The 60948-nt window shown below is 41.3% G+C and overlaps 1 protein-coding gene across 4 annotated transcripts; it reads right to left on the bottom strand.

Moving 5' to 3' along the window:
- Positions 1–2343: 2343 nt before the first annotated feature.
- Positions 2344–54399, bottom strand: LOC117962254 (cAMP-dependent protein kinase catalytic subunit alpha-like). Of its 4 annotated transcripts, none has more exons than XM_034910445.2 (10): positions 53879–54399; positions 17949–18010; positions 11577–11705; positions 10445–10543; positions 10254–10336; positions 9972–10098; positions 9028–9123; positions 7902–8024; positions 5656–5820; positions 2344–5527 (listed from the first exon to the last, which is right to left on the bottom strand). In XM_034910445.2, exons 1-10 carry the CDS (start codon positions 53922–53924, stop codon positions 5402–5404), a joined length of 1056 nt encoding a protein of 351 aa, XP_034766336.1. In that variant the 5' UTR covers positions 53925–54399; the 3' UTR covers positions 2344–5401. The 4 variants fall into 4 exon arrangements, with proteins under 4 accessions (XP_034766336.1, XP_034766334.1, XP_034766335.1 ...); XM_034910443.2 differs by lacking the exon at positions 53879–54399 and adding an exon at positions 35748–36183; XM_034910444.2 differs by lacking the exon at positions 53879–54399 and adding an exon at positions 35760–36183.
- Between the last annotated feature and the right edge of the window lie 6549 nt (positions 54400–60948).

The following is a 60948-nucleotide window of genomic DNA, read 5'->3' as shown; positions in this document are numbered from 1 at the left end:
ACACGCATCACATAGCTCAGAATTGCTGAAAAGTATTATCTGCATACCTTGCAAAAACGTACAGTAATAAAAAGGAATCCTGGGCTCAATCGGTGCTGCTGTAGCCTCTGCAAGCCACACACAGCACCAGGGGCTTCATTTACAAATAATACCCTTTAGTTTTTACTCATTTTTAAGACATAATAAAGAAAACATTCAGCTTTTTTTCCCCCAGGACTTTAAGTAGAACTGATTTAACATTTCTAAATTCAGGTTTGTTTTTTAAATATAACTAACACCAAAAACAGAGAACCCAAATTATAATCTAAAATCATTGCATTATATTGTAGTCCTGGAATCTTACATTTTAAACTAAAACGCGTACCAGCAAGGAACAAAAATCTACCCAGCCCAAAGAAGTGTCAGTGATAATGTTGATATTAATAAAATGTGAGTGACTTACAATCAATACAACATTAGCGCTAGAGCTAATCATAACTAAAAAATAACACACACACCACAATCGTCACCCACTGTACATAATGTCACTTTAACATACAAACCGTACCCCAAATACCCAGACTCTGATAATCCCATACAAACCCGTACCCCAAATACCCAGACTCTGATAATACCATACAAACCCGTACCCCAAATACCCAGACTCTGATAATCCCATACAAACCCAAACCCCAAATACCCAGACTCTGATAATCCCATACAAACCCGTACCCCAAATACCCAGACTCTGATAATCCCATACAAACCCAAACCCCAAATACCCAGACTCTGATAATCCCATACAAACCCGTACCCCAAATACCCAGACTCTGATAATCCCATACAAACCCGTACCCCAAATACCCAGACTCTGATAATCCCATACAAACCCGTACCCCAAATACCCAGACTCTGATAATCCCATACAAACCGTACCCCAAATACCCAGACTCTGATAATCCCATACAAACCCAAACCCCAAATACCCAGACTCTGATAATCCCATACAAACCCGTACCCCAAATACCCAGACTCTGATAATCCCATACAAACCCGTACCCCAAATACCCAGACTCTGATAATCCCATACAAACCCGTACCCCAAATACCCAGACTGATAATCCCATACAAACCCAAACCCCAAAATACCCAGTCTCTGATAATCCCATACAAACCCATACCCCAAATACCCAGACTCTGATAATCCCATACAAACCCAAACCCCAAATACCCAGACTCTGATAATCCCATACAAACCCAAACCCCAAATACCCAGACTCTGATAATCCCATACAAACCCAAACCCCAAATACCCAGACTCTGATAATCAAGAACCTTACAATTGAATAACCTTACAATCAGACACAGAGACAGGGTACTTCAATATGCCCCCGATTGAGACATTCTTAATAACTTGCAAAAAATACATCCCCTGAAACAACGGTTCTGAGATACACACACACACACACAAAAGACAGACAGACATACATGCAGGCAGTCATTAGACAGACCGCATACAGTAGAGTCACTTCCTGTGCAACAAGTATGAAGACCCTCACCTGACCGTCACTCTTTCCTTTGCATAGGCCTTCAACAATAATCTTTGACACGTAGTGATTCAGTGGAATCCACCCCCAAATCGCTTTAAAAAAAGAAAACGCCTGAAAAAAAAATACAAGTCAATAAAACAAAAGCACCAAAAGTTACTACATTTTGGAAAATCCTGTATGAACCAAGTAAGACTTGAACAAGATTAAAAACATCCACTGAACCAGAGTCCTAGGAGCAGAAAAGCTGAAATCCTGGTCACCAGAGTGCTTGGTCCTGGGGATGCAGAGTAAACCCGGGTCAGATTAGAGAAATGACTAAGAGGGTCTGTGGGGGATGATCAAGCTCTTCAGCTATGCAGGGGCCAAGCCATGTGCATCTTGAAGCAAGACAGTCCAAGCATGCAAACAGGGGAAATGTGTTCAGCTTTCTGGTCAATAGGCTGCTAACAGAATTCCGGAGCCTAGATATGATGGATGCTAAAACACCCACGAGAAAGGTGTTGCAGTAAATCGATATACAGAAATACAAGCACCCCTGGAAGTGAATAAATATATATATTAGTACCAACTAGAAAAGTGAGTGCCGAACTGAAACTCGTGGTCATCTAATCGCATTCTTACTTTTGATGTTTTGTTTCAGCTTTACAAATAGCCAGTCCCAGCAGACAGGAACACATACAATACTAATGAAGTGTATTCATGTATGTAAGTCATGGCCAAAGTGCTGGCAGCACAGCCAGGAATCCAGACGGGTCACAACAGTGTTCTAGGTGCAAATTACTTGAGGTTTGAAATCAAGAATAAAGCACAATCATTTTCAATTTTACCAAGTAAAACTTTATTGGAATGATACTTGTATGTTGCAAAATATTACAGACTTTTTTTTTTTTTTTTTGTAATTGTATTTGTCTTTTTTTTGTCTTTGTCGTTTAAGATTCTCTAATGGAAAAGAAGATAAAAGGAAGATGTAAGACTGTGAAAGGCAGAAATGGAGGATTTTTTTAAAAAACAAACTTAGTTCCCGTGGTGGTGTTAGGGGAGGGGAGGGTTTAACAACACACCAATAACTGTATGTGTGTCATGGGAAGAAATCAAACAAATAAGAAATCATGTGATTGTACATACATTTAGAAAATAAAATAAAAACATATCCCTAAAAAAAAGACCTAAGACTGAAATGTATTTGTTTAAAAGTGAAACACTGAATGACAAAGTAAAAAAGGAGATGGCAATCATTTTCTAGCTTGAAGAGAGAGAAAGAGAGAGAGAGAGAGAAAAAAAAACGGGCTACAGCTCTGGTTGATCTGTGCGTCCGAGTTGCTTATTCAGCTTCTGTGATGAATTAAAACAAATATAGTTTCTGTTGCCAACCTGTAACTGCACACAGAATGACTGCCCAATAGTTCTGTACACAAGTCCAGCATTTCTGCGTATTGCGTAACATGGTCCAGAAACACTTCAATGAAAAGGCAGGAAAAAAAAAGGTTCAGAGTTTTGATTCACCATGTGTATTCGTCACAGCCACAATCTAAGTGTTTCATTAAGAAACCTAATAAAATGACAAAGACGAGAAGCATTTGTCAATTCCTTCAAGTCGAAACGTTTGGCAATTGTTTACTTTCTTTTAGTATTGATTGTTTAAGCTACAGATGACAGTTTTTCATTAAGAGGGGAATGCTGTTCAGGTCTCAGTTTACATACAGTATCTGGTATGGAATCTTGCCTTCCCATTGGACAGTGCGCTTTCACCAATCAGAACTCGGATGATAACCGTTATAATCATAAAAACGACAGGATTGGTGGTTCACTTGGCTTTAAAAAACACATGATAAAATAAAAACAAAGAGACAAAGCCAGCACATTTAAACATTATGTTGACCACAAACCAACAGCGTGCACATCTTCATAAACACTGATCTTGGAAAGCAAAAGTTTACTGCAGTGCTGGAAGCATTTCCACATTACTGTACAACCTGGACTCCCTCAGTTTAAACACACTAGCCTCTGTAGAGGACACACGATATTTAACATTTCATACGAAATTCACCACAAAATAACAATCCCCTCAATTTGTAATATTTCATTTGTTTTAAAGCCACACGCCAAGTTTCACCTCCAAACCACAAGATGGCGCTGGTCGCCTGGTGCATGACTTGCTTCAGATATTTCTAAAGGTTTATATAAATAGAGTGTTTAATTAAATTAAAGCTTTACTGAGCACTGTGGAGTGTTTAGAACAATTTACTTTCCTGTGCCTGTCTCCAGCAATATCAACAGAAACAATTTTTGATATTTAGGATTTACATGCTGTACCCTGCAGCATCGATACTGGAACGGATTCCCCTGTGGAAGTACTCAAAACGTGCCAGTGGACGGTAATGTTTTTGCTGTGTTTTCAATCATCCTCTCTCCCATGCTGCTTGAGGTTTTTACCATCGTCCCACACACGCTCAGCATGGCTGTCCAGGGATTATTTAAATCCAGCAAAGTTCAGCCGACTGGTTCACAGAGTGGAGTTATTAGGGGCGAATGCCATTTTCTGTTTTAGATAACTGGCCTACAATTCTCACAATAATTACAATGATCATAAATCACGTGAATAAACCCATACATCTTCACTGGCTTCGTACAGCTGTACAAACTGGCAAAATCAGCCACCAAAAACCATCGATAGAATTAGAGCTGCATCAGGTACCATTCGGTGTACAGCATTCCTTTCACAATACAGATAAATCATTTAAAAGTATATATCACAATGGGTTATTGTTCCTACACTAATGCAGGGCATTCGTTTGGTTTTTAAATTCGAGTTTACGATTGATGCATATTAAAGAAAGTGTGACGAAAACGGAAAACATTTACGGTAATGAATATATTTTCAATAGCTTTCGGTAACAATTAACCAAAGTTGTTGTTTTGATTTTTTTTTTCCCCCCCATGGAGGAGCTTAGTTAAAACAAATGCAGAAAGACTCTTTCCTGGGAATTTTAAACTTCTTTCACAGTGTGATGTAAAGTAAGCAGACAACAGCGTAATAAAACAGAAAAGGAGGTCTTCTTGAAGGGTTGGCAGACAAACATAATCTACGCTACAGAGCTACAAAACAACTTTACAATTACCCCAGTCCCAGAAAGATTAAGCAAAAATGGGTCGTCTGCAAATGTTTCTTGTGTCGGTTTACATCAGTCACTCCAACCAGTCCTCAGTTCTGAAGCTCCGACAGACAGGGAGTCCGTTTTCTAGCTCACCAACTGACCTTAAAGTGGTCTGGTCATTTTCATCTCTCTCTATGTGCCAATGAAGAGAGGTCTAAATATATTGTTACAAATTAACATTAACCTAAAAAGTGAGTGTGGTCTCTTTATATATAAAAAAACACACACACCACAGCCTCATTTTGATCTAGTTCAATAGTTGTGCAAAATGTCTTTGCTAAATAGAGTTTAAAAGTACAACGGGGAACTGCAAACCTTGGTGACAGCACGTTACAAATGTAGGAAATACATTTTCAAAAAATCAGCTTTTTACAATACCATCTGTTACCCTTTAATTATTAAAAAAAAACAAAACATCTACAGCTTTTTAATAACAGAACATATTTCAAAAGCTGTATACTGTATTTTCTTGTGTTTAAATGGGTCAAATTGGATAAAACCATTTAAAAACGTAAAAAATAAAATGTTACTACACTGTACTGAGCCAGGCATTTACCCTGTCCTTCATTTTTAAAACCCAACCAAACCAAAAATGAACAAAATGTATATAAAAAAAAGTAAATAAACAGCGTTGGTTTGCTTGTAGTTTTGTAGCTGACAAAGCAGGCCTCTCCTCTTGGTATCTCTCTCTCTCTCTCGCTCTCTCAAGGGCCGACTCTAGAACTCTGAAAACTCCTTGCCACATTTCTCTGTGAAGGAGACTCGGATTTCTTCCTCCTCGTAGTCGTCGAAGTTGCTGGTGTCACCCGGGCCTTTGCACTTGGGGATGAAAGGAGCCTCCACCTGGAATAGAGGTAGGGGAGAAAGCTGCTAGTGCGAATAGACTTGAAAGCCTTGGTTAGTGCTCCCTTTAGAGGGGGAGCAGTGAGAATGCTGCTAGTGCAGTGTATTGTCCTGGCGATAGCGCTCACCTTCCTCTGGTATATTGCGATCCAGTCGGTCGTTGCGAACCACTTGTGGGTCTTGATGTCGACTACCGCGTTCTTCAGGTTCCCAAAGCGCTTGGTCAGGTCCACCTGCAGCAGGTTCCGCAGCAGGTCCTTCAGGTCCGAGCTGAAATGGGAGGGGAACCGCACCTAGGGAACAGGGAGACACGGTCACTGTAATAAGCATGGTGCTGTACACATACGTTGCTTTAATTGGTTAAACAATGTAGAACAGGGTTGGAAAAAAGGCCACCCTTGATCTACGTTCCTCAGTCCCATTTTTCCTTTCAAGAACTGGCCTGACAGGAGAGCCTATTCAGATAAGTACCTGTTACTTTTTCTTCTATAGATTTTCTCATTTGTGTTTTTACAATAAATCGCTGTATTAGTTTTACTAATTATGCGTATTTGTGCACTACAGCCTGTTTGTTCTGTCCCGCATGAAGCCAGTGGCTTGAGTCGCTCCTTCCCAAGGATCAAGCAACATGAGTCGGCTGACGTTGCTCTCTTCCCCCAGGCTGCAATATCTCCAGCTGGAGACTGTTTGTATAATTAAAGTAATTGTTATTACTGTATTTTGTTGAGAAATTTCTTTGTTTTCACAGAGACTATCGCTGCTCAGGACTAAGGCTGCTTCAGTTGTGATTGCTTGCAATCTCTACCACAGCATCTTGATGCTGTTTTGGTGACAGCTTTGCATCACCATTACGAAGGCTGTTAGTTCATGGTGGTGGTGGTGATGGAGGACTCTGAGCAGATGGAGAAGTTCTGGGCAGCAGTTTCCCACCAAGGAACAGTGCTCCAAGTTACCGTGTGTAATTTCGGTACAGCCTGCCCAGTCTGTGCCCTTGGGGCCCCAGGGGGCTACGAGCGTGGATTGGCAGCAGGATGATGTGTTCTCCCTCTCCGCCTCTGAGGAGGTGGGCAAACAGGACCTGGCATTCCTGTCTGAGGACGTGGAGTCAGACAGCACATCCCCTATGGTTAAGCTCTCCCTGTCGGCAGAGATTCTACCACTGATGAAGAGGGCCACTGCAGTCTACAAGTGCCCTAGCTACAGAAGGTGAGACAAGGCAGTGCCTCCCCCCCCCCCCCCCCGGGCTCAGTCTGGAACGATAGGGGGTAAGGATGTGACCACTGCAACTGAATACCCTCTAAATCTTTATCAGTTTGGACGACATCCTATTAGTTAAGACAAGCAAAGTGATACCTAGCAGTAGTCAATCGAGTGCGTTTTAAGACATGCAGTGCCCGCCCACTGATCTCTCAGCAGAGTGCAAAACCTAATGAGAAGATGGTGCCTGCAAATTGTTTTTTTTTTTTTTTTTTTTGGACTGCATGTTAACATGTTAACAGCAACGAAAGGAAATAAGAAAAGTTAAGGTGGGTTTGACACGGTTACAAAAGTTAGGGCAATTTTTCTTTTTTTCCCCCCCAATGGGAAGTAAAATTGTAGTACATTTTTGAATACATAAAACCAAAATCCCTACAACACTGTCAACTCGAGGAGACGGCAACATCTTTTACAATACTGTTTAAAATAAAAAATAATACAAATGCCTGAAGCATCATAGACTTAGTTATATAGTAGTAAATATACTTTGATTATCTGCATTGGTGTGTGCTTACTGCGTTTCTCTTGACCGATACGATAGATAATAGCTACTGTTAAATCCGGTATACAGTGACATCCCTAATACTGACCCATTCGGTAATGGTTACATTTCATACTGGAAAGGGAACGTTAGGTTATTATCATAACCCTGGTTCCCTGAAATAGAAATGTAACCATTAACCTTCATGTCCATGATTACAGCAGGGTTGAAGGAAAAATGACGCTGAGATCAGTGCACGCAATCCTTTATACCCTCGGAGGCGGGCATGACCGTCACAGACTTGATTGAACAGCTTTGCTATATCTTATTCAGGTTTCAGATCTTCAGGAGGTAAATACCTATTTAGCAATGGTTCCATTTCAATTTTAGGGAACCAGGGTTATGACAACCTAATGTTCTGTACCTTTGAGTCAAATGTTAGCATGTTCCCTAGCTGCAGTAAACAACCCAGTCTTTTAATCCAGGTACAAGGTCAGTTATACAACATTAGTTTTCTCCTCCTATCCAAAACTGGAACAGATGCTAGCGAACAGGCCCCCTCTATCTATCTTTTACTGTGTTGTTTTATTCAGCAGTGCCAGAATACAATCACTACACAATGCTGGAGAGACTCACCTTCCCAGAGACGATCTTCTCGTAGATCTGGATGGGCTGGTCTGCAAAGAAGGGGGGGTACCCCGCTGCCATCTCATAAATCAACACCCCCAGGGCCCACCAGTCCACTGCTTTGTTATAACCCTACAGGAGGGAGCGGGGTGAGAGGTTAGCTCACTGAATTATGTAATCCAAAAGTATAGAAAAATGGACAGGGCTCAACAGGATACTCCCAATAAATTGCTCTAAACAATGACCACATTTGGCACAAATGGATTAGTGGTTGTCTAGATCTAGTTCAATTAAAATGTGACACGTGTAGTTTTGTATAAGCTTCCAATATCACGACCATGCTAAATGCCTCTTTACACGCAGGGGACGTTTTTTCAAAACTTGGATAAAAATGATTACTTGTATATAAAAAAAAAAAAAAAAAAAAAAAAAAAAAAACCACCAACCACACCACAGATTTCATAATAGTAATTATTTATAATCTGGAAAAATGTAATCCAGCAGTGACATTTTCTGAAAACAACAAATCAAAACAATCCGATAAAAGTAATCTTGATCACAAGATTCAGCTCACTTTTATTCAGATTACAAGTTTTGAAAAACTGGCCCCTGGAGATTAAGAGCTGATGTTGGTTTTTACCATGGCTATACTTTACCAGTTTGCCATGGTTTTCCATGTTTTTAAGTATTCTTTCCCATACCTATTTGTGCTTTTCCTTGTTTTCACTGTGCTTTATTACACGTTGACTACAGGAAGCTTGTATAAGGGTCAGTATGCCTGGTCTCCACTGTGTCTCTCCTGGGTGTGTGTGTGTGTGTGTGTGTGTGTGTGTGTGTGTGTGTGTGTGTGTGTGTGTGTGTGTGTGTGTGTGTGTGTGTGTGTGTGTGTGTGTGTGTGTGTGTGTGTGTGTGTGCGCGCTTTATTACACGTTAACTACAGGAAGCTTGTATAAGGGTCAGTATGCCTGGTCTCCACTGTGTCTCTCCTGGGTGTGTGTGTGTGTGTGTGTGTGTGTGTGTGTGTGTGTATGCGCGCTTTATTACACGTTGACTACAGGAAGCTTGTATAAGGGTCAGTATGTCTAGTCTCCACTGTTTCTCTACTGGGAGTGTGAAGCTGTGCTCATTCACTCACCTTGCTCAGGATGATTTCGGGAGCAAGGTACTCTGGGGTCCCACACAGCGTCCAGGTCCTGCCTTTCACCCGCTTGGCAAACCCAAAATCTGTTACCTGGGAGCGACCAGCAAAAGAGGGGGTGTACAGAGCACTTCCACAGAAAACGACACTTCCTGAAACGACTCCTATACCACCAGCACAGACAGCAGAACACAATGAAGCCACCCAGGCAAAGCGCTTCTTTTATTAAAGGGGGTAATCTACTGAAGTCACCCCATGGCCCTGATTTTTACTTTGTCATATCTGAAATAAAGTGATCAGAAAACTACAGGTTTCACAATGTGCATATTATTATTATTAATACGTAGTAGGAGGTAGTATTAGTATACTGTACTAACTTTGAAATGTAGGCTATATTTCAAATCAGAAGTATAGAAAAAAAACCCAAGAACATAGCCTACATATACTGGATGCATAGTTAGGCAGATTGCTGTGTAGAAATACAAAGATGGATGAAACCACAGCATGAAATCTGAACTTGTAATTCTGTTTAAGCTACTTGACAACAAAACTATAGGATCCCCCACCCGCTCCTTGAGGCAAACCTAACTGATAATTACTAATAATTCTTTACTGTAGTAGGCTTATGTTTTGTTATCTGCTACAACACTGCGCTGACCTCAGAATTGCTGGGCTTTTTAAAACAGTTCAGTGCACTTCAAGTAGAACTCAATCTTGAGCAACCACTCTCAGAACGACTGCAAATATCATGAAGAGGTAAGTTAATGAGAAAAGGACAGTTCTCTTTAGGGTCTGCAGGCTCTACTTTCAGGGGAGTCGATTGCACTTGCAAGGGCATTCCACTTAGAGATTGATTTTCTTTCCTTTCTAGTGAAGCAGCTGCTTTCCTCCGCGACTGTGCGCTGTAACCCTGCCGCAGGGATTGAAGGCTGGTGCCCTACCTGGATGTATCCCTGATGGTCAATCAGCAGGTTCTCTGGCTTCAGGTCCCTGTAGATGAGGTCGAGAGAGTGAAGGTACTCGAAGGTCAGGACGATCTGGGCAGCATAGAAGCGGGCGTGGGGCTCACTGCAGAGACAAGAGGAGAATGAGCTTCGTAAGCACAGGCCGGAAACTAAAAGCAGTTTTCTTGATAAAAAAGCCACACATTGGGCCATTGCCACAAAAAAAGGTTCTTCCCACTCTCTCCCTCTAGTGGAGAGAGCAAGCACTGCAGGACTCACCTGAAGCGACCAATCCTCCTGAGGTGTGAGAACATTTCCCCCCCAGGCACGTACTCCATCACCATGTACAGATTGGTATTATCCTGCAGGGAGGAGAGAGGGGACAGAGGTGTCAGCTGCCATGTTTCTACAGAAGTATCCCATTTCGAAGCCTGTATTAAAATCAGCAGTATCCCCACAGGCTCCAGTACCTTGAAGGAGTCCTCCAGCCTGACCAGGAATGGGAAGCTGACTGCTTGGAGGATTCGCTTCTCGTTCAGCGTGTGTTCGATCTGTTTGAGCTTCACCACCTGACCGGAGGAGAGAGAAAGAGATTTATAAAGCTCACACACATTGTTCTAATGCTTCATTTCTTTCCTGTTTCTTTTCTGTTATGTGGTTTTATTATAAGAAACACACTGTGCATTGTGTTTCAACCATAATTATCAGATTTGAAGATTAATCAAATTAAATCAAGACCTCAAGTCTCTTCTTCAGGTGTGTTTTGTAAAAGCTTCAACAGTGAAAATAACGAGAACGATTTCTAATTGGAATGGGGTATCTACTTCTATTCATTATATATAATCTCAAATACCCAGTTTTGAAAGAAACACATTATAATAAATTTGTATTTTATCTGAAAGCATGATATATGGTACTATACTTGGTAAAAGAAACTCTGTTTGCAAACCATTCTTTCAGTTAGTGCTGCGCTTCCTTGGTCACCTGAAGGGTGACCCAAGATATACTGCTGAGGATAAATGCCCTAGAAAGCGCAAAACAGATAACCGAGAAGAAGTCATAGAAACAGAGCTTCTTTTCACATTATTATTATTATTATTATTTGTTTATTTAGCAGATGCCTTTATCCAAGGCGACTTACAGAGACTAGGGTGTGTGAACTATGCATCAGCTGCAGAGTCACTTACAATTACGTCTCACCCGAAAGACGGAGTACAAGGAGGTTAAGTGACTTGCTCAGGGTCACACAATGAGTCAGTGGCTGAGGTGGGATTTGAACCGGGGACCTTCTGGTTACAAGCCCGTTTCTTTAACCACTGGACCACACAGCCTCCTACATTAAGTAGTACCAGATAAAGTTTTTAAAAAAATCTGTGTGCTGTAACACTCTCTGAACAAATGCGAAACCCAGCTAAAGTGAAAACAGGCAACATTTATGACATTTTGTTAGCTATAATCTCTTAAATGCCCTGAAGACTTGTGTTTGTACAAAAAACATAATCAAACAAACAGCATCAGATTCACTAGTCTATTATCACCATTCCCTTGATTAACATCGCAATGCACAAAGAATACAGGAGAGCCTGACTGACTCGGACCCACCTTCTGTTTATCCAGGATCTTCATGGCAAAATGCTGGCCTGTCTCTTTGTGCTTCACCAGCATGACCCTCCCGAATGAGCCTGTACCCAGAGTCTTCAACCTCTCAAACTGATCCAGAGAGGCTGTGTTCTACAGGCAGGGGAGATCAGAAAAACATTCTGTACCATCAGCCAATCAGCTTCCAGCGCTAGCGGGCTCCAACTTGACAGGAGATGCCAGCTGGAATGTCACAGCATCAACTGTGAATCAAACTTACCAGTTATGCTTTTTAATCTCATTATGTATGCTATCCTTTATGAACATCTTCTGGAGTATTTTCCTAAAACCTCTGTCAGAGGAAGGGTACCTGACGAATCATTACAATTCCAAGGTAAATTGAAGTTTTAAAGTGTTGTTTTAAAGAAAACCATGAGCGATAGTTTTCTAATAGGGATAGTCCCCTCTTAATGAAGGCTCTACCGTGTAGAAGTTGACCTTGACTTTCGTTAGCTCCCTCGACTTCGACTCGGGACTCAACTCCAGGACGTGTTGTATGTTGTATTTTAAATTTATTACTTTATCTGGATAAATGCATCTGCTAAATAAATAAAAATTGTTACACTTTCAAATTCTAAGCAAGTTACATGCTTACCAGCACCATTAAAATCAGTAAAATATACTTCCTTTTTTTCTCTCTCTTTTTACTTCAAATATTACATATAGTTCCCTGTTAAAATAAATAAATAAAAACACACACACACACACACACACACACACACACACACACACACACACACTTGTAGTAAAAAATGTACATACCCCAATGGAAATATATAATTTGTAGAAACTTCTCAAACAAATAATTTTAGGAAGAATCTTTTGTAGCAAGTTTTGCTTTTGTGGATGAGGAAAAACAACTTTTGCAAAACTCCAAAAATGCTAATTCAAAAGTATTCATATCCTTTGATGCTATGATAGTATTATCTACAATGTGCTAGACGTTTCAGTATGATCATGCAGAACCTAATTCTAAAAAAAGTCTAGAAAATGCTGGATTGTAGGTGAACATTCTTAGAGAGTATAAAAGGGTTAGGCATAGGATGATTGCTGTCATTACCAATAAGTCAATATGGGAAAAAGTAAAGAGCTATCTGAAGACCTTAGGCAGATATTATTTATTGTCATAAAGCTGGAGAAGGATACAAGAAGATTTGCAAGCATTTGAGTATCCCAATTTCAACTACTGTTTCTATTATCAAGAAGTACAAAACTCATGGTACTGTCACAACGTTCCCTCGGTCTGGAAGAAAGGTTATTTCACCAAGAACAATTAGAACAACTGTGAGGAAGGTTAATAACAATCCGAGATCGAATGCAATCCAAAGATATTCAAAAGGTGAATTGGCTGCAAGTGGGACTGGTGTTTCCATTTCAACCATAGGTCGAGTATTGCATGGTGAAGGTCTCAATGGTTGCAGGCCAAGGAAAAAGCCACTCAGGCAAAAGTCACAAGGACAATCGCTTAAAGTTTGCAAAAAACGGCATTTGAATGATGGACAGGAGTTCTGGTCAAAGGTTTTGTGGCGTGATGAAACAAAAAAACAAAAAGAGCCATTTGGTCATGCTGATAGGTTTATGTTTGGAGAAAGTCTGGTGAGGTGTACAAAGAAAACACCTCACCTTCTATGGGGCTGTTTTTCCTCTAATTGCGCAGGAAATTTAGTTCCAATACATGGTAAAATGGATTCCATAGCATACCAAAAGATACTGGCCAATCATCTGAAACCCTCCGATACAAAACTTGGTTTAAAGCACAACTGGATGTTCCAACACGACAACGACCCAAAGCACACATAAAAATCTACTTCAGAATGGTTAATGAAGAATAAAATCAAGGTTCTGGAATGGCCTAGTCAAAGTGCCGATCTGAATCCGATTGAGAATCTTTGGTGTGAGTTGAAGAAGGCTGTGCACAAGAGAAGTCCTTGGAATCTGAATGAAGTGGAACAATTTTGTATTGAAGAATGATCAAGAATCACTAAAGAAAAGAACCATGCCAAAAGCTCATTGACAAATATCCTAATCATTTAAAAGAGGTTATTATTGCTAAAGGTGCCTCAACTAGCTATTAATTTCACTTTCATGGTCAGGGTATGAATACTTTTGAATCAGCATTTTGAGTTTTGCAAAAAAAATGCTGAAAAATTGTAGACATCTATTTCTTGTAATTATTAGTTTTACAATTTCTAGAAATTTCTCAAATTTCCTTTGGGGTAAGTAAACTTTTGACTACAACTATGTATGTGTGTGTGTGTGTGTGTGTGTGTATGTGCGCGTGTGTGTGTGCGTGCGCGTGTATGTGTATGTGTATGTGTATGTGTATGTGTATGTGTGTGTGTGTGTGTGTGCGTGTGCGTGTGTGTGTTTGTGTGTGCGTGTGTATGTGCGCGTGCATGTGCATGTGCATGTGTATGTGTATGTATTCGTTCCACTTACTTCGTCTTCGTCACCCGAGTTGCTAGTGTTAAAAGAGCTGCAGCATTCCAGCTCAATTGGTCTCTTTGGAATGGCACCCCCTCCCTTAACATGCTTGTCAAAAAATCTTGAACGCATTTTGACAAAATCTGAAACAGTTTCACACAGTTCTTTGGCAGTTGTAAGATGCTGAAATGATCCAAACACAGTGGTCTGTTTCAGTGTTTGATGGCCCTGCTGTTTCAGCCTCGTCTTGTTTAATATTTCCTTTCATCAATTTCTGTTTAGCGCTTCCCATGTGTTCTGCAATGGTCTGCCTACAAGTGTAATCTACAGCCTTGCTGCATGAAGTACAAAACGGCAAATTACCATCGACGTCAAATTCATCCTTGCCAAACTCAATCTTTAGGGGTGATTTCTATTGTTTTCAGCATCTTCGAACCGCTCCGAATACTGACAAGTAAACTGAAGCCTCATTCAACATTGAACTTGAATACTGAAAGCACTTCTATATATAATGATACATGTATTGATTTGTTTATTATCAAAACAAGCAAAAAAGCCTTGCATGTTTTTTGCCTCTCCCGAAGTGTAAAACAAATTTCCAAAAGCAAAAAAAAAAATCCACTTTTGTTGTGCTATTCCACAGCAAACTGATTCCTAGGATCCCTGCTGAACTGATCTCAATCATCACCTTAACCCCTTATCTGCCATTCAGTCCTGGGCTCACTGACAGCTTGAACTCATATGTGAAATCCTGCCCTCCAGAGAGTTAAAGGCATGAAAATGAACAGGAAGACAAAGAAATTCCCAGGAGCATCCCCCATGTCTGGCCACTTGGGGTCACTGCAGCATATTTAGGAAGGGGCAGCAAAAGACTTCTGCTATGGTTTGGGTAATTAAAAAATAAATACTTTAAGGCCTGGTTCAGTATAATGTAACCACTACTTGGGCCACATTGCCTCCCTCACTCCCAGCCCCTCAGCTCCAACCACTAGAACCACACTGCCCGTCTCTCAGCTCTAACCACTAAACCCTGCTCCAATGCTCCTCCTATGTTTCAATCCCAGCTGGACTGCTCCAGGTTTTAATTGATGTATGGAATCTAAACACAGGGCAATACGAAGCAAGGCTCTGGGCTTCCCCCTCTGCTCCGTTTAAAGTTCTGAGGTGGCAGACTTAGCCGGCACCCAGAACTAGATCGCGGTTATTTTAATCCCACAGGTTTTCCCAGGCAAATCAGCCTGACATTTGGATAATGAACAAGGCTTCCCTGTGTGTGAGTAAAATGGACAGGTAATAGTACAGTGGGCTAACTGCAGGAACAAAAAGCTTAGTATGACTCTAGCATACATATCCCCTCCACAGCAAAGTTAGAGCTGGGAATATTGGGAAGCAGATCTCCACTGCTTACAGCCCTGTGGAAAAATGCAAGTGTGACACATGCTGAGGAAGACAGCCATCTCCAATAACCCTCCAATGTGCTAAAGAATATCCTAACAGTGTTTCATCACAATGGATAAACGATTCACATTGGTATTGTTACCACTTCTATCTCCGTACTGCATAGTGGATACTGTCGAGCAGGAGCGTCCAGCTCGCAAGAGCCCACTGAAGACACAGGCTACAATGTGTAGTTTGGCACTGACAATGTGTTCACCGATCTTAAAGTGCATCACCTAAGAGTCAGCTCTGTGAAAAAAAAAAAAAAACACACACATTCCTATTTCTGTGTGTATGTACGGTGTAAATGTTCTTATGTAACCTATATATAAACATCAGCATGGCAAATAATTGTTTTTATTACCGTGTTCAAAATGAAACAGTATATATTTTTTCTTCAATAACGAGTCGTTTAAATTGTTAACGGTTGTTTGAGTACCCTACAGAACAAAAAAATAAACGAGTTGAAAGGTCACAGCACACAGGCAGGCACCTCTGTGTCCAGGATAAACTTCACGTTTCATCTCCAGTTTGTTTTAATCTTACAGTCGGAAGTATTGTTTAGCAATGTTTAGTTTTGCAGAAAGTTAGTATTTATTTTCAGACTATGTGGGTACGCCGCACGTAGTTTCAAGAAATAAAATGGAAGTATTAATAAATACTTTTCAAAAAGGTGCAAGCCCCCACTTTGTTTAAAAAATTAAACTAACAAGTGCTGTATGTATATGAAGATCACAACCGAGAGTTTACACTAACATACAACCTGTGATCAGAATTTCAACAGCCGATTAGCAGGTAGAAATCAATTATAAATTACTGATAAAGACAGTCGTCATTGTTGTGCGTGTGTGTCTGTGTGTCACATGGGAAGGCACTTCACTTTCAACAGTGAAAACTTTCAGTAAAAGAAAGACTGCTTTACTGACAGTGCGGCAAAGACACCACCGAGAACAGCAAACTAACCAAATGTATACTAAATATTCATAAGATATTCCCATTTTTATCAAAATAAATCTGCGCAGAACTATTTCGTTTTCATGAGATAGTATTTCTATTGCAGTTGTGCATTTGCTGTAGTGTTTCTATAGCCCTCGAATGTTTTGTCACCATGTCTGTCTGTGTTGGGCGGAGTGGTGGGGAAGTGGCTGTTTGCCGGTTGTGTGCGTGAGAGCGATAGTGATAGTGATAGTGATAGTGATAGTGGGCGTGCTGTACTGCTGTTGACTGGCATTTCTGTCTGCACAATAAAACACTCAGTAAAAGAGCTATTTGGTGTCTGCCTGACTCCTTTGCTTGATAAACCTGACAACAGCACTTGCAAGTGCTACAATACCTTCCCATTCCCACTCACAGCCGGCCGCTACAATACACCGAGTTAACTATTGACTATATATGGCAGCATAAAAAGGGGATGTGGGGCTATTTGTTTTAGCAGGGTGCTTAGTGAAAAACAAATACAATATAAAAACCTTCATAAAACATGCAACCACATTTTTGACAATGTGTTGAAAGTGCCTGAGCTGGCTGCACAGTTGCTCATGCTGTTCTTAGTGTCCACCAGGTCGAGCTGTACCATTCACTAGCCTGCTGTGTGCGTTATCATTTTACGCCCTAAATGTAATTATGGCACAAGCCTCATGGTGAAATCTACTGTTGTGGCTTGCGTCTTAGTCTGAAATTTAAAAGTGGCTTATACCAAGGAAAAGGTTGGACAGCCCTGCTATAGAGTAGTGCAGTTACCTGTGGAATGCAGGTAGCAGAATACCCCGGGTGAGCCCCTGAAGGGGGCAGTGTGGGTTGTCTACCGCTGTCTGTCCTCGCGAGTGAAATGAGCACAGGACTCAAACGTTTATGGAGTATTCGGTTTACAAAACAAGGAAACCGTATGGGGAAAAAAATATGTTTCACCCTAAAATGAAACAGCCTAATTCATTACTTTCCTCAAATAAAGCTGCAGGTTTGCTTTGCAATGCAGTGTAATAAACTATTATATATCAATTTCAGCCAATATCAGCCACTGCGACATCTGAGACATTGTTTGAAGGACTTCAAAACTGACTAGAAATGAATCTCAAATGCTTGTAATGCACATATATGGTGCTTTGTCTGTGTGCTTCATTTATTTGAATGCTTAAAACTAATAGGAGATTTACAATTGGCCTACTAGGGGTGTTACGATTGTGTTCCATGAATAGCAATACTTTCTTTACAAGGGGTATCGGAATAGAGGTATGCAATGTTTGTATCATGAGGCAAGACCACAGCTTAGCTCATTGTATAGTTAACCAAATAGTTATTGAATGAAGTGTGTTTATAGTTGGTATGACTACTATCCTATACAAATGTTTGTCTTTTAACAAAATGGCCCATCATTAAAATCCTCATTTGATCTTATTGTGCATCACACAAGAAGCCCATCGGGCCCACCCCATGTATCATGATGCATGTCGTATCGTGACATTTGGGTATCCTTACCTGTGCTGGATTCTCCCATTTCTTCAGAAAATCTTCTTTGGCTTTTGCGAGGAACTCCTTCACTGTAACAGAAAGACATAAAAACAATGAGTAACATTGAGCACAGTAACTGCAGTCCTAATTCACTGGGCTGACCTCCGAGTCACATCCACTATGGTGATGCCGGAGTCGTAACCAGGGGTGGGCGAGCGGGGCAGCCGCCCAGGGCACAAAGCCATGGGGGGGGGGGGCATAGAAATGACTTCAATGCATTGCCACTCGAGTAATAATTTTGTTCTGCGGTTCTCAATGTTTTCACTTGTCACTTCCCCCCTAGCATAGTATGAAGCTTGCATGCGCCTCTAGACTAGAAAAGGGAATGAGTCACTTCCTTAGCAACGGTCTTAACAACGATAAACCTGGTTCTACACAAAAAAAAACAGAGTGTCACCAGTTTGTTATTATTATGGCATTTCTGTGTCATTCGCGTCCCCTGTGGTGTATTGCTTATTTATTCACTTCTGCAGCCTTCAGGACCAGCACTACTATAAATGTAATGAAATGAAAAGGCACGTTTCAGAACATGTATTAAGCACCTACATAATAAAGGTAAACCAAAACATTACAATAGGATAGACAACAAGTAAGAAATTCAATTTATAAGAAAATGCAAATAGGTAACACGGCCCTTAATTCACCATTCTGAACTACAAGATGTTAAATGTGGTACCAGTATTTATTGGAATAAAACTCAGAACAAAATGACAAACCATTATAAAACAAGTTTATTTGATAATTACGTAGCTCTTATAATGCATTAAAATATGTACGCTTAAATGACTTTTTGTTTAAAATTCGCATACAAACCTGCATGGCTCTTGCTCAATTCTAAATTGTTTTGGATCTTTAGGGAAACGGAAGAATTTTCTTTTTGCTAACTATATAGATGGAAATGCGAGTTTGTCTTTCTGAATATGCTTCAAGCCATTATGTCATTGCATCTGCATTTGTTACGATTATTTTCAATCCATGCTTTCTTACAGTACAATCAATGATTATGAGAAAACGTCACTGTGGCAAAGTGGTTCGTAGTGCACAGGTGCAGTGGTGATGCACTGCTCAGGAATGATAGACACATGTCTAGCTCAGGCAAACCACAGGGTTCAGTCCCAAAATAATAATACACTAAACAAGACCCGCACAAACACAACACGGTCACAAGTCCAGAGTGAGTGCTCTTAGTGAAAGTGGTGATTTACAGCTTTATTCGGGTACAATGGTGAAGTGTAGTCTGGGTTTAATTGCTGGTGGTTTAGCTACAGCTCCTGGAGGTTAGCTTTCTATAATGATAAGCACTACAGCTCCTGGAGGTTAGCCTTCTATAATGATAAGCACAGACAGTTAGCAACAAACAAAACACTTAACACTCACGGTAATTACTTCTGTTTCCCAAACGGGTCCGTTCAGTAACCACATCAAAAGGAACAGATTACATCGTCACACCTCGTTATTCCCTTAGTCACGCCCCCTGCGATAGTTAGTTCAATCACGTCTCCTCCAATCCATGACTGACACATCACGTACCGCATTAGAGCGATGCCTTCTGGCATTGTGACCCCTTCCTGGATGGCTGGCTTCCGACTGACCCTGGAATGAACTGCCAGACCATCCAGTACGAGGCACTCTGTTCCTGTTATACAGCTCCCTCACAGGTCGGGAGGGAGATTGTTGACTAGGATTCATTCGCTCTCCGTCACAGCCACACATGAACTTAATTAAAAGGTTATATACACACACACACACAAGGATATTACAGAGATATTGAAAGGATTTTGTAAGGGTTAAATGTGGCTGCTAAAATAAATCACAAATATGCCTAGTTACGGCTCTGGGTGATGCCAACAGTAAATTATTACTTCCCTCCTCTGTCCTCCAGTCCTGTAAACACACACACTGCTGCAATCTTTACAGCTCTGTCAGTTACGACAATACAAAGTCCAAACGGAAATCTGGCTTTGACAACTCTCCTTCGGAACGAGACTGGCTGGATATCCACCAGCAGAAACACTGATAAATTGAAGGCTATCTGGGCATCATTAGAAGATTTTTGGTGAAGACTAGGAATGCAAATTTAATTAACCCTTTGCGGTCCTATGTCAGACCTGGTCCAACATTGCAATTTTCCCTTTCCGGTCCAATGTCGGACCCTGTCTGACAAAGAGACGCAAAAAACAGGTCTCTAGTCGTTTTTTCTCCGGAAAAAGCCGAGAAAACCATTCAATGGTCGAGTGAGATTGATAGGAGCCGAGAGAAATCGAAAAAAAGGGCCGTATCTCATGAATACAGATAGCCCCGACACCACATAGATAACACGGACATAAACAAACAAGATAGCTGCTTCTGCATCCAGCGCTCAAAGAATATCACAGACATTTACATAGCTTTTTTTTTTTAGATGTAATAGTAATAAAAATAAATGACTTGGATCACATTATTGAGGAGTTTGGTGATAAAACGAGTGATCAGGAGATGATTTATCGGTATGCACTATTATCAAGAGGTATGTGAAATAAACAGAACGAGGGGTGGGACGGGGGCTGTACTTAAACCTGTTTTACTGTAAAAAAAATACTTTTAAAACAGCGTGTCTAAAATAAACTGCGCATGTGAAAATAAATTGGACCGGACGCGCCTGAGACGCGCTGAATAAATGGACCGCTAAGGGTTAATTGGTATTGATTTTTTTTCTTCTGTTTATACCAGACAGTGTATGGGAAAAGTATATTTAACCTAAAATCAACCAGCTGAACTCAGGATTACTTTCTTTAGATAAAGCTGCATATTGGCTTAGCAATGCAATAGCGTGATTTGAAAAAAAATTGCTTGATCAATTTGGAACGTTCTTTACATTTTTAGTTGCAACATTTTAAAACGAGCACACTTTATTTTACCATTTTCTTTCAACAGTCTTGATAACAATGAAACACATTCAGTGTACACTGTACAGTACAGTACTATACAGTGCATTGTTTTGTTGTTTTAATCTGTATAGGACTATTTTTAAATACATCAATAAAAAATATACTAAGTTCAAATGTGGTGAATGCAAGCACCTCGAAAGGCTCCCACATTCACAGCACAACCTACCACTGAATGAGAAGTCAGAGCAGAAGCAATACAGACTTAAAATAATAATGTAAATAAGAAAATGTACGAATGGAGAGGAGGCCATTCAGCCCAGCAGTGCTCTTTGAACTCCCAGTAGCTGGTTGATCAAGGATCCCACTCTATAGCCTGGAGGTCGCCAGTTCGAGTCCAAGCTATTCCACTGCCGACTGTGGACGGGAGTTCAGGTGGTGGCACACAATTGGCTGAGCATCACCCGGGTTGGGGAGGGCTTAGGCCAGCCAGGGTGTCCTCAGCTCACCAGGTATCAGCGACCCCTGTGGACTGGCCGGGCGCCTGCGGGCCTGCCTGTAAGTTGCCCAGAGCTGGCGGGCCTGCAAAGTGAAAAGAAGCGGATGGTTGACGGCGCACGTTTCGGAGGACGCGTGTGTCCGTCTTTGTCTCTGAGTCAGCGCAGGGGTGGCAGCGGTGGGTCGGGTTGAAATATAATTGGGCATTTCAAATTGGGGAGAAAATCAGGAAAATTTGCGATTCCAAATTTAAAAAAAAAAAAAAAGAAGAAGGATCCCAGTGATTCACCATACAGTAGGTAACCTGTTCCATACCCTATCCTCTTAAAATCCAGTCTAAACCTCTACCACAGGTCTGCAGTGTTAAAACAGGCCAGGCATTCATGAACTTGTTGTTTCACACACACACACACACACACACACACACTGTTTGCTCTTGCATTAGTAGATGAAGCGTTGTTGTAGTTGACATTGCAGTTTGACTTGATAAGAAGTTAGAGAGTCCAGGCTCAAACAAACCTGGCCAAGTGCTGAACATGGCTCTTATATTAAAAGGAGTTAGTCAGGCACTATAGAAAAACAAAACAATATCTACATGCAGTACCTGTGCTTCTGCATTTCTACATGTCCACACTCCAGTTCAGTGAATGGCTAAACATTAGGTAGTCTTAACAGAGATGTCTGCCACCAAATTGATTCAGAAATCTTCCGCTTCTTCAGCACGTTTTTGTGCAATTACGCTGATGAAGGCACCCTAACTGAAAAATGTTTGTCCACCTGAATTTCTGTAAACGTGGAATCTTTACTCCACCCCAATAACGCACCTCATATTGACCTGAACCCCCCCCCCCCGTCAATAACACACCTCATACTGACCTGAACCCCCCCCCGTCAATAACACACCTCATACTGACCTGAACACCTCCCCCCGCCAATAACACACCTCATACTGACCTGAACCCCCCCCCCCGTCAATAACGCACCTCATACTGACCTGAACACCCCCCCGTCAATAACGCACCTCATACTGACCTGAACACCCCCCCCCCGTCAATAACACACCTCATACTGACCTGAACACCCCCCCCCCCCCGTCAATAACACACCTCATACTGACCTGAACACCCCCCCCCCCGTCAATAACACACCTCATACTGACCTGAACACCCCCCCCCCGTTAATAACACACCTCATACTGACCTGAACCCCCCCCGTCAATAACACACCTCATACTGACCTGAACCCCCCCCGTCAATAACACACCTCATACTGACCTGAACACCCCCCCCCCCCGTCAATAACGCACCTCATACTGACCTGAACACCCCCCCCGTCAATAACGCACCTCATACTGACCTGAACACCCCCCCCCCGTCAATAACGCACCTCATACTGACCTGAACACCCCCCCCCGTCAATAACGCACCTCATACTGACCTGAACACCCCCCCCGTCAATAACGCACCTCACACTGACCTGAACAACCCCCCCGTCAATAACACACCTCATACTGACCTGAACACCCCCCCCCGTCAATAACACACCTCATACTGACCTGAACACCCCCCCCCCCCCCGTCAATAACACACCTCAATGTATAAGAACATAAGTTTACAAACGAGAGGAGGCCATTCGGCCCATCTTGCTTGTTTGGTTGTTAGTAGCTTATTGATCCCAGAATCTCATCAAGCAGCTTTTTGAAGGATCCCAGGGTGTCAGCTTCAACAACATTACTGGGGAGTTGTTTCCAGACCCTCACAATTCTCGGTGTAAAAAAGTGCCTCCTATTTTCTGTTCTGAATGCCCCTTTATCTAATCTCCATTTGTTACCCCTGGTCCTTGTTTCTTTTTTCAGGTCAAAAAAGTCCCCTGGGTCGACATTGTCTATACCTTTTAGGATTTTGAATGTTTGAATCAGATCGCCATGTAGTCTTCTTTGTTCAAGACTGAATAGATTCAAATCTTTGTGCAATTAAGGTGTTTCACATGATTTCAGGTTAAATACACCTGTCTCTGGGAGGTCCCACAGTTGGTTAGTACATTTCCTAACAAAAACTACATCATGAAGACGAAGGAACATTCAAAGCAAATCCGGAATAAGGTTCTTCAAAAGCACCAATCAGGGGTAGGATATAAGAACATTTCCAAGGCGTTGAATATCCCCTGGAGCACAGTAAAGTCCATTATTAAGAAATGGAGAGAATATGGCACAACTGTGAATCTGTCTAGAACAGGCCGTCCTCAAAAACTGAGTATCCGGGCGAGAAGGGCACTAGTCAGGGAGGCCACCAAGAGGCCTATGGCAACTCTAAAGGTCTTCCACGGCTGAGCTGGGAGACACTGTGCATACGGCAACTATAGCCGGGTGCTTCACAAAACTGGCCTTTATGGGAGAGTGACAAAAAGAAAGCCGTTGTTGAAAAAAACTCACATCAAATCTCAGTTAGTTTGCCAGAAGGCATGTGTGAAACTCTGAGACCAAGTGGAAGAAGATTCTATGGTCTGATGAGACCAAAATAGAGCTTTTTGGCCTCAACGCCAAGCGCTATGTTTGGCGCAAGCCTAACACCGCACATCATCCTAAGAACACCATCCCTACCATGAAGCATGTGGTGGCAGCATCATGCTATGGGGATGCTTCTCTGCGTCTGGGCCTGGAAAGCTCGTGAAGATAGAGTGCAAAATGGATGCAGCAAAGTGCAGAGAAATCCTGGAGGAAAAGCTGCTGCCCTCTGCAAGAGACCTGGGACTTGGGAGAAGATTCATCCTCCAGGAGGACAATGACCCCAAACATACAGCCAAAGCCACACTGGAGTGGCTTAAAAACAAAAAAGTCAATGTCCTGGAGTGGCCCAGTCAAAGCCCGGACCTCAATCCAATTGAGAATATGTGGAAAGAGTTGAAAATTGCTGTTCACCAAAGGTCCCCATCCAACTTGACAGAGCTTGAGCAATTTTGCAAAGAAGAATGAGCAAAAATTGCAGGGTGTAGATGTGCAAAGCTGGTAGAGACTTATCCAAATAGACTCATGGCTGTAATTGCTGCCAAAGGTGCCTCTACCAAATATTGACTCAAGGGGGTGAATACTTATGCAATCAATTATTTTCTGCTTTGTATTTGTAATTAATTTAGAACAATTTGTAGATTTTATTTTTCACTTTGACATTATGGACTTTTTTTATATTGATCAGTGGCAAAAACTAATTAAATCCATTTTGATTCCATGTTGTAACACAATAAAATGTGGAAAAGTCCAAGGGGGGTGAATACTTTTGAGAGCCACTGTAGGTAATTTTCCATTTTGGATCTTATTATTGTTTCCATAAGTTTACATATAATAGAAGTCAGGCTTATTGGTCTGTAGTTACCTGGTTCGGTTTTGTCTCCCTTTTTGTGGATCGGTATTACGTTTGCAATTTTCCAGTCTGTCGGTACAACCCCTGTGTCAAGAGACTGTTGCATGATCTTGGTTAGCGGTTTGTAAATAACTTCTTTCATTTCTTTGAGTACTATTGGGAGGATCTCATCCGGCCCAGGGGATTTGTTTATTTTAAGAGCTCCTAGTCCCTTCAAAACTTCTGCCTCTGTTATGTTAAAGTTATTTAAAACTGGATAGGAACAGGTCGACATGTGGGGCATGTTGTCCGTGTCCTCTTTTGTAAAAACCTGTGAAAAGTAATCATTTAATATATTTGCTATTTTATTTTCTTCATCTATGATTTTGCCATTTGTGTCTCTTACACATTTAACCTCCTCTTGAATGTTCTCTTGCTGTTATAATATTGTCTGTTTTTAACAAAAGGCTCTAAATTCATAAAATCACTCAGGTGAAAGAATGTCTTGTATTTTGCCCATATTTAAAAAACAATTCAATAACACTGAGGGCGTGTCGTAGGAGCCTTCAGGTAACAGAATACAATGTACCTTTATATCTATGAAACGCCAACATCTACAGAATAATAAAATTACAAACATTGAAAAATATCTGTTTTTGTTTTACTTATTGGAGTGGAACATCAGTAAAAGTACTTTATACTTCTATAGTATACTATTCTCCAGCAGAGGCTCTCAACCCACGACCCAATCATCAAACAGCTGCGGCCCATGTGACATCAGCTCAAATTAAATAAAATCATGTAAAGAGTGTATGGGTTCTTTAGAGCAGAGCAGGTGAATAGGCCAGACTAGACTAAATGGATGGCTTTGTTGTTCACGACCTTGTGAGGCCTACATGCCCAGGTGTGCTGTCACCCATCTTCAACCAGGCTGTGAAGCAATTACCACTTCAAAACAAAGGAAGTTTCCAGATCTCCCACTTACGCAAGTATAAAAGCAAGTCTTATTTTGCCAATTTAAAAAGCCTTGATAGACATTGCCAGTGTTGAAATGAAATGCACTATATTGATTTGTATGGCATTGCTGTTAGACAAAGGATACAAGACACAGAACACTTCAAGTTCAAATCTCCACTACTAAAAATAGTTTTTTCATGAATTTCAAAGACAGAAAGGCAAAGTCAGCTAAAATGTGTAAAAATAAATAAATAAAAATAAATAAACAAACAAATAAAGAAAGAAAATAAATGTCACAAAATCACTCAGGTGAAACAACTTCTTGTAATTTTCCCAAACATTAATAAAACCTTTCAGGAAGTATTGCAAGGTCCCTCAGCTCATAGAAGAACACTTTATACCTGTACATCTTTGAAAACACAAAGCAGAATATAGAATACAAAAATAACAACCAAAATGGGGTTTTGGACACTTGAAAGGGTTAAAGAAATTACAGCCATTTACTTCAAAGTGTTGTAACATTTTTCTGAGACGATATACGAATTTGTATATGTCAAAGCGGTGTTTTTTTCCCCCTTTCAGCTTGGTGAATTTAACCAGTATATGTTCTGATTTCTAATCATTTAGTAGTGTTCCTCTGCAACACTTCTCCAATGGAATACAGTGCTGGAACATTAGTCGTTCGTACCAAAATCGTGAAATATCAAGGGCAGTCAATTAGAACAATTTACTGTCAACCTGGCCTTTAACCGTGAACTAACCAAATCCGTGAGTAATCAAGGGAACACGAATCACTCCAAACTGCTGCAATAAAAACGGAGATCAATAAAAATTTAAAATGAAAGCAGATGGATTATATTTCACAAAATGTTCTATACAATTCTAAAAGCATTTTTGTTTATGTAATCCAGATTTCATAAATTAAGAGGTTCTTGCCTAAATTTTCACATAGTTTCTGATCCCACCAATTAGAGACACATGTTTTAAAAAACACGGGGCAAGTGCTGTATACTGCAACTTCCCTACCCTGCCTCAACACAAACTGAACACAGCCGACAGTCACTTCATTTTTCTGGGTATAATACCATATACAGAGGGGTCCTCACGAGCGTGTTCATATTTGTAAAACTTGGGGGGGGGGGGGGGGGGGGGGGAAATCAGATTAGACACAAAATCAGAAATAGAAATATTGGAGGCTTTGAGTAAAAAAAATAAAAATAAAAGGCTAGCATCAAAAAAACAAAAAAAAAAAAAAAAAACACAACAAACTTAGAAAGAAAAAAAAAACTTTAGGAGATATAATTGGAACATTTTAACAAGCAGTCTTTGATAAGAAAAACAGAAGCCCTGCTTTTTTTCCACAACAGTAACAGATGGCATTTACAGTCTCTACAGGTTTAGATACAGTGCAGGACCAACAAGTCTTCCAGTTGGCTCCAACGTAACCCTTCACACTCCTAGAGTCCTTACCTTCCATGCTTCACACTCCCAGAATCCTTACCCTCCATGCTTCACTCCCAGAGGCCTTACCCTCCATGCTTCACTGCAACGTAACCCTTCACACTCCCAGAATCCTTACCCTCCATGCTTCACACTCCCAGAATCCTTACCCTCCATGCTTCACACTCCCAGAGTCCTTACCCTCCATGCTTCACACTCCCAGAATCCTTACCCTCCATGCTTCACTCCCAGAGGCCTTACCCTCCATGCTTCACTGCAACGTAACCCTTCACACCCCCAGAGTCCTTACCGTCCATGCTTCCTCCCCTTGCTGCCTAGTCTCTCACTGGGTCTGCCCTACAGCATTCTGACAAGGGGCTGGAATCAACACCAGATAAGGGGGAGAGGGCAAGCAACCCCAATCCCCAGCTCTCCTCTCAGAACTCCAGTAAAGCTCCTCTCCCTCACTCCGCTGTCAGCGTCCGTTTCCCCTTTTTCACCCTTTCCTTTCTTTCTCTTCCTCCTCTGGCGTCTCCCTCTCCCCTCTCTGCCTGCCTGTTCACCTCTGCCTTTGCTATTAAACAAACGTTCAATCAAACTGCAAGCTGGTTTATATCAATATTTATTCTGCAAACAATCTCCCTCTCTGCAGAATAGCCTTTACTCCACAAATCGATCCCAGCCCTAACAGAGGGGAGGTTTCCAAACACACAGCCACCCAATCCCATCTGGAGCTCAGGCTCTGCTCTAACGCAGGGGCACAGACACCCACAGATCATTAAAGGGATACTTCGGAGTGAAAATAAAATTCAATTTTTTTTAAACTTTCAGTAGGTACATTTTTTTTTTTTTTTTAAAACCATTAACGTACCTTTAAGAATTTTGCAATCATTACAAGTGGTTCTTCTTGCAAATATTCAAATATCTGTTTTGAGATGCTTGGAGATCAGAAGCTGCTTTTAAATGCAATTGCTAGATCAGCCAATATGTGCCTTTATGCAGCACAACAAAATGCATGCAAAAAAAATATATATAACCTATATATAGGGCTATTGATTTTTCCGTGATCGCAGAAGTCCGGAATTAGGCACTGGGAATGGAATGGCAGTGTTGTCGCTCTCCTTGATACTCCAGTTCTGTGTTTGTTTTTTTTGCACTACATCCAGCCAAGCGGAGTTAATTCATCATGTCGGGATTCTGCAAATTCTGCTGTCATTCGATTAATCGTGTACGAGTCAATACCATTAAAAGATCATATTGCCAGTTGTATACACATGTAAAGAACAAAAAGGCAAGACAGCAAAATAAATAAATAAATAAATAAATAAATAAATGGCAAAGCACTGCATTCTTCTATGCTGAAGTGTAGACCTGAGCTACCACACTCAAGGCAGGGCTTTCCCCAATGTAAGTAAACTAAATGAATCGTGTCTCCAATTGTTTAGTATATATTCTAAACTGTGGCAATGCCAATGGAAACGTGACTCACAATGTACACCAGGTGGAGCGATCTCTAAACAGACACTTGCTCTAGCCTGTGTTACAGATTTCTATGGCGAAAGACAAAATCAACTATCCCTGAAGAGCTGATCCTGTAATACCTTAAAAGGGGAGTGTTTGCATGGGCCCAGAATCGGAGATGCATTACCACTCAATGACTACATCATAAAAGATAAGGAGGTCAAAAACACATATTCAAATATTCTTTAAAAACGTACTTAATGTATCTTGTTTATCTGAGTTAACACATATCGTACTGTACCTGCCCAAATCCGTTCAGAGACAATACAATTACAGAGGCCTTCATGAAACCAGGAAGCATCCTGTTGGTTGCTATTGGTAACAGGAGGTGGCCCCTGGCACAATTCTAAGTCCCACCTTCTGTCCCTTGAGGCCTTACAATCAGGGGACTCCCTGTAGATGTCTAAAGGGCTCCTGCAGCAACTTGTGTTGCCACGGCAAAGCTGATACAGTAGAACAAACAGATACTGAACCAGGTTTGTCCAAGAACTAGGACTCCGATTGGGTGAGCTTTCATAGTCCATCTTCTGCCCACTAACTTGGCTAAATACACTACAACAATATTTTAAATTGATTTAATTTCAACTTGTCCCAAAAACTAATTCAGAACACACACACACACACACACACACACACACACACACACACACACACACACACACACACACACACACAGTAACACAGCAGGGAGAACCAGGTGCAGGTTATTTAAAAGCGTGCAGTCAGTCTGCACGAGGCTGCTGTGTGAAAAGCCCACTTGGGAGTGTGTGCAGGCTTACAAGAAAAGGTAGTGTGAATCCTTTTTGTTGGAGTGTGCTGTGTACTTTGTTTGTTTTATTTTGTGTATTTGTTTATTAAAAATAGCGCGTCAGCGCAGTGAAAATCCATTTCTCGTGTCCTGGGTCGGTGTTTAAAAAGGGGCAAAGAACCCGAGTGGGTGCGGTTTTGTTACAATAAAATTATATATCTATATATCTATATCTTTCTAATTCAGATTCAACTACAATGTAAAACTATAAGGAATGTACATTTCAGCCAATACTCTTTGCTACTTGATACACAGCATGAGATCTATATCCCACAGCAGCATGCACAAGCGATACAGTCAGAAGTATTGTCAGCAGAACAGCGGCACTTAGTTTGCATAGCAGACAATGTTATTTGCATAGGAGAAGACTGTAACATTAAAAGGATGTATAAAAGATGTCAAGATAAAAATGGTTAAAAAGAGGAGACCCATCTGGGACTAACACCACGCCCCCACTCATTTCTAAAGGTCAGCAAAGAACTAACTCCACGCCCGCACCCATTTCTAAATATCAGCAGAGCAGCTTCCAGGAAAGAGGACTCGTGTTTAATGTGGCATTTTGTCCAAATCGTTATTTGGATCATTTGTTTGAAACTTTGTTTATATTTGGCAACATTCACCCCAATCTCTTTTTTTCTCTCTTTAAACATTTTGATGACATCACTTTATCCTGTACTGTACTAGCAGGCCAATTAACACAGTCAAAATCCAATGTCAAATTAAAGGAGATTGATTTGGAGAGACCTCTCCTATTGTACTAAAATGTATCGTCTCCCTTTCCCTGGAAACAGAACGGAAAATGTCATGTGAAGTGCTTGTGCAGTGCTGTAATCCAACATGTCTAAATGTATGTGTTGAAAGCAATTAAAAAAACACAGTCAGTCATGTTTGTATCCACTGGCAGTACACCTAAAATTGCACCAGGTTAGGATTGCTGGTCGCTGGCAATAAGCCTGTTATTTGTACTGTGAGCCCCAGATTCTGATACTCTATGAACATACTGCAGCACAAACTACTGAAAGTAATGGATTCTGATCATATTAGAAGGTTTCTATCTCTTTCAGTATAGGAACATCTGCGTATCCACATGAGCACATTCTTTAGCACAGAGTTATCAAGTTAAATTACAACTGAATCTGTACATATAGCCCGATCCATCAGATTGTCATACTTGATGTTCTCACAATGAGATAAGCAGATCTCTTGATGTAAAACTCCAAGCTGTAAGAAAGGATTTCAAAAGGCTTGCTTGGCTCCTAGAGAGAGTTAGCATTCTTTGCTGCTGTGCCATGGAATACAGTGCCTTCGGGTGCACTGCTTCCCAAATCAAAGCGTCGTGGAAAAACAGCCAAAGATTTTGAGCAGCCCGCGGCCTCAGCCACGTCCTGACAATTGATCCACCCCATCGATCAACCCAGCCCCCCAGTCGCTAAAGCCCCCCAACTGACGTCAGACAGGGGATCGAATGAGGTCAATGGAAAGCAGAGATTTATAGAACGGAGGTCAATGGAAAGCAGCGACACAGAACGGCTGAAAGTAACAGCTTTGAGCTGCTGTGCTGTGATGCAGAGAGGTCACTCCCCATTCCAGTCAGCCTCCACCTGCCAGTTTAATACCCTTAAGAGTGCCAATCAAGGCTTTCAAATCAATTCTCTGCCCTGTTATTCGCACAGGTAACATTATCACTGCTCCCCTCAAAAGGAGTGCCACTGCCAACCAAGGCTAACACCAATTCTCACACCTTCTTTAGATATAGCAATATTATTACTGGGACCCCTTTAAAAGGAGTGCCAATCAGACCTCATTAGCACCATTTAAATCGCTGTGCCTCTCATTAAAACAAAGGATTTCGCATCAATTCTCGAACCTATTAGCATGAGTAGTACGATCACTGGGACCTTTTCAATGAGTATTAAGAAAGGGTTTAAAAAAGGAGTTCTTTCCTCTTAATAGTATAGCACTAACATAGATCCACAATGAATCGTTACACCAGGGCGCGAAATAACCACCGGCACCGCCGGGAATTGCACCTCAATTTATAAAAAAACAGAGTCGTTTAAATGTAGTCGTTTCCAATTATTTTTACCCCAGTTCTCCCCAATTTGGAATTGGCAATTGTGTTATTAATCCCGTTTCACCGCTGCAACCCCCCCAGCGACTCGGGAACCGGAGGCTGAAACACGCGTCCTCCGAAACATATTCCTGCCAAGCCGTCATTTTTCACACTGCGGATCCACAGCGAAGCTACCAGTCCTATAGTGCCGGAGGACAACACAGATCTGAAAGGCTCCACGGCAGTCCCGCATGCGCCTCATCAGCCACAGGGGTCGCTGGTGTGCGGTGAACCGTGGATTGCCCTGCCGACCTAAGCCCTCCCCACCCCGGCGGCACTCGGCCAATTGTGTGCCGCCCCCTGGGAACCCCCGGTCACGGCCGACATAGCCTGGATTCAAACCTGTGATCTCCAGGCTATAGGACGCATCTTGCACTCCAGGTGGATGCGCCACTCGGGAGCCCCCAGCAACAGCACATCTGATCTACAACCCATTCACAAACTTGCTCAGCGTCGGCTGGCCTGTTCTGTCACAATTCAATTGATTTCTGTCTAATCTCGTTCTGTGAGAAAAGGGCGAGAAAAGGACTCATTATCATAATGTATTACTGTTGTCACTCTTTTTACTACTAAGTGACGAGACAGACTTATTGTATTATTGGTTAATGAAGTGCAAACAGAGGGAGGGATGCTGTTAGACTGAGCTCAATATGACCGCGCCTCGAGGAATTTTCAATCACACGTGTTCACTGGCAGTGTCACTGTGTGATTTTTCCATCTGTGAGCACAATGCGAACTCAAGAAAAGGAGGAAGAAGAGCTGTCTAATGAGGCAGCAAAGTGTTATAGGATTTACCTAATGCAAGACATGGGTGCACAACAATTCATCCGACAATAACTTACATCAAGAACTGCAGAAATGGGTTATGCCGTCATATGTTAAGAGCCACTTGTACAGTTTGCAATCCACTGTGTTTGCATCATTTAGGTGTTTCACAAAAATAATATCAAAACAGCAGAGGGTTTTCAGGCCATTTCTTTAGCAGTTGCAATTTAAAATCTGTTTGATGCTTCGCTGTCCTCTAATTTTCACACACATGTATCCTTCAAATAATGTGGACCTATATTTAAAAAATTTTTAAATTTACAGCTTAGTTAAAATAAAAAAAACGTATACCACATGACAAATCATATTCTATGGTCATATATGGTATAAGGAAATCTGATTCTATTCTATTGCAATACAGTGGAACGTCGCATATCTAACCATCACATAACCACCCTGATCAATTAACCGCCTCGCTAAAGAAATAAATATTAAAAAGTAGGCTACGAGAGGAATGGCATTGGCAGCAAATGCAGCTTCCACGACGGAAACAGAAAGCGTTCTAGCAATCAGCCTTTTGGTGTGTTCCCCTTTAAGAGAGACGGGCTGTGCGTGTGTGTCAGTCAGCTGCGTTTATCAGTGACGTTTCAATACGCCAGTCAAGAAAGCTTTTTTTTTGTGCAATGAGTTTATGATGGAGCGCACACTTGCAGATATTGGCAGTGTGTTGTTGTAGCTTTTAAATGCATTGGAATTAAACAAAGCAAACTTCATAAACGCAATGCTTACCAGCCGTTTGTTTAAAATAGCCGAAGCAATATTCAAACCGAGCTGCTTATCGGCTGTTGGCAATATCAAGAAAGAATGCAAAATACTGTAACAAAGATATTAAGAAAGCAGAACCATGGAGGCAGGGACTTCTAGAGTTAAGAAAGAAGCCATCAGTTGCAGGTTACTGTACATTTAGTGTTTGTTTTGTATTTATAAATACTTAGCTTATGGACGTGCTAATCATAACTATAGAGGAGGCAAGAGCGTGTCTACCTGTATCTGCCTCCCCCGAACGTACAGCGGTGACCGAGTGGAGAATTTGGATCGGACGGCTGCCTCCGCGTAAAATAAATATGTTGCATATTATATATAAATAAACGTATTTTAAAATTAGATAAGGCAGTGCCTCCTCCGAGCCGCCACTAGCACTCGTTTCTGCTGTCAGAGCTGAAGCTTTACCTCGAATTACAAGTGTATCCATAATCAACGTTTCTTATCTTCCAAAATCTGCCACGTTAACCAGGTGTAAACTGCCGCGATGCATTTTTCAGCTACCTGCATACTGCTGCGACGCGTTCGTCAGCTACCTGAGCACGTGCATACTGCTGCGACGCGTTCGTCAGCTACCTGAGCACGTGCATACTGCTGCGACGCGTTCGTCAGCTACCTGAGCACGTGCATACTGCTGCGACGCGTTCGTCAGCTACATCAGCACGTGCATACTGCTGTGACACGTTCGTCGGCTAGCAGCTGCGCAAGTGTATACTGTTGCCTAGCAACCATCGACTCATTCGTGCTTGCTGTGCAGAATCTGCCCAGCAACAAGTGAGTCAGGATGACATGAGTGCCGGAACAGAAATATTTTATACAATATATTGTAGCATTCCGGTCACGCGACTGTTTGGGTATACTGACCCATTCAGTAATGGTTATATTTCGTACTTGAAAAGGGAACGTTTATCATAACCCTGGTTCCCTGAAATAGAAATGTAACCATTAATAATTTATTTTTTAGCAGACACCCTTATCCAGGGCGACTTACAATTGTTACAAGATATCACATTATTTTTTTTTACATACAATTACCCATTTATACAGTTGGGTTTTTTTTATTGGAGCAATCTAGATAAAGCACCTTGCTCAAGGGTACAGCAGCAGTGTCTCCACCGGGGATTGAACCCATGACCCTCCGGTCAAGAGTCCAGAGCCCTAACCACTACTCCACACTGCTACCTGAGCACATGCATACTGCTGCGACACGTTCGTCAAGGTCAAGGTCGCTGTGTCCATCATTTGCAGCAGGCTTGAAAGGAAAGACTATGCAGAGATCTGTGCATGCTGTCCTTTAACCCTCAGGGCGGGCATGACTGCGTCACAAGCTCAGTTCTGCAGCTTTGTTATCTTATTCAGGTTTCGGGTCTTTAGGAGGTAAATACCCATTCGGTAACAGTTACCTTTTTAATTCAGAGAACCACGGTTATGATAACCCAATGTTTTAAGACTTCCTTCTGACACAAGCACAGTATCCATGCCACTCCCCCTCCGTTTAAAAAGGAGCCCCCCTCCGTTTAAAAAGGAGCGCTAAAGGGTTTAAAATCCATTCTCTTATTAGCAGCAACATTATCACTGCCCCCTCATTGTAGCCCTTGTTTACATTTGAATACATGCAGATAGAATTTAAAAGTTGAAATGCCTTGTGATGTAGGTGAGATTCACTCGAGTGGTCGAGGGATTATGTACCAGGCAGTTTACATTTGAAACTTAGTGCAGCAAGAAAAAAAACAAGAGAACAAACCAAAAGATCTTCTGCACAACACAAAGGGGGGCAGTGAGAATGTTGCTAAAGTTACTTAGAGGAAAATGGATTTTAAAAGTCATGGTTCTCTCATTCCTTTCAGAAGTGAATATATTCAAAACAGGGTAGTTTTACAAGTTTATTCTGGGTATGCAGACGGTCAAATGTTACGCCCATTCAAGCCAAGTTTGAGTGTCAACGTTTGACATGCAACTTCTTTTATCTAAATATAGCAATATGCAGGAAGTTACTTTGTTCCGTGCAGCACTCAAAAAGCAGACAATGACAATCCAGCCCCTCCCTTTGTTAAATAAATAAAAAAAACAAGCTACTTAACTCCAAATGTAGCTTGCAAGCTATTTATATACATGTACTGGAAGCTTTTGCTCATGTCCGTACTTTGCATGCAACAAAACCAGCAGTAAGAGTATGAGAATTCCATTAGCAATGCTTTCACGAGCACACATTAAATAACATGCAATACTCTAGAGATGTGGCCAGGCTAAAAGACACACAGCTTTGAAAATCTCCTCCCTGAATAATTATTTTCTGTACAGAAGTGTCTATTAGACCAGGAGGCTGCAAAATTTAAAGTTACAGCATGCCAGCCCCATCCCAACATTAAAGCCAGGTTGCAGACAGCTTTTAAAAGTACAGAAACGAGCCGGTCCTGCAACACATATGGAAAGACATGGAGTTTCTCTGCTTGCTAAGTGAAACTGCAGTAGGTAAAGTAAAAAAGAAACAGAGAAAAGAGGCAGGCCTGTGAATGCAGCTTGTGCTTCTCTGAGGCAATACATGCATTTGAAAGCTGTGGTTAGCACTCCCTTAAAGCCAGACCAGTGACATTTTAAAGGCTTGGTTAGCCACAGGATAGAACATGGCAGTCATACACACACCACATTTCTTACTGTCTTCTTGGTCCTCAAACACAGATTCGGTTCCCCCATCAGTTTCCTGGCCTTCATTGCGGGGGCTGCGTTGAAACAGCCGTCCTGCCAGCCTGTGAAGAGCCGACATTGCCAACCAGTGTCCCTCCCACTGGGGCACACCAGGGGGCAGTGCAGAGCCCCACCGACAGACACAGCAAGTGGATCAGAGCAGCACTCGTGAGCAGTAACCACAGGTAGAATGAGACACAGCCGCTATTACTAGCAGGTCTCTGGATGTATGCTGCTGACGCTTCAGTGAAAGAAACGCCTTCTACTCCAGTGGGGTTGTAGGGCTTCCTTTTTGAGTTTTATTTTTGGCAGGCACTTCCCATACTTCCATTTGAAAAAGACAATCCTATTCTCCCAGCCTGGTTCATACAGTCTATACAGCACATGCAAAAATCACAAAAAACTGCAACTGGCCGTCACTAACAGTAGAAGAAAGCTTTCTATTCAAAGGTCCTTCTCAACATTAGTTTCTCCCTTTGCTGTGCCCCTAAGCAAGGCAGCTAAGGTTTCCAGCTTCGCCTGTGTGAAGCAGACTTCACAGCACTGAACCGGCCTGGCAGTCTCAAGAGGCTTTCCCCAAGTGTACAGGCAGGGTTTACAACGCGGTCCTGTTTCAAGCAGTGCAATTACAGCCGTTCTTCCTCCAGCTTTCCCAGTATTGCTTTGCTCAAAAGAAGCTGCACTGGACAGGGCCTGATCACACGCAAACACTCCCACGTTCCGTATTTACAGCTGAACTATTTTTGGTAGCAAAGGGGCTGTAAAATGAAAAGGCTTGTCTTAACAATCCATCATCCTAAATAATGTAGTAATAAATTAAAACGAGGAGTTCCAGAGGAAAAAAAAAAAAATTAATTAAAATCAAAACCACTCAAACTCTTTTGCAGGCACAGAACTTTGTCAGTGTCTCAGCTTTTTCCATTCAGGTACCTGCCAACAATCAAAGAGAAACAAAGTCCTAGGCCCATCCAGCTTGCAGTCTTCAGGTGTCGTACTGAACAGAAAACCAAACCAACTTTCCACTCCACCCCCGGTGAAGACAAACGACTCAGGAATGCAGGGCTGGCTCAGGATGCTGGCAAACCGGTTCCCTTATCCTCAGGAGTGAGGCCGCCCAGATGAACACCTCCTTCTCCTTGCATCAATACCAACACATCCAACTCAGGAGCTCCAACCAGGAAACCCCTCCAGCACAGCGGCACATCCTGCTCAGATTCCCCCTCTGCACAGAGCTTGCAAACAGCAGTCAAGACTAGGTCTGCCACTAAACAAGAACATTTTCAGCACGATTTAGCCCTTAACCAGGAGGCTGAACAGAAACATTCCTTCTGTTAAAGGTTTCCTGTTTGTCAAGTCATTTTGTTTTTGTGAAGGTTTTTGAGTATGGATTTTAAAGCTGTTGCTACCAGTTTAGCGCTAATCTTAGACTACCCAATGTTTATTTAGGTAAGGTATCGGTGAAACCAGCTGCGAAAGGGATACAGGAGTAACTTTCATTTACTACATTCTTGTGCGTGGTAGGAGGGAATTCAGAACTTAAATAAATGTTTGAAAATGAGCTATTTTCCATGTTGTTTAAACTTGAAGTCTTTAAAATCTTGAAAAGGAGTTAACAGTGTTGGTTAGGGTTAATTAACTAAGTGCAGCACAGGAACCAGGACCAGAGGACACAGTTCGAAATTAAGTGGAGATAGAGTTATGTTGTTGTTACTTTGTCATGTTGAGGCAGAATCACTTGGATCCTTCAAGACCCAACTTGACAAAGTTCTGATATCAATCAGCTATAGGAACCAGACCAGCTTAGTTTGCAAATGCTCGCATGTAAAACTTTGAGAAATCAGTGTTGGGTCACATTCCTATTCCACAGGGTTCACTGTACAGTAGTTCCACAGCTAAGTGGTTAGTGTATGAATAAAGTGTCCCAGGGTACCAGGTGTACAAATACAGCACCCGCAAATGGTGTAGGAAGCTAGGGACAAGCCTTGACATGCCAAACAGCCTCTCCTCAAGGAATGGGACGGAAAGGACACTGTGCTCCTGCTTCAAAATCACAAGCACGTCTTCAGAGCAAGCTGACCGTGCTTTACAGAATAAACAGGGTACAAATCTGCTATGAACCGACCACACTGACAGCTAATGAAAAAGAGACTCCCTAGAGTCTGTAGGCCTACTACTTACAGGCTCCTTAACATTGAAATAGTATGAAGGTAGTTCTACTCGGTACAGTGCGTGTTACTAACACTGTACACAGTCACAAAAACACCAATAGGAAAATACAGGCCCTGCTTTCTCTCTATATACTTTGTTTGGTTTCCCATAGTAACAGCACAGTTGGCAGGTGACCTTCATTACCACCTGCTGCAGGTAGCAGCCGGGAGGAGGGGAGTCTGTGGGCCTGAAGCTGAAAACGCCTCCTGTACCAGGACTGAAAACATAAAAAGACAGAACAAACAACTTGCACCACACACACACTACAGAAAGTGTCTGCTCACAGTGTCAACACGTAGGCCTTTTTTACTGATATCCAGGTAAACACATACATTAGAGCCAGTAGGAGTATCTTGAAAAACTAAGAACATCCTTAGCTTGTTTAAATCATCACTACTCCACAGGTCCTCCCTACTCCATAGTGTAAAACTCCAGACAGTGTAAAACAGTTCAAAGATCATTAGTGTGAGGGTGTCTCTGCTATTGTAGACACCCTGGATCTCCAGCTGTAAGGCTTTCCCCACACGATCCGCCATTGTGGTTTAATGCCTGTTCTTAACTGTGCTCAGCTGATAATAATGCAGGCATATCTGTACAGTGACAGTAATTCATGACATGTCACTGCAGAAGCGTGGGAAACTAGTTTTTGGCAAGTATATAAGTTTAAATAAATTACTCATTAATAAAAGGTCAGCTATGAGCGAGCTAGACTGACCAGTCTAAAAACGCAGTTTGGTTAAGTTTTTTTTTTTTTTTTTTTTTTTTACAAAACCGTTTTTTTTTTTTCGTGTAGCATATATATTTTGAAATTTGAAAAAAGCTACCAAACAAAGTAAGGTGGTTATTTTTGCTTTTTGTAAACAAGTTAGCAATAAGACAAGTTAGCAATAAGACACGTTACAAGAAACTTGATACATTATATATTTCAGTCAATAATCATGATAAGTTACAGCCGATAAAAATCGATAACAGAAAGAGACATTATCGTCCAACACTAGCAGACATATTGAACAAATCAACACCATTGCCAACACTTTCTGGTACACTTTAGACAATGGTAAACCTACTGATAATTTCAAATTTCTCCTAAATATTAAACAACCCTAGTCCCATGTAGTTTTAGACCAGTAAAAATGACTTCTCTTCTTCGAAAGTGTCAATAAGGTCCCTCTCTTGCCTTCCTTGGCCCTCTTAATCTAAACTTCTAGAAAAACATTGCTGTCAATAGACCCTTTATAACATGTGACGCTTGCCTTCTGTTCTGTAGCAATGTTCTGACTTGGCACCACCGATTCTACTGGGGAAAAAATGAGCCAAGAGACTTAAAATCATTTCCTCCATAGAAAACACAGGCGAGCCTGGCCTGGTCTACACAAAAAACACACACAACGTTATTCATGGAGAATTTTCACATACTAGTTACTAGCTCCGTAGGTCTCAAATGTGCAGTTTTGAAAGAAGCACGTGTTATGCATTTTCATTTGAAAACAGGAGGTCTGGTACTACACCAGAGACAATCCCAGTCTGCTGATCCTGCCTCCCAGGAAGTCCGTTTCACTCCAGCAGTGTCTTCGGAGTCATGTCACTGGCTGAAAGCATGACAATGAATTGGGGACGCAGCAGCCGATTGGTTATCGATAGGAAAGAGGCCAGTAAAAAGGGGCGGGGACAATTCCACACTCCAGGTGACCCAAACGGTGCAAGATTGTCTAAAAGCATGGCTTGCAAACACTCATTTAACAGAGTAGGGCAAAGTAGAGCTACTGATTTTCCGTGATGGCGGAATCAGGCAGTGGGAATGGAATTTTGCAGTGTTTTTTTAATTTTTTTTGCACTGCACCAGCCAGGTTGAGTTCATTCATCACGCGACTATTCTACACATTTTGCTGTCATTCCATTGATCACGTACGAGTCAATACCATTAAAGATCACATTACCAGTAGTAAACATGTAGAGAACAAGAAAGCAAAAAAGACTGCGACAGAAAAATGGCAAAGCACTGCATTCTTCCAGGCTAAAAAACTTGTTCAAGGTGTGGCTTACCTGAAGAAAGTAAGTAAGCTAAATTAATTGTGGATTTCAGTACTGTTTATTTTTTTTACCCCACTCTACCTGCATTTAATAAAGCTAGAATTAGCAATGTTAAACCATGACCATTTCTTAATTAAATGATCTGACAAAGAAGAAACAAGCTCAAAGCAATTTTCTAGCTATGCATTCCTTAAAGGAAATCGATCACTTTACTGTGTAAAGGATGTAGCCACAACACTACACACCGTTCGTTTCATAAAGACATTCTGTCTGGAGACACACCTCTTTACAATTTTGCAAATCAGGCAGAATTAGCAAAGAAAATTGGAAGGATTCATTATGCGTTCACATTAAAAGAGGCGTCATTTAAATTACTAATCGGGTGACACAGCACTAACGAGTCAGTCAACACGCCTTTTTTTTTATATATTTTTTTTAAATCAGTTTCATATTTTATCCTTGTTATTGTAATGCCAGTAAAATGCCAAACATCATTTGTGGAGTACTGTACATATGATTACTCCCACATAACATTGCTGGACTGTTACTAAACTGTTTCATATTGTTGTTGGTATTGTAATGCCAGCAATAAACTAAACAGGTCTTTTCAAAACACCTTTATTTGTAGACTGAACTACAGTGTTATTGGAAGACCGTGCATATGATTCTCACAACACAGGGCAGCAGTGTGGAGTAGTGGTCAGGGCTCTGGACTCTTGACCGGAGGGTCGTGGGTTCAATCCCAGCTGCTGTACCCTTGAGCAAAGTACTTTACCTAGATTGCTCCAGTAAAAACCCAACTGTATAAATGGTTAATTTTATGTCAAATAGTCTAAAAAATAATATAATTGTATGTAAAAATAATGTAACAGCTTGTAACAATTGTAAGGTCGCCCTGGATAAGGGTGTCTGCTAAGAAATAAATAATAATTAGTGCTGGACATTTGTTTTCTTAAGTGTTGTAATATTTTCCTGCTTATTTTAATGCCAGCAATGAGCATTATAAACATTATGAGAGGTTTGAAGTGTCTTCAGGTGCTTTACTTACTATTACAGCAACAATAGACCGATTGAAAATCTTGGCTTTAATAAAACCAAATTGTGGTAATATTTATCAAATTTACTGATCTTAACTATCAACATTATATTTACGTTAGAAATGCCATGTTTAAACTGATAAAAACTGAATTTCCCGTTCCCCAGAATGGAAAAATCGGTAGCCCTATTAGAGCGAGAGGCTAAGCTGTGTTACTACCCTTTCAAAAGAAATCTCCTAACAGTGGAGGATTCCTATTGAAAGCACTTTGTTGTTGTAACACGCAGTGAAACACATGACTGTCACAAGTTCAGGGGAAGAATGAAAGCGAGCCAAACCCTCAACTGAACTGTTAAGGTACTACTGCGTTTACAGTGAGGGACCATGAATAATGCATCAGACCAACCTTACATTGTTGTTTTGCTGCAGCCACGTTACTTGGGTTCCACCAATTTCACACAATAAGATAGGATTTCAAGAACAGCTGGAATATGCCAAGGGCAATGAAGGCATTTGCCTCAAATGAAAATAGTTCAAGTATTGTCACTATATCTGAGCTCATAGAAACAATGGCACAGTCAGGAACAGCAGGGTTCACTGCTCGCTGTGCGGTGCGGAGTGGACTGGTTTTGTGTTGCGGTATACAATATTCCTGAAACTCACCCAATAAACTGTCTGACTGACTACTCCTATGCGTGTATTAGTTAACCATGCGTACAGGACACGGTTTAAATGTTTGGTTTTTTTGTTACACAAGTGAACATGAGAAAACAGAAGCGCCCTCTACTGGTTCGGTCTTTGGATCCTAGTACCCGATTGATCTCAAAACTTTGTCCAGTTGTGTCTTAGTCCCAGCGATTGACGAGGTAACTCATACCTTACCCTCCCCACTCTATGTGAAGCAGTGTCTCCTTCCCTCTGTCCTGAGTCTAGCGCCACTTAATTTCCAACTGTGTCCTTTCACAGCCAAGCGTGTTTCACAGATGTCACCCCACAGCCAAGCACTGAATGACCATTTTTACCACTGTTAAAAGAGCTATAAAAAATAAATAAGTGTTGAGACCAGACCTGGGGTCAATCACAATTATAGTAATTACAATTACAACTGCATTGTTTGTTGAAATTACAATTGCAATGCTTTTTTGTTAAATTACAAATTAGTTACAATTATGCTGCAGTAATTGCAATTATAATTACACTAAAAAGTAACAAACAGCTCCACACAGTAACATGTTTACTTGTTTATTCTAGCACGCAGTAATCACAGGTACAAATGGGGTCACTAAAAGTAGCTGAACATGCCAGAAGAATGTTCACTCCATGTCAAACAACATGGAACTGTGAATGATTAAGCTTGGAAAGGAGTGTAATTGATCAATTATATGCCAATTACAATTACAAAAAATAGAATTACACAGGTGTGCCAAAGCTCAGCTACACTGACACTAATTGGAATTACAAATTACAATTGTAAAATCTGTTCGAGACAGTAGACTGAAATGTTGTTTTTGTTATTTATAGACCCTTGCCAGAACACACCAATACATTTACATCCTAAAAAAAAAAAAAGTGTAAGATCGCCAAATATACAAAAAATTATTTCATTCTTATAAGCAGTTGATTCTAAAAGCAGACTGATATTACAATTAGCAAAAGCGTGCCTTCACGCATCAGCAGTTTAAATACAGTATACAAATGTCAATGGTGCTCAATCACTGAGGACAATACATCAAAACAAGTCCTCATGGGAAAGCAGCTTGTTATATGATCACAATTATGTTTACTCAAGGCTGCAGAATCCTATTTTACTACAGTATACTTAAAGCGATCGTCTCGTGAGGGTGCCTAGTTTAACTGCCGTGTGGTGTCACGTGTAATAATTAAAATGACATTACAGTATTTTACTGTCAGGACTACCACTGCATTTCAGCATCTGTGGCTTGTTTTTTTCAGTTTTTCAGAAAGCCTCTTTTTTTTCCTGCCGTGTCGACTCGCATGTAAACTGAACGCCTTGCTTTTTTTCTACAGGGAGTCCCTGCGGACCAGGATTATATACTGTATACACACTGCGTACGTGCCTAATCACGCGAGATGTGATCAAATTCACAAACAGCTTTATTGGCTGTACACGTCATTGCACTTGACACAGTATCATGTTACATGCAGTCAGTTTGCCCCGAAATTGATTTTTAGAAGCGGATTGCTTGAGTCTTACAAGCGGATTATTTTAGCATGGTTAGTAAAGGAATGATTTTGTCCCAGTGGTTTTGATCACTATATACAGTTGATTCTTATATCAGTATAAACTGAGTGCACTGTATATTTTCAATAGAACATTTTTTTAAATACTATATTACCGTAGGTACCCTGGGGTAAACAATTTTTTTGTTCACAACTGAACATGAATTACTGAACCTAGTTATACTCGACATAACCAACTTCACCACATGGGAAAATAAAACAACTGCAATGAAAATGTCAACAGGATGCACAACATGTGCTCATCCAGTTGATATTTCTAGCAATAACCAGATGATTATTACTGGAAACAGGCTTTCATCAAAGCCAGGAACTGAGCATGACCCCAGGGTGAGTGAATAACTCTCAGACACAGACCAAGCCTTCTACAACAAGCAACACAGAGCTCTAGAACTCTGGCAGAAGTCATCCTCTAAATCATCCTCTTACACACTACCCCATGCATTATTCTAGAATACTGCCAAAAGTGTGTGTGTCAAACTATAAACATGGATTCTGCATATGTCCATACAACAACAGGGCTGCGCGATTCATATCGGGACAACAAGTTTTGCCATTACACTTTGCCCGTAGGAAAAGTAGTTTTTATTTATTTGTTTGTCCTATGTTCGTTCTGTTGCTAGAAAAACACTCCGGGTATATTTCTAGAGAGCCACGCAAGTTTCTGAAAACTGAATTGCGGGAGTCTAGCACCTACACACGAACATTTTAAAAAGTTCTTACGTCCCACCCCTATCACTTCTGATTGGCTAGCTGTGGAAGAAGCTGATCTATTGGTTACCCAGAAATGGCTGTCAAGAGAACCTCTGGCAAGGCATAGACAAATCTTTTAAACTTAAGGTATTATTTACGTTTTTTGTAAAATTAGCAAAAAGTGAAACTGCTTTCTTAATACATGAACCTGACATTTACAATCTAAAAGTTACATACAAAAAAAACCACCACAGGTCGCCAAGGTATTAGCAGATTAGATAAAATCGTGTTGCCTAATTCATAAAACTACTTTGTGGTCAAGTGTGTACTTGTTGGGATATAGATAGGATAGAGATGTGTGTGTGTAATATATTACACACACATTATATATATATATTATATATATAAATAATTACATACAAAAAAAACCTGGATTGACAAATGTGTACCGATAGATATGAATTGCTACATATATTTCTATCTATATATATATATATATATATATATATATATATATATATATATATATATATATATATACACACACACACACATAATATATATATATACACACACACACACACACACACACATTATATGTATATATATATATATATATATATATATATATATATATATATATATATATATATACACACACACACATACATTATATATATATATATATATATATATAATGTATGTGTGTATATATATATATATATAATGTATGTGTGTGTGTATATATATATATATATATATAATATATATATATATATATATATACACACACATACATTATATATATATATACATATACACACATATATATATATATATATATATTACACACACACACAGTATATATACAGTTATACACAGTGTATAACTCCCTCTCTATAATGCACATATAGTGAAACAAAAATTAAACTTTCCGTGAATAATCTTTTTTTTTTACAAAAAAAAATAAAGTTAACATTCCCACTCATGGATCATTTTAATTATCAGTTATCATAACTAGCCTGGCTAAATGGCGATCAGGAGTCCAGCTCGAACCAAGTGTGAGGAGAGCGGGTTCGGCTGCCAGAGCGGGGCTAAAGCGTCTCCCGGAGAAAGCTGCAGTTCCTCTGGCAACAAAAAATGTAAATACTCCCGAGTGGCGCATCCGGTAAAGGGACTCGTGTGGAGTTCAGGATGCGCCCTATAGTCTGGACGTCGCCGGTTCGAGTCCAGGCTATTCCTTTGGTGACCGAGGACGTGAGCTCCCAGGGGGTGGCGCACAATTGGCCGAGCACCGCCCGGGGGTAGGGGGGGTTTAGGTCGGCCAGGGTGTCGTCGGCTCACCGCGCACCAGCGACCCCTGTGGTCTGGCAGGGCACCTGCGGGCTCGCCTGTAAGCTGTCCAGGGCTGCGTTGTCCTCCGATGTTGTATCTCCTTAGGTGGCTGCACGGTGAGTCTGCAGAGTTAAAAGAAGCGCTTCGGAGGACAGCGTGTGTTTGTCTTCACCACTCCCGAGTCAGCGCAGAGGTGGTAGCGGTGGGCTGAGCCTAAAAATAAATTGGACTTTACTAAATTGGGGAGAAAATAATAAAAATAATTGGTGACCACTAAATTTTTTAGTTTATTTTTTTTTAATAAAAAAAAAAAACAGGCATAAGCTACTTTTATGTTTGAATAACTCCAAGTATTGCTTATTGTAGTTTTACTCTTGGTGTGTTACTTAAACTTACCAGCAAATGTGTTCCAAACTGCACTGAAAGTAACATTTCCTTAAAGTATGTTATAAATTTATTGGGAGGTGGGGTCACAAGGAACCTTTTGTGTATCTTAAAGAATTTAGTGAACCAGTCAAGCTACAAGGCTAGATCTGCCCATGTTAATCACTAATTGATTGATTGTGTTCACTGTTAAATGAAACCAAAATCCTACAAGTTATATTCTACTTTTTTTGTGTGTGTTTTGTGCAACAGGGAGGGGACAAGTAGATTTTTGTCACTTGGACAAGAAGTTCTTTAAAAATTGCACACCCCTGAACAATGTAAAGGCTCTGCCTGTATTTCACACAGCTCATGTTTCTGATGCTCTCTGCCTGTTCTTAAGTAACAGTGGCAGACACCTCCACAACCGTCTCCACTGCTGGCTCTATAGAATAAACAGTATCTGGGCTTGGCTGGTCACACACCTGCCCAGGAATCTGAATTCAGTAACTCCTACAGCACTTCCTCATCACTGCAAACACGTGACAGTTCTTGTATTACACATCAATCAAGCTGTGTAAGTAAACAGAGTCTGGCAAGTTCACAAAGGGCTTGACTGTCTCTGTACGAAGTTGGGTGCAGTTTAATGATGAAATCCTGTAGTTATACAGCTAAAGGGACGCACAGCATGAAATCGAACATGGCTACCCAAAGATCACTGGAATCAAACAGAGTCAATGAAAGCAGCAAATGGGTTCACGTATTGAACAGTGTTAACTTGCTAAACACTTTTAAGATTTTAAAGACGGCTAAATAGATTCAGTTCTTTGAAGCCATCTTCGTAGCCGAACTGTAAAACACAGAACTAGAAACTTGCAGGAACTGTAAATCATTGTTGGTGCCACAGCTGACGCTGGATTTTTTTTATCTACATACAGTACAATGTTATAAATCTTTCCATTTACAAAGAATTGCATACCTTATCTCTTGCTCAGCCATAAAACGCGTGTAAATTCCAGGAAGTTTGTATAAATAGCAACAGGTTTTTAAATCTGGCTTTGGACCGGTTTCCCTGGCACGGCGTTGTGATTGGAATGCTTTTACAGCATCGTATCCCAAGCGGAGGCCAGCTTCCTCAAGAGTCTTTGCAGACTTTGTTTTATTTTTAACCCAATTTGAATAGACGGTCACCTCACCCCTCACTTTAATAGACGGCTTCCTTTCCCCAAGGCAATCGCCTCTCGTCACACCTAACATACAACTAGCGGTGTAGCGTCACGTCATGATACGACATGCATCAGGATACATGGGATGGTCCTGATGTGCTACTTGTATGACACAAGATCAAATAGAGCATTTTCTTATTAATTAAATAAGGAGTACACCCAGCCCTCGCTGTACTGCGGGTTCGGATACATCGTGATCCTGGAGTTGGCTCCCCATTTAGTCTAACTGCCCATGCCTTAGCTGCAATATACATAGGCGCATTATATTATATATATATTAGATAGATACACAAAAAAGTTTTACACAAAGCATTAATATCATACCGTTATCATATACACACGCATTGCACAACAACACAAAGCACATTAAATATCTACTTGCTGAAGCGGTTTTTATTTTAGCCAACAAGGTGTTCATATGTGGCAGCAATGCACTAGCAAGTTACAGGGCAGTGACGTCAGCTCCCTAGCAACAAGCCTCCTATGTTGGGAATGGATTCTTTCAATGCAGTGGGTTTGTGCATTTGAGAAAGGAGAGAAAGACTCACGAGACTTAAGTTGATGAGAAACAATTACCCTCCGCAGTACAAATTAAATCAGTGTGCTGGTTTTTATATGAAAAAAATGAGAGAAAGCAGGTTGCTTAGAGGATTTATATTGGACCCTGACACCCCTGATAAAACGAGGGAGTGGTTGTACAGTATTTGTTAGCCTATTTGTTTTTCTATGGGTCTCTCGCTATATTGGGGCCCTCAATCTAGTAGATTTATATTGGACCCCGACAGAGTGAGTGGTGTATGTATTCATATCAACTATAAAACACATGCATCCTGAACTACAACGAGCTATATTGTGTTTTCGGTTTTGAATCGCAATACAAACGACACACCCCTCTATTACGTTATCATGTAAAGAAAGTATCACAATTCATCAATACACGATCATTATACCCCTACCTATACGAGCCACACTGGGAAGATAGACCAGCCTGGAAAGTCTCCCCCTGCACTGCAGAGCGTGAGACCCATAGACCACTTTCACCAGCCAATTACCCTCTAATCCTGCAGGAGCGCAAGGCAATGCAGTGCCATGCAGACACCCATCCAAGAACGTACTGCGAGAGGGGCTGGTGGGAAAAAATATCTACATACAGACGGTTATTTGACAGCTTTTAAACAAACTAGGAGATACTCTGTGGCCTCTCCACTGTAAAACAAGGTCTCAAAGAGAACTACATTTCCCATTCATTACAGGTCTTCACATGAAGTCTTGATAGAATTTGCAACAGGATATCTGGTACTACACTAGGTTAAAGAAATCATTTGCAAGTCATGTTTTGCACTTCATGAGTCACGTGGAGGGTGAAATTGTCCCCACCCCTTCACTGGCTTCTTTCCTGTCAATAACGAATCAGCTGCTTCTGCTGTTGACCGACATGCTCCCAGCCTGCAAGATGCTTTGACCCAGAAGACAGGAGTGAAATTACCAAGGAGGTAACAGAGATTTTGGTAATTTAGTGTAGTTTCAGATAGCAGGTTTTGCTATGAAAACACACACTTTAAAAACTGCACATTTCAGACATATGTAGCTGGTGGAAGTGTAAATTGACACTTTATGAGTAACAAAAAGAACAACAAATTACTGTATTTTACTGTGTTTAATAATTAAAGATTACACATTAATAAACAGATCCTGTGGTTTTATTTTACTTTAAAAATAAGGAAGCAGACCTTGCGGACAGTCCACCTAGTTTACTCTGTGAAATGAATCCGAGGGATACAACCTGACAATGTTTTAAAGTATTTCCTACATTGCATATTGGGAGGTGTATTCTTTTGTCCCAAAGCCTCTTCTCATTAAAAAGGCTCCAGAACTACGTATGCCAAGGTGCTCTGTGCGAAGGTTGGGATTGCATACAGTAAATCCATTGAACTTATTCATTTTTTTCAATTTGCTTTGACTGGCTGGCTTTGCATGTGCTCACCTGGTCTCTTGGTTGTGTTTGTGTAGCCGGTACAGATAAGCACATCTAGCTGCCAGGCACAAGCACATCTGATCAGTGCTACACACAGGAACACATGAGACTGCCACACTTCCTACAGACGCCACCTGCTGGCAAGTTGTGAGAAATTAAATAAACCATGTGCACAATAAACATGACAGGTTATTTTATAAGCCCATCATAAAAAACAAAACAAACAAAAAAAACTGTGTTCTCCGATACTTGCCCTGGTAATCATTTTAACAACCCAATGTTTGTAGCACGCCGTCGAATATATTTATTGCAAACAAACAAACAAACAAACGTCAGTTTCTCCCAGTTAGGAGAGTTTAAATGCTTCAGTTCATTACGTTCTCCACCTTTCTTGAATCTTTTACTTCGGCACATTCTGTATGTTGTAGCTGATCTAATAGGGTGCATGTTTTACTGTAACTCCTGCAAATAACTAGGTGCTAATCCATTCAGGGCCTTCTAGGTTAACAGCAAAAAATCTTAAAATCAACTCTATACTGCACAAGGAGCCAGTGTAAAGAGGCCAAAACAGGGGTAATATGTTCACTTTTCCTGGTTTAGTCAGAATTCTAGCGGCAGTATTCTGAACAAGCTGCAAGCGGCATACCACGTGTTTTGTGACACCAGAAAAAAGTGCATTAAAATAATCAATTCTAGATGAAACAAAGGCTTGCATTAGTCTCTCAGCATCAGATACAGAAATAATTGGTCTAAGTTTGGCTATATTTCACAAATGGTAAAAAAATACTTCAGTAACTTCCCTAACAGGAGTCTCAAACTCTTACTTTCTAGTTTAAGTTTTGATGAGAGACTGCAAGGGTCAAGCTCATGTAATCCCTCATTTCCTTGTAGTTGGCTCTGTGAGCCCCCTAGCATAACCTCTGTTTTGGTATTAGGACCGCGCTCCACTCAGTAATCTGTCTCCAGATCATTTAAATACATACATATATATATATATATATATATATATATATATATATTTTTTTTTTTAAATCAACATTGAAACACAAGCAAAGAACCAAAATTATAAAGCAAAAGAGTAGAACCTTGGTTCTCAACTACTATCAGACAAGCCCCCTGCTCGCATCTTAATCCTGGCTCAGGCTGTACAGAAGGTCAGTCCAATTGTAAATTAAGGATCACTTTTTCTATATGATCGTGTGAGCTCAACTGATGGATAAGCAATTAAATCAGACTTTACTGCAGAGCATTTTTAGGATTTCAGAAACAAAACCCCTATTAACCCCTTCAGGTACACATGGAACTGAGCACTTGTTCAAACGGTTTCTTATTAAAATACATTTGAGAGTGACTCAAGTATCATGAGGAGGAAACTGGCAAATTGGATGACAGACCCAACCTGTCAGTAAAACTGTAAACCCTGTTTGTGCACCTCATTACAAAAAGAAAGTTAGCATTATTGTATTTGCAGGATATGTCCCTTGCATCTTAAAGGGTTAAGGGCACTCTGTGGCCAAACAATCTCACTTTCTACTGCTGTGAGAATTCAGCACAGTCAGTGATCTCAACCCAGCCCCCCAGTGGACTGCCGTCCACATCACAATACAATACAAACATGAAACTGGCAGGTCTCCCAAGAACTGCACACTGGCAGGCCTGATTTGATACTGGAGTTAACACATGTTTCATGTTGTAGAACAAAATCGTGATCCATAACTACTCAATAGAGCAGAATTTAAAAATACCTTAATAAATGTTTAATAAATTCAACATTTTAGATGTTAATTACATTTATTTTAGTAAGAATAAAAACGTCCCCTCTCACATCCTTACTGCTAGTTTCACAGGCCCCGATTAGAATTACTTGTGGGGGGTGTAAACAAACTGGACAGTCAACAAACAAGGTCTGACTACTGATAAGAGCACATTAAACTGTGGAAAAACATAAAACTGAGCCCAAGAATTCAACTTTGCACCTTGCAGTGCTTATCCTGTTTGAGTATGTTGCCCTGTGTCAATCGAGTTTTGTCTCTATGAAAATGTGGGACTCTTAACTTGCTGTATTGATTTGAAAATGTGTACACACCTTTGTAGTGGCAGGGAGGAAACGTGTGAAACATCCTTCTAGTTCAGTGGTACTCAACTCTGGCCCTCGAGATCTATTCCAGTCCTGGTCTTTATTTCAACCAGGTCCTAAATGAGTTAATTGCCTCTTGGCAGCTTCAATGAACTGCAATAGAACCTGCTTGCAGTGAAAACCTGGACTGCATTAGAGGTCTCGAGGGCCAGAGTGAAGTACCACTGTTCTAGTTTATTAAACTAAAACTTCATGTGATGTTGACTGGACAAAATGTAAAAATATCCCTACATTATTTCCATGCACTGTACAGTTAGTTGTGAGAGGGGTGGGTAGGAAATACATACACTATTCCACAGCTGCTCAGTGGAAGCTCTGTGGCCTCTCTGGTTTAACACGTCTGTTGGACTGTATTTTTCTGCTTCTTGCTGACAATTATTTTTCACAGGTCATAGAACAGAACGAGGGGTCACAGGTGGAAGCTGAAGAAGAGCATATTCAGAACCGAGGGGAGAAGGAGCTTTTTCACAGAAAGGGTGTTGAACCATTGGAACAGGCTGCCGGACAGAGTTGTTGAAGCAGAGACTGTCAGATCCTTCAAGAATAGACTGGATGCTGTCATGAACAATACTGTATAACCCTCTCTGTGACCACAATAAGACCTTTAGCTCGCCACCTGGAGGAAGGGCGGTCCGTTAAGCCACAGATTCCCAGAGTTTTTTGTTTTTTTGTTTTTCCATTCCGAGTGCTAATAGATCACACTGGCACCAAAGCGAGCGAGGATAGGTGGGCCGAACAGCCTTGTCTCGTTCTGGAATTTCTTCTGTTCTTAATATACGAGACACACAGGGTCCATGGCAATGTACTCACAGTACGTACTAACTGGAGATCAGCTAGCAGGGAGTATGGAGGACGGGGCTAACAAGAGTCTGCAAGACAGAACCAACTGCAGTGAACTAGCACTCTCCAGATAGTCTGCAGGTGGGTGTTCAACATGATCTCAATTGCAATGAGCACAACGTAACAACCATCTGCCCTAGAGGTGTGTAAAACAGTAGAAATGTGTCCAGCTGTTCTTTAGACCAAGTTCAGTACCAAGTCATATGTTTAATGGAACAATCATTTTTATTTTAGAATTAATGTATTTCTGCAATAGTACACGATTTTGGATTTAAAATGATTACATTTACGTCTCGGCTAAATGTTTACTATTTCATTTGTTACACTTTCCAAAGCTGCTTCAAACCAAACTTGATATTCTAGAAGATAAAAAAATACTGTTTAGCAAAACTATAAAGCGACTGGGTTTGTACCGCGCTCCAGAAGGGGTATGTATATACGGCCGGGTTTGTACCGCGCTCCAGAAGGGGGATGTGTATACGGCCGGGTTTGTACCGCGCTCCAGAAGGGGGATGTGTATACGGCCGGGTTTGTACCGCGCTCCAGAAGGGGTATGTGTATACGGCCGGGTTTGTAAAGCGCTCCAGAAGGGGTATGTATATACGGTTTGTACTGTGCTCCAGAAGGGGTATGTGTATACGGCCGGGTTTGTACCGCGCTCCAGAAGGGGGATGTGTATACGGCCGGGTTTGTACCGCGCTCCAGAAGGGGGATGTGTATACGGCCGGGTTTGTACCGTGCTCCAGAAGGGGGATGTGTATACGGCCGGGTTTGTACCGCGCTCCAGAAGGGGTATGTGTATACGGCCGGGTTTGTACCGCGCTCCAGAAGGGGTATGTGTATACGGCCGGGTTTGTACCGCGCTCCAGAAGGGGGATGTGTATACGGCCGGGTTTGTACCGCGCTCCAGAAGGGGTATGTGTATACGGCCGGGTTTGTAAAGCGCTCCAGAAGGGGTATGTGTATACGGCTGGGTTTGTACCGCGCTCCAGAAGGGGTATGTGTATACGGCCGGGTTTGTACCGTGCTCCAGAAGGGGTATGTGTATACGGCTGGGTTTCCCGACCCGGATTAGCACTAGTCTTGCACTACCCATAAACAGAAGGAGAGCAAGACGATTGCTAATAGGGTCTCAGAAACCAGCTGCTAACGTATACATTCGTAATTCGCAGTACACACAAAACCTATACAAGGCCATCTTTTTACAAATGACTCATGTTATTAGTATTATAATCGTAATTTCTTTGAAGACAGCGGTCACACCTGATCTCGTGTAACGTGCAAAGTTAACTTAAAGTTTACGTTGATATGTGATTTTACATACTTTTTTTTTTTTTTTTTTTTTAATCGTAAAATCGCAAATGTGCCCCCAACTAAAATTAAAATTAAATTTAAGGCAACCTCGACGGGCCAACGACACCTGTGAATCGATAGCTCCGGCATTTTGCCAGGTAGGTACCTGTGACGTGCTTTACTTCCTTAGTCGAGGACACTCAGATAAGCTACTTGCTTTGAAATGCCCGGTGTCGGTGGGTGCGTTCAGGGAGATCATTATGCGCAGATTCTGTGCAGAATCTGTCCAGTTCATAGAAGATCATTGGCTAAACTGGTCAGATTCTACACTATATCTGCGCAGAATGATATCCGTGAACGCACCCAGCAGTATCTCGGTTAGTTTAGGAAGCCGATCTGATTCATCGCGATAGTACAATGCATTGTCGGTACCGAACCTGCAGCACAATCCAATTCCCCAGCTTCGGGTCTAGGCAAAAGAAGGAACGGTAATGTCCACAGCATCAACACTGGTTATAAAGACAGTGTGTACAATCTCAAACCCGTCACGCAATTATATATAAAAATAAATTTGCAAACCGACAACCCTCCGTATTCCAACAGCTCAGATATACAGTCACTGTGTGATATAACAGATCACAGCTCGCTAATTAATGTACAAAATCGTACTGTTTTTGTATTTATTTTACTTACCACTCTCCATCTCGCTGCCTTTTTTGGCCGTGGGCGTGTTGCCCATCCTTCCAGCTCGGCTCTGCGAAGCTTCAGCCCCGGCTCGCTTCTTTCCCTGCTCTCGGTCCTTCTTGCCGGGTCCGGCTCGGTCTCTTTACTGCTACTCGCTAGTTTCTCCACCAATTAATCCACCGCCTGAGATCACTGGGTAGTTAATTTTGCTGGTCTCTTTAGTCCCCCCGGGTCGTGCCCGGTCCGGTCCACCCGGTTCGGCTCCCCTTCCCCGCCTATCCCTCCTCAAAGGCCCTGCCGCGGCCCCCGGCTCTCCCCTGTATTTAGAGCGATTACACTGTTCAGCGATACGCACTGTCCCGATTGCCCGTTCCCCCAAATCGGTCACACCCCCTTCCGTTCCCAAACGTGGTTCCGATCCCAGTTCTGAACCCAGTATCGATTAGAATTAGCGAAGATCAACAGCCCCCCCTAATCCTCAATTTTAAGGCTGACGGAACTCCGGCCACACAAAGAACCCGCCCATGAGAGCAGCCCATAGGACTGTTCAAACATGATGGACAGTGACCTGGTGTCTGCGAATTGGTAGTTTCCTAGTAACCCTTAATTTTTCCGGCATTGGATTGGTCCATTCTATTCTGTCAACACAATTCCATCCTGCCCCCTCGCTCGACGGATGACGTCACCTATTATTTTCCTCCAGCTCTCTGCCCGCCCCCCTTTTTATTTCAGAATTTTGGTTGGCAGTTTCCATGAGGTAAATGTGCCTTTTACCTAGCAACCCATCCACACGTATAATTCCGATAGGATATTTTGGAATGGTTTGATGACGACATGGCCTCGATAACCCCTCCCCGCCTGGCTAATCCCCGATTGGTTGGGGGACGTCAGCAGGATGCTATTTTTAGAAAGTTGGTCAGAATTTAAGGCACGCGGAGACTACGGCTGTGGAATATGATTAAACAGAGCGCGAGTGGGCAATGTCTATGAGAACTGTGAAAAATGCAACTACTGTACTAAGATACTTAACTAGCGGTTCTAAATATTAAACACATTGATAATGCCATTTTTTAAAACAGATATTTTATTTAACATGTTTATATTTTATGACACATTCTAGATTTGCTAAACTAAACATGTAATATAAACATAATGCGTACAGTATATATAAAAAACAAACATCCACTAATTAAATACAAAGGAATCTGTAAAAACACACTTGTGGAGCCTAGAATTACACAAGAGACAGTGAATACACGGCTTCACCCCTACAAGAATGCAGGAGTCTCAAGTGTTAATTATACATAACACTGACCACTGCATTGTAGGAGCTGCTGTGACTCAAGTACCACGACACTCAAACTGAAAGGCTGTTACAATGCAGGTTTATAAAATCCAATGTGGTGCTACTTAGTCATTTTAAAATACCTACTCTACTTACTGCCTTGTTTTTTTAAAGTTTTAGAACCTTTTACTGATGCAAACATTGAGTGAATTTGACCTCAGTGTCTGGAATGAATGTTTTGAAATTGGAAGTCAAAGATATGTATAGAATAATATTTATCAACAACATTTTTAATCACAGCTTGGTAACTGATTCTCCAGATATTTGTGTTTAACAGACAGGTGTATGCATGGGCAGACAGACATTTCCACAGAGCACAGAAATCTGTTCCTCTCAATAATGGGCTCTACATAATGTTAATTCCAAGTTTCATGACAATTGGATACATGGTTCTCCAGCTATATGAAGGAATGTAAGTGACAGATGGACAGATGTATAGACACACTCCCTATATCCCCAGAATCTAACACTCTCAATACTGTATGCTAAATAATGGTAATACCAAGTTCCAGCTCAACTGGATAAGCTGTTTTTCAGGTATATAGAAAAGTGTGACATATGGACAGATCTGTGTAATTAGAACTTGAATATTTCCTATGGAAGCTGTTTCACCTTTATGGAACTACCCCAGGGTATATCTGCAGAAATTAAGTTTTTTTGCCACATTTGTATTTTTTCCATGTATAAAATCCTGCAGGATTTGTGCAATTGAGCTTGTTTTAATTGCGCTGGGGAGACCGCACTGTGGTTGATCCCCGGAGCCAGCATCGCAGCCGTTGTGTGTGCTGATGCGCTAGGGAGGCAAAATAAGCTGATCCCTGGAGCCAGCATTACACTTCAGCCATCAACACCAGACAGAAGGATATCTACATCATCATATGGAAGGAAACGCAAATGGATGGAGACATCTATGGATCACATTAGTTTACTGTAAAGCTATGTCTTAGTTGATGCTTATCTTGGCGAGAGCTGAGTTCAAATCAGCATGAAGTTTTAACATCTACTCTCATGTAATGGAAATCTTAATAAGGTAGTGTTTACCTATTTTGCATACATTTTGTTAAATGTGATCGCCATCTTTAAACAAGTATATTGTTTAGCACTATAACATGTGATATTAAAGAAGCCATTGTTTAAAGACAGCGCTCACACTGAAATGAGACGAGTAGAGAAATGAGCACAATTACGCAAGTGGGCCTGCATAGGATTTGATGCATGTGAAAAGTTAATGGTTGCTCCAATAAAGGTGAAACTTCCAACGTAAATATTTAATTTCTGGCTGCCACTTATACTGTATGCAAATCCCTGTGCTGTAGAGCCTTGTCCTTTCATTTTTAGTATCTATGTAAATTATTAAAACAGGCACTCCATTAGCTCGGAGATACACAAGCAGTTTCTATTGTCAGTTCTGCTAAATGTGCCACACACTGACCATTTTAAAAGCAGTTTTAAGAAGGCCGCTGTTTGCAGTAAACATGTTTACTCGAGTGTGGACCGATGGTGATTTCCCCCAAAACATTTAATTCCTTACAGTCGTCTTCCTTTTTATTGCAGTCTTTTTATTCCGCAAATCTAACATCCCATTATCATTTTCCACCACAAAAAAAATCGATTTCCTCCTGCGTCTAGCCACACTTCCTATTCAGCAAAATTGAGCGTGAAATCAGGTGATTAGAAAACGCAATATCATTGGTTAAACGCACACGGCCCATAGATAAATTGTCAACTGAATTGCTGAAAATACAGCAGTGGTCTATTCTAACAACTCGATTGCTATTAATTGAGTTAGGTAGTCCCAGTTTAGCACCTTGGACACCAGTAGTCTTTCTAGGACTGTGTGAGGCGGACAGTGTTTAAGTCTTGAGGGGCACTGTCTTGCTCGCTATGAGGGAAGCTCGTGTGGCCGCGTTCCTGCCTGCAGTGCCATTGACCCTCACCTTTCATGAGTGTTCATTCACAAGCAGCAAATTAATAATACATAGTATTTAAAAAAAAAAAAAAAAGGGCCCAGGCCATTCATTGGTTGCCAGGCAGCGAGTCTCTGCTCATGAAAGGGTTGCGGCTCTGTCTGAAGGATTCCAGGGTTTGTGTTTGTGTCTCCGGGGATGATGAAAGGCAGCCCCTTCTATTCAGAACTCCCCTGCACTAATTGGGCTCCCTATTGCTCTCACAGCTGCACACCAGCAATGGAGAAGAGAGAGGGGCGGTCAAAGCACAGACTCACAGCTGCACACCAGCAATGGAGAAGAGAGAGGGGCGGTCAGAGCACAGACTCACAGCTGCACACCAGCAATGGAGACGAGAGAGGGGCGGTCAGAGCACAGACTCACAGCTGCACACCAGCAATGGAGACGAGAGAGGGGCGGTCAGAGCACAGACTCACAGCTGCACACCAGAAATGGAGACGAGAGAGGGGCGGTCAGAGCACAGACTCACAGCTGCACACCAGCAATGGAGAAGAGAGAGGGGCGGTCAGAGCACAGACTCACAGCTGCACACCAGCAATGGAGACGAGAGAGGGGCGGTCAGAGCAGACTCACAGCTGAGGAGGAAGCAAGCTTGTAATATAAACAAACTAGAGATGCAGCAAGTTTAGTCTGTAAAGACGTTTGAGTGCGCAGTAATGTAAACTACAGATAAAATATAGTAAACAGTCTCCCACACAGGTCATTCTTTAAAGAGGTAGGACGCTTGTGTGTCTACATGGCTGAAATACTTGCAAGTAATGTAAACAGACTGGTCCAGCCACCTGGAAGAGAGGCAAGCAAACGGAGCAGAGTACGATACCAGATATGTTTTGTAAAATGAAAATGTGCTTATTTTCAAATCTGCATTTCTGAATCTATTTAGCCTAGAACAAAGAATAAAGCTTGATTGAAGTCTTTAAAATGTTAAAAGGAGTTGACAAAATGAACCCTAATACTTTAAGTGCAGCACAGAAACCAGGACCAAAGGACACAGTTGAAATTTTAAGTGGAAATAGAATAAGGACAGAGGGTAGGGAACACGTCTTCACAGAGTGGTGAGGTATGGAATGGGTTACCTCATGTTGAGACAGAATCACTAAATCCTTTAATACCCAACCTCAAAAAGTTTTGAGATCGATCGGCTACTAGGAACCAGATGAGCATCATTCTTAACAATTCTTACGAGACCCACACAGCAAAACAGGTGCGATGGATTAGCCTGCTTGCCTTTCTCTGTACCAGAAAGTATTTGTTGTATAGGAGGGGACTAGAACTGGACACAGTATTCTGGTGGGAACCGACAAGCTGGCATTGTGTAACTACCAGCAACTTGTATTCTACTCTTACCTAACCCCAGGAAGCCAGCCGAGACGTGCAACAGAGCTGCACTCTCACTGGGGCTCACTCGTGTTTAGGGTAATACAAATATAAGCACAGACTGCTTGAAGCCAAGCTTGTCTATAAAAAGATTAAAGATTCTCCAAATTAGTGCAATTAATAAAGAAGGGCTGGTAGTACTATACAGTATGAATAAGCCTTTTTAATTTGATTTTGAAAGCAGGATTTCTTTCACGTATCTCAGGGATAAGTTCCTCTATCCATGGAGTACAGCAAGCAGACCACTCTGACTTCACATTTATCAGCAAATTGTATTACACAACTATATGCCAGCTCCAGCAATGGAACGTGTACAAGCGCAGACTGTGCCGTGAAACACAACTGAAAATGTAACATGCTTTCTAATGAAAGGGGTAGACCAAGGAAGAATGTACAAACACAAAAAGACCTTGGGATTGTATCGAAGTATGAAATTCAACACAAAAGCGCAAATTGCAGCTTTAAACACTTACACCTCAAGCCTGCTTTGAACATTTTAATTTAAAAAGGAAAAGAAAGATTACGCATGAGCGCATTGTGGAAGTTGCATTTCTATCACAATGTTAAAAGGAGTGTAACCAAGGTTTTAAAATTAGCATGAGCAGGACTTCCTTTCTTCTGTTCATGTTCTGCTGCTTTTTTGTTTGCATTTTATGCCTAAATATTCAGATGACTCAAAGCTGCTGCCACTTCCGGTGCTGTAGGTCAGTTTCACTCCAATGGTCTAGCAGCACTCAGGTCATATTACCTACAGCACAGGAAGTTATTAGACACCAGGAAGGAAAAATCTATCAGTACTGTGTACCAGTGGAGGCACGTAGAGAGGATCCTCGTAACCATGCATCGAACGGACAGCACAGGATTACAAATAAGCTGAAACCGCTATGGGAGGCTAGGTGTGCATGACAGGCTCGGGCAAGACTGGTACTGGGTTCACTACGGAGAAGTGACGGATGACCTGGTCAGCATGTAAGGGTCCATGTTTTCTGAGGATCCTATTAATAAAAAACTATTGGTTAAATGAAGTGAACTTGCAAATGTAGTCCTTGGTTCTGTGAACTACCATAACCAGCTCTGTACGATCTTAATACCAATGAAAAAAAGGATAAAAAATGCACAAAACAAAGCTCGGCATGAGCGGTCTCCCAACTTCAGTCCAGACCTCAGGGTTAAACTGATCAGGTCTTGTGTGGATCAGAAAATGGTGAGTAGGGGAGGGAACATGAAGCATGCAGTATTATTATAAACACTAAAGCAAACAAAAAACATTATTATGATAAATAATACATTAGAAAATCATATCTGTGAATTGTTATATAAAATAAGGATATTTTACAATAAAGCATTACATTAGATGTTTAGTTACCCTTCCAGGACTGGAGAGAGCAACAATGTTAATTTAACCATTACACTCACACATTTACAGAAATAGTTAATCAGACAACCAGTTCTTCAAGACCTATTGTCCAAGCTCTTTTAGTTCTAGTTAATGTTAATGTAAATCAATAAACTAAAACCTTCAATTGTGTCCCCCCCTCCCCCACTTCAGTATCAGCAGTTAGATGCAATTTAAATTAAAGCCAATGTACTTTATTTGAAATTACAATTTCAGAATTAATTTGGAATGCTTTGTTTTAAAAAAAAACAAAAAAAAAAAAAAAAAAACATCCCTGTGGTTACTATGTTGGAATTAAAGGATTCTATACACCAGTAACAAGTCAGCACAGCTCTTAGTCTGAAGAATCACAGGGTTAGCTGGACACTGTTCCAACCCTCCAGAGCGCACAGGAAGGCTGATGCATGGTTTGTTGTAGCTGAACCAGCCGGCTACCTGAATTTGCTTGGTTACAGTTGAAACTATCCTGCAGTCCATCATTAGGACTGTCCTCCGTACTAGCCAGAGGTTCATACAAGTACACTACTTTTACCTTGCTGCAACTGACCATGGAGAATGCTGTTAACATAATTAAGAGGTTATTAAACAGATTGTAAAATCTGGATTATCACCCCCTACCACAGAACAGGCAGGGTTCACTGCATGCAGTGATTAGCACTCCCTTACCCTACCACAGAACAGGCAGGGTTCACTGCATGCAGTGATTAGCACTCCCTTACCCTACCACAGAACAGGCAGGGTTCACTGCATGCAGTGATTAGCACTCCCTTACCCTACCACAGAACAGGCAGGGCTCACTGCATGCAGTGATTAGCACTCCCTTACCCTACCACAGAACAGGCAGGGTTCACTGCATGCTTTTAAATTTACTGCGACCACAAGGAGACACGTCGTTCATTGTCTGTGTTGAGGAGTTAAAGGAAGCCAATTCTAAACAGAAACATGTATTTATTAAAAAAAAAAAAAAAACACACACACAATTTATAAATCTCTT

The sequence above is a fragment of the Acipenser ruthenus genome, chromosome 34, assembly GCF_902713425.1.
Source record: "Acipenser ruthenus chromosome 34, fAciRut3.2 maternal haplotype, whole genome shotgun sequence".
In the NCBI taxonomy this organism is placed as follows: domain Eukaryota; kingdom Metazoa; phylum Chordata; class Actinopteri; order Acipenseriformes; family Acipenseridae; genus Acipenser; species Acipenser ruthenus.
The sequence above is the reverse complement of the archived record's forward strand: the minus strand, read 5'-3'. Positions and strand labels throughout refer to the sequence as shown.

Bases quoted from the DNA above. Each gene is read 5' to 3' on its own strand.
- LOC117962254 (XM_034910443.2), bottom strand. From the start codon at position 35,868: ATGTCGGCTCTTCACAGGCTGGCAGGACGGCTGTTTCAACGCAGCCCC. The intron at 10,337-10,444 runs GTACTGGAGCCT...TCCTCCCTGCAG, and splicing joins GGCTGGAGGACTCCTTCAAG to GATAATACCAATCTGTACAT. The intron at 5,821-7,901 runs GTGAGTCTCTCC...CCTGTTCCCTAG, and splicing joins AGAAGATCGTCTCTGGGAAG to GTGCGGTTCCCCTCCCATTT.